This window comes from Silurus aristotelis (genome assembly GCF_946808225.1).
Source record: "Silurus aristotelis genome assembly, chromosome: 24".
NCBI classification, from domain to species: Eukaryota; Metazoa; Chordata; class Actinopteri; order Siluriformes; family Siluridae; genus Silurus; species Silurus aristotelis.
In genome coordinates this window covers 4,004,722-4,076,810 of record NC_139597.1, presented here as the reverse complement: position 1 = coordinate 4,076,810, position 72,089 = coordinate 4,004,722, and the positions used below count along the sequence as shown (strand labels likewise).

Here is a 72,089-nt window from a genome sequence, read left to right as displayed (position 1 = left end):
ATGAAAATGGCCAGTGAGTCCTGGATAAAGTGCACCCAGGTAAATAGAGCTGAATATTGTGTGAGTTGCCATGTTTCTGTCTTTTCTTTTCTTGTTTATTTAGATACAGCCTGAGTCCCTTTAAAACCACAGCGAATGCACACATATTGACCCTCCTGGACATAATTCACCTTTTGATGTACACAATATGTCAATCGTAATCTGTCAGATTAGATGGCGAATTTGTTGTTGAGCAGCACTTTTTAAATCCTGCTGCAGATTTTTAATTAGATAGACGTCTGGGATTAGACTAGACCATTTTATCATGTACGGGTTCTTGGTTTTAAAATTCCCCCAGTATAGCTTGAGTACAGAGATGCCCAAACTAGTACCTTTTGATTTGGTCAGCCATGCCATATATTCAAAGAGGCGAAAAAAAAGACACTTATAGAGTAATTACTATATAAGTATAGTATTAAATGTATAATTTGTTATTTGTTATAACATTATTTGTTGTATTTTTAAGCTGCAAAAAAAATTAAACAGAAATGACAAGTAGAAAATGTGAGCAAATTTGAACTAATCCAATTTAGAAAAACTTAAGGACCAACTTTGTCATTTAAAGGTCACTAATATATACATTATATATTAAACTTAATTATAAATAGGATTGTTCCTATGGTTATATTGTATATAAGTTCCTTCAACTAGAAAACTTGGAAAATAGATCTGCATTAGTTAAGCAGATTGGAGTCATGTTTTATAATTATTTTCTCACTTTCAAAATATTGTGAAATAATAGGTGAGGATAACCATGCCAACTTTTATTTGAATATAAAACAGTTTGGTATAATGCAGCATAATGAACACATTTTTTGTCTGGGAATTTGGCTCCTTCCATATTTTCCTCAACTCTAACCAATCAGTCCAAAGCATCCACCACCATGCTTCACTCTGAGAATGATAATGAGCAGTATTGGATTTCTTTCAAATGTTACACTTATTGTTTCAGGGCCAAATAGTTTTGCCTAATTCTCTAAATAAGATTTGATATGCCATTTTAACCAGGATTCCATAAAGCCTTGTCAACATCTTCTCCCATCTCTTGTTTCTTTGCTAACTTCTCTGAAATAGAGTGCTTTATTAATACTTGGTGTACAGATTCCTATAGACAGAGTTGCTTTTTTTTGCTATAGAATTTATTATTGTTTATTATTTATTAAAAAATCTTTAGTATGGATTTAATTATGTAGGATCTGTAGGATGTTCAAACTGAACCCTGATTAATGTTCATTAACTTTAACTTGTTTTGCTCTTAATGATGCTGTTTGCACCAGAATGTACTCTAAAAACTATTTTTGTTCTTCCATGATCTGGTTTAATAACTTGTTGAGTCCATCTGACACTTTTATTTACACACAGGTTGTCACCATTAAGCTTACATGACTTCTGATTAAACCAGAAAAGTGGTTCCACTTTTTTTCCCACCACTTGTTTGAGTTTTTATGTAGATTCATGGCATATAATCCTAATTAAGTCAATTTCAGTTCAGGATTGGAACACTACAAGATTCACTGAGGATTCAGACTTACACAAGGCACTGTATGCTATTTGGAATATATTTTTTTTGGAGCCAGACTTGTTAATAGGACCACTCCTAGCCTTCAGTCGGTTCCTCTAATTTCCACTTGGGATGTGTGCTCTTTAAAAACTAGGCTAGTCTAACCCTGTTTTTAAAGATCTCATCACCTATTTTAAAAGAACAGAGCCTCTGAGGTGATTTGGTGGATTCTTTTTAATAAAGAGTGGCCACAAATGAATATATTCCGATCAGAAATGATCTATCTCAACAATAATTTGTTCCATGCGATACAAAGTCTTGGCCACATAGTGTGTAACCTGAGCTCACAACTTAATATGTGGTGAGAAAGTCATACTTCATGCGTAGCCACCAGAATTCACTTGATGTAACAGAGATAATGGTATCTTGATGTCACAACTTTAGTGAAAGTGTAATATTATCAATCATCTCTATGCCATATGGGTTTCACTTTGCTTTCTTTGTGGCCGTGTGGTATAAATGATGGCCACGCTATATTCATATATAAGGACTAAAACATTTAGTGCATACAAAGACACGAGTCTTGTTACAGGTGAACAGTTAACCGTTTTTCTATGTTAAAATATAAAATGCTTTTTTTCTATATTTCTTATTTCTTATTTACTTATTAAGCTCCATCATTGCCTCTTTCAGTCATTAAAAACTAAATGGAAATTATATTAAAAATTGCTATATTCCACATTAGACCCAAAAGAATGAGTTTATTTTCACATGGCTCACTGTATAATGCTCCAAACTACTGTTGGAAAGACTGTGGGCTCAAACCCCAGTCATGTTGTTCTCTTGAGCAAAGCCCTTATCCCTTTCTGCCCCAGGGGTGCAGTATCATGGCTGACCCTGCGCTCTGACACCAGCTTCTTAACGCTGAAAAAACATTTCACTGCGCAGTACAGACAAAGCTGTCTGGCTGAGTCAAGGTCCTCTTAAGGTTTCTTCCGCATGTCTCTGCTGGCCCGTTCATTAGAAATCTAAATTGAAATCCAGATTTTTGTAAAGCCACTTTGGAACAATGTCACTTGTAAACTGAGCGATGCAAAAATACTACAATTGCATTTTTCCTGAATCAGGAAATGGGCACTTACTACAGTAATACCTTTTCCTCTGTGTACTTAGTGAACCCTTGTGAGGTATTTGAGGTATGGGAATAGGAAGAGAAGACTAAAGTGCAAGCCTACTGCTGTGTTACATTCACATTTGTGCTGTGCACAAGTGCTTATTGTTGCTTTTGCACTGGGAAAAGTTTTTCTGCTTTATTTTGTGAAGGGCTTTTCTATACACAGTGATGTGCTATACTATATCCTATTCCATTCTATTCTGTACACTATTCCATTATGTACACTCAATTGTACTCCACCGTATACTAATCCCTACTATACTATACTGCATTGTAGTCTACACCATACCTATACACACTATACTCATCTATACTAAACTATACTGTAGTATAATATACTCCAAATTATACCAGTCTACACTATTTTAATATATACTATACTACACTGTACAGTATTCAAGTCTATTCACTGGACTAAACACTGTTCATGTGTACCATTAATATTTACTGTACAATACAGTACACAATACCAGTCTACACACTATTTTATACAGGAATATACAATATACATTAGTAATTCAATATTGGACTATACTGTGGAGTACATTGCAGAAGTCTATACTCTATACTGCTCTTTACTAATAAAATATACCACTATATACTATACTGTGCTATACTGCACTATAATGAAAATGATCTGCAAATTATGCTAAGCTATACTATACTGTACAGTACAATATACAAATTCACATAAATTATACTTTATACTATACTATACTATACTATACTATACTATACTATACTATACTATACTATACTATACTATACTATACTATGTACCATTCTATACACTATACTATACCTGTCTCACACTATACTAATCTATACTATACTGTACAGTAGAATATACAAATTCACATTAATTATACTTTATACTATACTATACTATACTATACTATACTATACTATACTATACTATACTATACTATGTACCATTCTATACACTATACTATACCTGTCTCACACTATACTAATCTATAATATGCTGTACAGTACAATATACAAATTCACATACTAGATTGATCTATCCCATAAATTATACTTTATACTATACTATACTATACTATACTATACTATACTATACTATACTATACTATACTATACTATGTACCATTCTATACACTATACCTTTCTCACACTATACTAATCTATACTATACACTGTACTTTTTAGGGTACTGTTCAGTGTAACATTACATACAGTATCCCACTCTATACTACATCCTAAACCATTTTCTACAATAATTTACTTTAATATACACACCACCATTCTGTAACCTGTACAATACTCTAAACTATTTCATAATCTATAATATAAAAAGACTATACTACTCCATATGGACAAAATGCACTAAAACTCTCCTGTCGAGAGATAACGAACCAGAATTCCTTTCTCCACCTCAAAGTTGATTACTTTTGAACTATTTTTAAGCACGTAAGTATTTTATTCCTTTCATACCACATACATTTGCCCACAATATCAAAATCTGTGACCATTTAAATCTTCGCCGAAGATAAAAAAAAATGCAGTGAAGATTATGTTCCACTCAAGATGTCACCTGCATGCACACCGCGTTCTGGATTTAAACAACAATAGTTGTGTGAGTGTTTTGTTTCGAGGCGAGTGTTTACGCCGCTTCGAGAAACCTGTCGGTGTCTTTAAAAGTAGAGACGCTGTTTCCTGAAATGTGTTGTACATGAACACACACCGTGTGTAATCAACTGAGATTACAGCTCATGGTGGGAAAACCTGGTGATGTGGAGTAATAGATGATTAATTACACCGGGTGATGTGGTAGAGTGTGTGTGTGTGTGTGTGTGTGTGTGTGTGTGTGTGTGTGTGTGTGTGTGTGTGTGTGTGTGTGTGTGTGAGTGTGTAAGGGGGGGTTTTGCTTTACTGGGCCAAACGTTCTGCCTAGATGAACAGCTAAACAGTGAAAAAGCGATCTGTAATTACATCAGTTACAGCCCATTTAAAAATGTCACCTCTGCCAATCTGTGAGCAACACACGCCTTTCTCTCACACACACACACACACACTAACACAATGTATATATACATATGCATACATATAGTACAAATGTACAGTACATACAAACACTTATGAATACATTGGTACAACCTTAATAAATTCCAAATACTGAATTGCAGTATGAATTTTAGAGCCTTTTTTGACTGGACCGTTTTCTGCAGCTGTTTATTTTTTTTTTTCAAGGTCTTCTCCTTTTCACACACACTGCCTGACGAGTTTTCATAAATAGCATGCAGGTACACTGACCTTCACAAAGAGGCGAGTCTACTCCGTCAACACACACTCGGTGAGTGTAAACAGTAACGTCGGGATGGAAAACATAGTGTGGAAACAGAGGATGCTGTTGGGCGGAGTGCAGCGGTCAGGGCAAGAGTCGTCCTTAAACACATATATATATATATATATATATATATATATATATATATATATATATATATATATATATATATATATATATATACACCCACACATATACACACATTTACACATATACACACATTTACACACACACACACACACACACACACACACACACACACACACACACACACACACACACACACATAAGCACACTAGCCACTTCAGGTGAATTATTGCTCATGAGTGGAAACTTAGTCTGCTGAATTCGGTGCTGAGTAAGAACACGTCTGTGCATCTCGGTCCTTCAAACACATTCGCAGGCTGTGATACAGTGTAAAAGAGGGAAAGAGAGAGGGAGAAGGAGAGAGTGTGTGAGAGAAAGAGAGAGAGAGAGAGAGAGAGAGAGAGAGAGAGAGAGAGAGAGAGAGAGAGAGAGAGAGAGAGAAGCTGCCTGCTGTACTCTGTCTCCTGAGCTGGTCTTGGCAAGCTTTGGTTATAAATTCCAGGAGGAGATGGAAACACAAACATGCCCTTACACAACTCAGGCTAGTGATCTCTCTCTCTCTCTCTCTCTCTCTCTCTCTCTCTCTCTCTCTCTCTCCCTCTCTCTCTCTCTTCACACTGTGGGTATGCATGCTTCTCTTTTCGTTCTTCATTCTCTCACTTCCTTTCTCTCACTTTCTTTCTCTGAATCAAACTCTGCCCAGTTTCTCCATCATCATCATTTCTTTTCTTTTTTTTCTCTCACCCTAACCGCGACAAAGTGTCTGACGTTTCTCTTAAAGCTTATGATGTGTCAGGGAAATCCATTTTCACTGCACACTAATGACGATCTCTCAATTTCGTTTGCCCTCTCTCAGTAACGTTGCTTCAATTGATGACTACGCTCTTCGAATCTGCACAAAAAGCCAATTGTTGTAATTACGTCGGTTTGATGATACGTTTGCTCGCGATAATGTTTTAATGATGGGTTGAAATCTCGCGCCCCAAACATGAAATCATGAAATAGAAAAGGACAGATATTTACTCAGCTCCTGTACACTTTCATCAAGCACCCGAACGGAGTCTCCAAACCTATTCATCTGCTTTTAAGATTCAAAAACAATTTGGAAGAAGAATGGAGATGGGGATTTTAGGAAGGCTGCTTCCTGTCTGGCTCATTTTGTAGGATTTTTTTCATTAAGCTGAAGAGTATTTATTTTAACCATTTCTCCATAAAGACAGATCGGAAGGTCCGTGAACTTTGCTTTCAGCTTCACTCTTCTAGAAACATGATTATGACCAAAAGCCATCACTAAGATTTGTAAGAACTTGTAATTGGTCAGGGAGGTCGGAGCTCGGTGGACTCTGGATTGGAAGGTCACGAGTTCAAATTCCAATACCACCAAGGTGCCACCGCTGGGCCCTTGACCAAGACCCTCAACCTTCAACTGTTCAAATGCTCTAGATAAGGGCGTAAATGCCATACATACCTTACATATATGTGAGTATCCAAAGTATTATGATGTATTATGGATATAATGGTTCTATTATCATTTCTGTCAGAAGACTCTTTGGTTAATAAACTCAGTTTATGTGGAAAGACTCTAATGAGACTCTCAACACACTGATCTATAAATAGCATGATATTATGAGTCAAACACTGAATGATTTCTATTTAAATTATCATGAACCCAAAACATTCTTTAAAAGAATTTCGGTCACGTGTGTGGTGTCGAGTTCAAGTCTGGAGTTTCTTCATCATCAAATGTTCTGCTTGATGTTGAACTGATGCTGAAATGTATGTTGGTGATCAGTAGATACACAAAGCGCTGATCAAAACATGTTCTATACAGAGCATGCGCTCGATCCTGATTGGTGGATCGCTGCGTGTTTGACCGGATAAGTTTTTATCCTCATAAATAAAAAGGAACGACTTATTTTGCAAAATATAGTTGAGTAAAAAGTCATATTTGACTTTAAAATGTAGTGAAGTTAAAATCTCCCAAAATGGAAACACTTACAAAGTACAGATACGCAAAAAAGCTATTTAAGTACAGTAATAAATTATATTTCGTTACTGTCCATCACTGCTTTTTACACCTCTGTGTAAATGTACTCAGAGGTTTTAAACTAAAACACTTCAATTATAGAAAAATTTGAAACGCTGTGTTGACAGTAACGCTGTCTTTTCCATCGGTTCACATCCTGCCACTTTGTTGATTATTTTCCAGCACAACCCTGAGTGCTTTATTCCTCTTATACCATAGCAATCTCGAAACACTGACACGGCGAACGTTATTTATATGATCCAGTTTTTTCTACAAAACAGCAGAATTCTTTACATATCACTATTCATGCTTATTAATGCATATTCATGTCAATTCATGTCCCAAAAAAAGTATTCGCAAAATACAGATGGTGGGTGAAAAATAATGCTTGTGTACAATTTAAAGAAAACGCTTTGTATACTGTTCACTCTTTCACTTCCTATTCGCCCCCACTTTTTTCTGTCCCTTTCTTTCTCTCGCTCTTTTCCCCAGCCATTCTTTTCTATGCTTTTCTCAAATAAAGGAAGTCCTGTGCTGACATGCTGAGCTAGTGGAAAACTAGCCGAGTGACCAGAGGAAGCAATAATCCAGTGTGCGTCCTGCCTGATATGGCCCCTTTTCCTTGCGGTAAATTGTGAAACCGCATCGGTAAAAGCTGCATTCTGTTTCCTCCCGTCGAACGCTAATAATGTCGCATCATGTGATCGATACAAACAGTGATGCCATGCGAACAGAACACAACATGTCTCTTGATATCGAAGGGGGAGGGTGTGGGGAGGGGGGGGTTCACATGGTGTTGGATGGAATGTGAAACCACTGCTATTCTTGTCACATAACGGCTCATTCAGACGTCGCCCACCCAGAAATCGTTTGCTAGATAAACAGGAGTTATCTTGATAAGACGTCAGCGAGGCTGGTAACCAGCGTATTCGGCTTACGGTAAAGACGGAGCGGGCGTGTCGCAAAGCACCGTTTAGGAGGCTAATTTGTGGAAGCTTTTAAGGAAAAAACTTGGTTTTTATTAACATTGAATCGATAAAAATGTCTTTTGAACATAAACGAGGAAAAAAGAACCTCGTGGCACCGCATATTACCTCAAATATGTATTATATTTATTTATTATTTCGAAGTTTCTTTTCTGCATTTTGCTCTCAAACGAGTAGCCAGTAAATACGTTGAGTTTTCATTAAAATAACCGTACCAGGAACTTAGAGAGAAGAACTGAGAGAGGTTTTTACTCGTCACATGTGTATTACAGCACCTTTTGTTGCACATCCCAGCTTGTTAGGAAACTGGGGTCAGAGCGCTGGGTCAGCCATGATACAACATCCTTGGAGTAGAAAGGGTTAAGGGCCTTGCTCAAGGGCCCTTAACAGTGGCAGCTTGGCAGTGCTAGGGCTTGCACTACCGACCTACTGATCAGTAAGCATTAAACATTGAGCCACCACTCCCGTGTGATCAAATGATAATCGCATCAAGATGTGGTAATGTTTACCTGAAAGCGTTTCTTCTTTGTTTCATTCCCTGAATGATTTACTTTCAATCCATAGTTTGGGTCACACTTCTTTTAAAAGTGGTCTCATCATTCATATATCATGGTATCACTAAAAAAACAAAAGGGGCTTAAAAAAGATCAAGATGTCTTCTTTTCTTCTAATAATGATCTCTAGGACATTTGGATGATGCAACTTCTTGTTGTAGTTGTGACTCCATCATGGAATATTCCAAATATTTCATAGGGGTGGATGTATTCAGGTTACAGGGTTTTCTTTTTACAGGTTGGTGGACAAAGTACACAAACCATGTACATGAATTAAAGTGGAAATGCACTCAGTAAAATGTGACTCCAGTAAAGGTAAAAGTGTCCCTTTAAACTTTCACTTGAGTTAAAGTACAAACATTTTTGCCTTCAAATGTACTCAAGTATCCAAAGAACTATGATTTATGTTCCTATTATCATTTATATCACAAGACTCGTTACTTCATCACCTCAGTTTATGTGAAAAGACTCGAATGTGACTCTGAACACACTGATCTATTAATAGAATGATATTAATAAAACACACAGTTTTCTATTTAAATAATTATGAGCCCAAAACCTTCTTTTCAACTACTTAAAAAAAAAGCTTTCAAATGAGGTCACGTGTGTTGTGGCGAGTTCGAGTCTGGAGTTTCTTCATCATTTATTCCTCTCTAAATGTTCTGCTTTCTATTGCACTGATGCTGAACTGTATGTTGGTGATGAGTAGATACACCGAGTGCCAATCGAAACAAAAAACAGAGCGATTGGTGGATTGCTGCGTGTTTGACCAGTTAAGTTTTTATCCTCATAAGTAAAAAGGAACGACTGATTTTGCAAAAAATGTAGTTGAGTAAAAAGTCAAATATTTGATTTTGATTTTTTATAAGCTACAATGGCCGACTTATAGAAAACAGTGTTTCAGGAGAAAAAACACACTGGCTAATGTATTTTTTTAATAATACAATTCTTTTTACTATATAGATTCAGTTGACGGAGATTGGCAGGAAGGCTGCTTTCCGTCTGGTTGATTTTGCCGGATTTATTTATCTATCTGAAACATGCAGATACGTCAGACATAAATCCATGCTCTCGGGGTTTTAAAATTCATAGCGATTTTCTTGGTGTCAAAATGATCTGAAAAAATGTAACTCACAATAATGAAGAAGGGTTTTTGTGGTAAGAAAGAAAGAAAAAAAGTTTATTGATCTTATTGTCACAAGAGCAACAACCAGTTCTAACAGTTCAAGACTGTTGGGTTTGTTGTAATAGGTTTCCTGTGATCATTTTGCTGTATCCATTTCTGTCTTCTCTTTTCTTTCCTCACAGAGATAAGGGTTTGTATTTTATCTCAGCGCTAACTTCATTCAAACAGACAAAGTGATTTATCATGACTGCAAGATACACCGCAGCTCCGTTCATGTAAATCAGGCGACAGTCTGTCTAATCTCGTCTCACTGACCGAGATACGAGTTTTATTTTAACCTCTTCTTCATAAAGCCCGTTCAGAAGGTCCATGGACTTTGCTTTCTGCTATACTTTACTAGAAATGGGATTACGACCAAAGGCCATCCGGTGGTACAAGCCATAAACTCTACGCCTGTAGCATTTAATACTCTCTGTGCACTACTATTTGTCTTTGATGAAGTGTCAGTGACCATGTGTTTAGCTGTATAATAACACTTAACACCCACGTTAAGGAGTAAACATGTCCCGTAAAGTCAGAGCTGAAATATCGGATCTCGACGATTACATTTAGCATGTGGAGCGTTCGCAAAAAAAACAAACAGAAAAACAAATCCCCAGATGAGTGAAAAAACAAAACAAAGGAGGAAATATGAAGCAATATATTATAATAAATGTCTTTTTTAAGACGGAAATAAGACGGGAAAAAAATTTGCATAGATCATCGGTGACTCAGTGTATTTTCCGTTCACGAGGCGAACACGGCAAAATTGGGTGTCCTCGTGATTCCTGCTGTCATATAAGGTCTGTGTCAAACCCCCATAGAGCCGAGGTTGAATTTAATTGGTTCGTGGTAAACTCTAACACCCGGGAAAATGTCATAGGATCAGCTCTGTAACCCAGCAATGTAGCAATGCAGTCGCGCCGGCTTCGAGAGACGCCGTGTGATGGCTTGCCGTTCGTAATCTTCTGTTTACGCTGTGTAAAGCGAATAGGTTTTTATTTTTTTCTAGTGATTCAGTGTTTCCTCACCAAAAGCATGCAAACACTGGAAATAAATCTTTTTCCTTCTATGGGTCTCTTTTATGGATTCACAGCGTAAGAAGTATTCTTATGTAATCAGTATGAATTCCTGACTTGGCAACTTCCTTATCTCATCTTATCTTACAGATTTTAAAAGCTTGCCTTGTTTGCGAAATCTCATTTGGCCCCTATGACCTTAGGGAAGAGGAATTAGACTCCCCCTTCCCCTCTACCCATCATTGCTCACTTACTATAACACACCCCCCCATGTTTTCCCATACTCTATCTATTTATAATTTATGCATTTTACAAACACTCTTATCCAGACACAGTTGTCTCATTGATCTGTGGATTAAGTGTCTTGCTCAAGGGCCATAATGGGGAGTTTTCTGGAGCTGGGATTCAAACTCACAACTTTCTAATGCAACATCTTCAATAACACTGCCTTATGTACATCTTAACCGCTAAACCACCACATTGTTACATCTTATTGTTAAACGTCCCTGAAGCGAGTTACTTCCTGTTCTCGTGTGTGCCGCTGCAGCTCTGAACAGTCATTCAGTCGTCTTCAATGCAAAGAAAAAACTTTTATTAGAGATGTTACCGTTGATAACAACCACAAATCGAGGTCATTGTAAAGTTCTGAAAGGGTTTCCTGTTTTGGAAAAAATACTGTGCTAGCAATTATCATGAAGAATTCATCAGCACTGAGGTAGACGTAGTTATAGCATGTGATCACAGCTGTGAAAAGCAGCGTTATGACTTCGAGCATTGTCATCTATCGTGGGCATACAGAAGACCCCTGGTAATGATCTTTAAGTGGATCTGACGAGACACGGTGTGTAGTGCATGTGGTAAAGTTCCTAGTGCTCATGTATTAGCACCTACAGCCTTCATTTCAATAAAAGACGACACTGAAATGCTCGAGAGTCGGCGGTGGTGATACATAATAAACTAAGGAGGTAAGTTGGTTTGTTAATAGCTGCTTTAAGGTTGAGTTATTGCTATGTGAGTGTGTGTGTGTGTGTGTGTGTGTGTGTGTGTGTGTGTGTGTGTGTGTGTGTGTGTGTGTGTGTGTGTGTGTGTGTGTGTGTGTGTGGTTCTTTCCACTCTCTCTCTCCTGGCTCTTTGAGAACATCTGTTCAAGCTCTACAAGCTCCAAATAAAAAGTAGAAAGTGGCACAAATAAAAATAGGCCCCGTGTCCCCTTCCACTCCAGAGGCTTTTTGGAAATTTAGTTGCTGGTCTCTTGTGGCTAAGAAAGGCCTACATTGGACTTTTATTCGAATACTGCGCTAAGAAAGATGTTACTAGCGTGGGCACTCGTTTTAGCCAATGTTCTACATTTGAGTTAGTGTATTGATTCAGTGTCTTATAACACAGCATTGTTACAATCCGAAATTTGATTGACCAGACAGTGTTGATCCGTTTTCTACAATAGTGTAACAACTTACTATAATAACTTACCTACTCATTTAGTAAGTAATTGTTGTGTAATTGTTGCTGTGGGGAAATTTTTCTGTGAGGAAAAGTTAACAAAAGGAGCATCAGTGCTGTAGTTTTATGTTTCATAACATCTCCAGGAGAGAAGAATTTGCACTTTGCTGTTTCTCTGTAATTTGGCAATCTGGCTTTTATTTTTTACATTAAAAGAAAAAAGAACAAAGAGAAGGCAAAGAGAAGGAATGATGTGTTTAATTCTGCAATAATTTAACTCATAGCTTGTTTTGCTGACGTTCGGCAACATTGAATGTAGCTATAAATGGACGACAAAGAGTATGACAGAATATGTAATATGTAAATGAGAAATTGCTGTGGTGTAAGATGAATACACCGCTCGGAAATGTGGTGTTCTGGGAAAAACTGAGACTGATTACTATCCTTGAAAAGTTTCAAGATCACAGAGTGTTATATTTCTGACATACTGCCAGTAATGTCAATTTGAGGGCTAGTTTTAGACATAAAGAGCTTTGTGACTGTGTGATTCAAATAAAGAATAAGCTTTGTCTGACAAGCATATGCCAGGCTTTGTAGTCATTGACTTACAAGGCCAGAAAGAACCGGTAAAGCCCCATTTGCACTTTCGCTTTCAGCTACATGCTACTGTGCCTACACACGCGATCCTACTGCCAGCACCTATACTGTAATTACAATAACTTGGTCCCTTATGGGGACTTTCTTGAAACCTTGACTCCATGGTTAATACAGTAATCCCTGTTTTACCTCGCGCCCCCGGTTTATCACGGAATTGCATTTTCCACATAACTAATTAGTTTAGCTGATTTTCCCGGTCTCTCGCGGAGAGCACGGTAGACCAGCAAACTTATAGGGAATTGTTTTTATGGAATTTTATGTTGAAATAATGAAATGTATTAATAAAAAGAATCCTTATTAATTAAAAAAAGATGTAAAATGTTAATACAGTTCAGCACTGTATACATAAAATTGAATTTTTCGGGTGGCGTCCGTTTATCGCGGTTTACCGTAATAAAATCGTGATAAACGGGGGATTACTGTATTTGGTGATCGATCAGAAGAGCAGTTTAAACTCAAATTATATGCAAGGCACTTTTTCTTATAACCATTCTCGTTTTTGTGTTTGTCCAGATAATCATTATATTTTGTATTACACTGTACTGTAATGCACATTAATTTATTGGGAAAAAGTCAGATTGTTACATTTCAGTTTGTTACTCTGAAAATTACGTCATTTAGTGGTGGATTGTTACAAATACAGCGGTTGCAATGAAATGGTGCTACTGGACAGTAAAGACGAAAGAAGATGTATTTGTCATAGATATAGTACAACACGTTTCTTCACATATCCCAGCTTACAAGAATCATAAATTATACTACGCTAGTAAAGTAGATAAGATTAAGAGCCTCAATCAATAGCCAATCAGTAGCAAATAACCTTCTGATTAGTAACCTGGCTGTTGAGCCACCAGTGCCTTATAGTTGACCTAATGCAACAGTGTCACACCTGGGTTAAGAAAAGTCTAAACAAACAATTTCGAACAAACGTTGAGGCTTGGAATCATAACTGGTCCTCTGAAATGTGCAAAAAGATAAGATTAAAAGTAGGCGTACACAGTGTTGTTAGTAATAAAATAGCATTAGCATCAACTTATCATATCACATTCAGTCAAAATGACCAACCCAAATAGTAACCACTTCTTTGCTGGACCCTTTCCTATCCTTTCCTATCAACTGCATCCACTACGCTTCAAGCAATAAAAAGATATCTACAAATCAGCCAAGACAAGTACATTAAATGTGATGATGTTTCTGAGGCATCCATCACAATAGAAAATTGAAGGTTGCTCAGTAGGTACAGTCAGAGTAGTGAAGGATTTATGGCATATTCCGGAATATCGTATGATGCCGGATATGAGGCAGGAAAACACCCTGGATAGGGCACTTCACATATAGGGGCACTTCAGAGTAGCCAGTTTACCCACCAGTTGTCAGGATATTTGTATATGTATATGTATAAGTGCTGTGTATTCTAACCCTGGACCTGTTTGCAGAAAATGTCTGCATGTTGTAAAGACAAATTTTATATTTCCAACACCATCCAATACCAACAGCTCAGATAGTCGCCTGTTTACTGTAGATCAAACACACATTCCAGTATCTTATCCGTTTCATGTGGAAGGAGTCTGCAGTGCCAGCGTGTTGTAACAATCCACAGTAAAGTAATCAAACCCCAGACTCCATCGCACAGCATCAGTATGTGTCCTCACTAATGCGTAGGTCTAACGATCACAAAACTCCACAGACTACCAAAGCAGCTTCCACCACTAAATATGATTTAGCTAATGATTTTATATATATATATATATATATATATATATATATATATATATATATATATATATATATATATATATATATATATGTGTGTGTGTGTGTGTGTGTGTGTGTGTGTGTACTATCTGTGTGGTTAGATCCTGCGTTCTGCCAGTACAGCGCCATCAAATCAAGATACAAAATCTCTACGTCATGGAAAGAGTGACGTCGGCTTTAATTAGCCGCTGGGGAAGACTTGTCCCAGACTGTAGGCGGGGCTTAGAGAGCTGTGCACGAGTGGGCGGGGCTTAGACAGCTTTGTGTGTGTGTGTGTGTGTGTGTGTGTGTGTGTGTGTGTGTGTGTAATGCGTAATGCGTAGACCACAATCATCTCTACTGTAATTTCACAATTTTCACTTTGCATTCAGACAGCACCGCCAGGGTTAAAAAAAAATCTGAAATACATATGCGTATGTACGTATTTATAAGTATATATATATGTGGGACACATATATGTGTGTGTGTGTGCGTATATATATATATATATATATATATATATATATATATATATATATATATATATATATATATATATATATATATATATATATATATATATATATATATATATATATACGCACACACACACATACGTGTGTGTATGTGTGCCTGTGTGTATGTGTGTCTCTTAGAGAATAGGCGGTGACGTCACGGTTTCCAGCAGCGACACATATCCCGGTTTTAACCAATCGGGAATTGGCGTTAATATCTCCTGGCCCCGCCTCTCCTGACGTGGGTCACGTGTTACGGGGCGACGCACGCCAGTGGGCGGGGCCTCGGCGCAGATTGAAGGAGGGTGCTGGACAGACTGGAGTGCGGCTCACGGAGAGACTTGTGCGAACGCCGCTTGGTGAGTGTCTTTATATAAATATTTATTTTATATAATTCATTATTTTCTCATTTTTTTCCCATAATAGTGCGTTGGAAAATATATATTTATATTTATATCCAATTCGCTTTCATTTCCATTACGCTTTCTTGAGCTGTACAGGGTGTTTTTTTCCACTTGTATATCTATATATCTATATATATGTATATGTAGCCGAATTGGCTAGCACGGGGGAACTAGCTCATAGTAACCACAAGGGAAGGCAGGACAGGGGAACGGGCCGGTCTACACGAGCCAGGCATTGCACTGGGTGAAAAATATATCGAAGGAGGCTAAGAATAATGGAAACAAGCGTGTATTTGCTCACCGAGGGAGTTCACAGTACAGCAGGCAGAATGATGGACGCGTTCCGTTGGAGAGTGACCGTTAAGTCTTTTCGGGGGATTTAAATATTTTAAAATTCGAATTGCACTCGCCACGCGCGCCCGAGTGTGTGTGTGTGTGTGTGTGTGTGTGTGTGTGTATATATATATATATATATATATATATATATATATATATATATATATATATATATATATATATATATATATATATAAAATATTATGTATATGTGTCCGTCCCGGGCTCGCGCTGCAGGATGACAGGTCAGGGAGCACGCAGAAAGGGTTTGCGCTCATTGTGTTTAAAGATTGCTATCATTTCATCATTTAATATATATATCTTTAATATATTTGCATGCACACACACACACACACACACGCACACACACAGAGTCTATGCATATGTACAGCGATATGGTATCAAAGCTAGAAGGTGAGTCACCTTTTTTTTTTTTTTTTTTTTTACTAAGATCCACTATGTAACCTTATCTATAGATAGATAAATAGATTGATAGAAACAGACATATACACACACACACACACACACACACACACACACACACATATATGTATATATATAATTTAAATAGAGAGATAGGTAGGTAGATGGATAGATGGGTCCTTGCTTCATCTACCTAAGGATCATTGTCATTTCAAAAAGGAAACATACAGAATAAAGAGCAGGGCACGATCGTGGAGAATGGTGTGTACATTTGGACCAGAGAGCATTTCCTTACATTAAGCTTCTTTGATTTTGGATGTCTTGCAGTGTCTAGTGTTAACATGCACGATGGCAGGATCATTGTTCAGGCCAGTGCAGCGCTTCAGAGAGAACGGTGTTCGCTTGCTAGCTGGCCTTCATGTTCTGTCTGGCCGGTGTGTCTTTTTCTTCTCGGCTGGTTTAGCCTCTGAAAACAATAATAAGCAAATGAAGAAAGATCTGCCTTGATGCAAAAAATGATGATGATATTAGGATGTTGGGTCCTGGCTGAGGCATTTTGGGGGGTGATGTAATTTATTTTATTTTTTTTCATTTTAATTTGCTGATTGTGTGGTGGGGGATTGAGATCCCTCATGTTGTACACTTGTACATGGTTTAGGGATTCAGTGTGTGGAAATGCTGCACATTTCCTTTTTTCTTTAGTAGGGTAGAAGTGTGTCTGCTTTGGCATTTTATGTCTGCATAAGCCATGAAAGTGTGTAGATTAGCTGTATGGACGTGTGTGTGTGTGTGTGTGTGTGTGTGTGTGTGTGTGTGTGTGTGTGTGTGTGTGTGTGTGTGTGTGTGTGTGTGTGTGTGTGTGTGTGTGTGTGTGTGTGTGTGTGATGCGGAAACGTCTTGTATAAAAGCGTTCACCGTTCCACTCCTGCATTATTAATTTTATTGGTACAACTGTAGGATTTTGTAATATTCATGCCCGAGTGATATTTTTGTCTACGGACATAATTTATGTGTGATGTGCGTGCAAAAACGAGACTCCTCCAACACACCTGTTAACACATCTGATTAGACTTTTCATCATCGATTTTGGGGGTCTTCTGCAGGTTTCTCATGTGCAGTCTTCATGTCTTTGTGTGTTAGATGTTCACCTCCTAGTTTTTTTTCTGTTCACTTCTCTTCCCATAACCACAGAGCTGAGTCTGTTGACGTTGGAGTATACATTGCTTCCTTTCTTCTGTCGTTTTTTTAATAAGCGTAGGCCTGCGTCCATGTCGACAGAATACACACCATGAGAACTCAAGGTCTTTAGTTCGTCACGCGGGTTTTAAAATGAAAGACAGCCTTCCCGCGGATAAGATAACTGTGTCTTATACAGTTCTAGAGCTCCAGCTCGTTTGTCCTTGTAAGCAAGTATTATTTGTTTAAAAAAATATACAGAATTCAAGAGTGACGTTGAATATATTTTCAGGTAGAAGTTTCTTTGAGTTTTTTTTCTTTTTCCTTCCTTGTTGACTGCTCACACCAAACAGCGACAGCCCGCTCCACACCACTCCGATCAATAGGCCACTTAAACTACAAGTGAACAGTCGTAGTGAAATTCAAGTTACAGTGTACGTGATCAGCAAAACGCAGAGGGCAGGGATTCACAAACGCCGCTGGGCAAAGTTCAGGAGCAGCACTCACTTAACAGTGGATAGACACGGCTCTTTCACGCATTTGTCGATCGATTAGGGAGGGTAAAAGGAAACCTGGAATGCTTCGAGGGGCAAAAAAAATTTTAGCTGTTAATATTTAATCTTCGTTACAGTGCATCATCGGGTAACGGAATATCCGTCTCAGCTCTGCGCTGTAGTGAAACTAACTTTCATTAAAATGATGCCATGCTGATAGATGTGTGTACTAATAAAGCTATAAATGTGTGTCTATTACATCAGTCTCGTATCGTTTATGAATGAAGGATCATCATGATAGTGCATAAAGATGAAGTTTTTTCTTACGTTCTATCTTTTAAAATACCGCTTTCACATATTTTTTTGTGTTTTACTGACTTCTGCAGTTTTATACCCAAAATGAGTAGACTTTCTAATTCTATTACAGTTTATATATTATAGAATAGAATACCCTGATATAATGTAGATGAGTGGAAATAGTTTCCTTTTCTTTTTTTTTTTTTTTCTTTTTTTTTTTTATTTACGGTTGACACAGGTCAAATGGAAATGAGCGGATTTGGTGTCTTTTATCTCATGTAATAAACGTGACAAATTTGCTGTCATTCATTCATAGTCCTTAATCTAAAGATGGTCAAATGTCATTCATGCGAGTGTGAGAAGCGTTGATGCATGATGTGGCATTGCCATGAACTGTCATGTTGTACAACAGGATCTAGACTGCGTTGGGGTGTTAGATGTCATGCGCACACATACACGTGCATACGATATAGCTGGATTTCTGGAAGGGACTAAACAGCCGAGATTTACACTAAAGTGATACTGGAACACCAGCAGTAAGGCTCAGGGGTATTTTTAAAGCTTATACCCTCTGTAGGGGTGTGTGTTAGTAGGGGTGTGGGTGTGGGTGGGGGTGGTAAGCGTTTGAAGTGGAACAGAAAGAAGCAGTACAGCAGCAGGTGTTTCAGCAGCGTGTTACTGTAACACCGGCATAGTAGCTGATGACACAACCCCTGACATTTAAACCCCGTGTGTTTCTGGGCGCTTCAGTTGTTCATACAGGCGTTACAATTATTTTTTCCACGCCATTAATAAAAATCGCACACCACAATCGTTTTCATTGCACAGAAGTCTCTTTGCACATCCATGTATAGATAGTTAATACACTAGACTTAAAAAGAAATTGTGTGTTTATAGGATTTGTGGACTGTCAAAACGGAGTCTTTTGAAATCCATCACACATTTTTAGTCATTGGTGCAACGATTTAAAGAGCTGGACAGTAAATAAACGACACGGGGACTTGCGCATGCGCAGTACACCGATGTAAGCACTTTCAGACGTTTTTGTGTGGATGAGCAACGATTAAAAAACGAAAGTGTGGACACGCAGTGTTTTTAGACGAAAATGCCTTTTTTAAATTTTTCCTCAGTGGTTAAGGCATTAGACTCTGATTCTTAAGGTCACGAGTTCGAATCTCAGCACCACTAAGCTGCCACTGCTGGGCCCTTAAGAAAGTGGCTCTTAACCCTTAACTGCTTAGTTGTATGTCACTGAAAGTAAAAAAAAAAATTTACTCGAGGGTCTATCAAGGGTTTCTACCAATCTGTTTATCCCCGCCTCTAACTTGACGTTATATCACTCTTAGCATCAGTCATTAGTTTAGCCATCATTCTTGAAAATAATCGTTTCATTCTACCTGCAAATACAAAACACTGCAGGATTTTGCACATACGAACGTGTGGATTTTGATACAGAATAATTAAATACATGTGTTTTTCTTTCCATTTCAGTCTAGTTATAAGACTCCATCCGACGTCATTTTGTGTTCATGCTCCTCAGTCAGCCGGACTCCTCTCACAACTCCTTTCTGCACTTTCTGTTTTATTTTCACAAATAAAGAGTAGTCCAGAGAAAGAGAAAGGAAAGAAAAAACTCCCTGAGATGGCATGTGGAGCAAATTCTGACAGGAACCAGAATCAAAAGGGAACCTCATCCTTATCTGGGTAGCACCAAATGTCCATTCATTACAATTCCATCATTGTTAACGTGTACTGTTCAGTAAAGTGGTGATTAACTCTGCCCAGTAATCTCAGTTCTTCATTTACTCTAGTGATGCAATTCTTTCCAAATGATTGCCTTTTTTATCAATCATGTCTCTGAATTATGCTTCAATCATTTCTTCTTTTGAGTCGAGTTGACAAACGCCGCATCACGTTTTAGTGTCCTCGATATTTTTAATTTTGAAAGTAACACAGGAAAAAAAATGTGTAAAAGCAGCTCATTTATAAAAGCACCCTTGTGTCCTTTCGCTTGTGTGTGACATTCATTTGACATTAAATTCGTTTATAGCCCAAAATGTTCCTTGTGATATCGAGAAGCCAATGAAGCCCAAAACTCGGCACTCCACTTGCTTTCACTGACCAGAGGAATGTGTGAAGGGTTTTTGTGGTCCCTGCTCCCTTATCTCCAAATAGTCAACATTACTCATACCTGATACAGGTGTGTTTAGAAACAGAGATGCTGTAATGGTGCTTACGACCAGCATTACAATAGTTCAGGTTTTATTCTGCTGCAGTAGAATTGACTGATTTGTCTCCAGCGGGAACTTGTAGTATGCATGTTGACAGAACCAGGCCATGTTTTGCTAACTTTGGAATTGTTCAGATGAAGCTGGCGATCCCTGGACTTGCTCCCAGTAGATTGTAGTTCGTCTCTTAAGCCCAATCATTACAGTGGTTACTCGTGGGCGTGTGCCATCCATAGATCGTCACAGCCAAAATGTAGCCTACAGCATATGATTTAATTCAGAGTGTCATTTTATTTGTTGCAGAAATCGTGGCTCTTTGTATACAAGTAATGTCTCGCTTTTCTTTAGTATGAGTGCAGCATTTGAGCAAAAGACTTGAGTGGTGGTAGTTTTTTTTTTTTTATTCCTGCATAAGAGCCATGTCTTCAAGCTATCTGAACACCACAATCCCTGGATGTTAACTGGTGGAAGCTGCTTGGTCTAAATTCGAAGATATGAAGGACTTTGGCTTGTAGGACTGAAACCCCGACTTATGACCAGCTGTAACTGGAGCATCTATACCTTTCACATGAATACAGTATATCTACATTTTTAACATCAGGAGAAAATTCCCCAAAATGTCCATTATGTTAGAATCCAATGTCCATTACGCATATTTTGCTGGACTGTAATCAGGGTTTTTAGAGTCTTTTAAAAAGTCTAAAATTTACAAATAAAAATTTTTCATAAATTTGCTGTTTTAAGTCTTAAATAATTTTAAACGGGTCTTAAGTTTCCGATGTTGATGTAAAGCTACCACTAACGCTCATTAAAATGTTTAGAGTGGGGTTTTGTTTCGTTTGTTTGTTTCTGTGGTCTTGTAGTTCTTTTTCTTTCACTAGTCCAAATTTAATTCGCTGTATAACAACTACAAATAAAACCAACATGCAGCAGCCAATCAGCTTCTGTTATTGGTCTAGCAGATTTTATTTTGGGGGAAGTGCAAGTTTAACGGTACATAGCTCAGAAAAAGCATTATAATTTAGAGCTTAGTTAAAGCCAGTTGATCACAAGGTTTTTTTTTTTTCTGTTTATACTTTTGAAAATCTTTTGAAACTTGAATCAAGTCAATCAAAATTTTGTCTTACGGTAAAAAAAAAAAAAAAAAAGAATCTTAAAAACTTTATTTAGTTTTATTTGTATAACTAAACCTGGTGTTTGCCATGAACGTAGCAATAGAATCTGGCATGGTATTAAAAATAAACAAACAAATAAATAAATACAGCAGACCTTTACCTAAAGCAGATGAACGGATCATAAATATGCCTTAACAAGGTAATGTGCCGTTTAGTACTTTGTAGAGGGTAAATTTGTGCTCCACTAGGCAACATTGTGTAATAGCAGGGTATTTAGGATGCAGGTTGGTTTAGCTGTGTAGCTTTACTTCATTTTTTTTAATCAAAATCTACAGAATTTTTGCATTCATTTTGCATTCTAATAGACCAATAATATCATTCACTTCAGTAACTCTGAGGTTTCCAGGTCCTCCGTGTCGAGCACAGGGAAAGCTGTAAAAGCAGTGAAGCGTGTACGTGTATACACGCGCACGTGTTGAGCGAACAAGGCTCACGCCGAGGGGTTTTTGAACCGCGCAGCCCGATTAAAACGGACACCTTCGCTTTATTCCACTCAGGTAGACGTGCCATGACCCACTTCAGCTGTAGCGGCGTGGAGACATGGACGGGGACAGGGAGGGGGAGGGGGTCGACCGGGCGCTGCTAAAAATACATTACTGCCTGTGACTCCAGTGTGGAGGGATCCCTGGAATTGCTGTCCTTGACTTGCATACACTGAGCTGGCACACACACCGGGAGGGGGTTCAGCTGCCAAGCCCCAGGATGCATTGGGGGGGTTTTCGGGTTTTTTTTGCACCAGTGCGGCTGGATCAAAATTTAAATGTTGCAACAGATGTGTATTTATTTAATGTTAGGTTAGAAAATATAAGCATGGAATTGGACATGGACATTGTGGAGTCCCCCTCCTTCCTTCCTTCCTTCCTTCCTTCCTTCCTGTGCGTACGTGATAAACTTAGTTGGTCCAGTGTCAAAGGGTTAACGCAGAGCATGCCATCGCTCAGCCCTGTACCATCTCAGCTGTTCTTTAGCCGTCCGGTCACAATGATTTTTTTTGTTGTTGTGACATGTGACCTGCTTTGCAACTCGAAACTGTTAGCGTGTAGCACATGTTGGCACTGCACTCACTTTTGCTCAATTGCTTATTAAAGGTTTCCTATTGTCAGACAGCAGTAAATTTTGTTTTAGCACGTTTTTTTTATTAGAACAAAGAAAATACCAGGACGTTGTTTTTTTTGTTTTTTTAAGTAGGAACTCTTACTGCAGTAAGCAAGTTATCTGGCTCATTTGATTATGGCAAGAGAGTTACGTAGGCAGGAAGTGAAGATTGTCTGATGCACTCCTCTTTTGCCACATGAGGAAGTGTTGGTGTTTTTTTTTTGTATTTCTTTTTCTTTTCTTTTTTATCACTGGACCCGAGAACCGCTGAGAGAATGTCTTTCAGCTTCTCTGTGAAAATACAGGACTCATTATCAGCTTCCTGGTACATCAGTTGACTTTTATTTAAAGCCATCATATCAGACCCAATTTGAGCCAAGTACATATGTGAAAGAACAGTCTTTAATGCAGTTTCTGTGCACTATTTATTCGGTGTAAAGCTAGGAGGACTTTCTGTTATCTCACAGTATGTGAGAAATGATGCAAATTGTTTAGCCTGAGAAGTTGTAACCAGCCAAGGCAAGATTTCTCATCTGAGAGTGATTCAAGTCTTCTCATTTGACGAATCTCCATTTTTGTTCTCTGGTATGGATTGTGCCAGGCCTTGTGGACAGCCTGGAGAACAAAATACACAGATTTGGTTATTATGCTTGCCCTGATGTGGCAAATGAACAAGTGGTATACTTTTAGTTTTTTAACTATGTGCACCATGTCTAAAATCAAGTGCTACCAGAGCATAAAAACCAGCCTGCTGCTCGATCATTTGTCTTGATGGAAATCGATTTATTAATCTATTTATATTACTCTAAATTAATAGTTTAAAGTTCTGGGACGTGGCAGTTTTTTTGTAATTCTTTTTTAAATGCATTTTTAAACTGTTAAAATGGTTCCCGCTAAAGTTGAATGAAATAAATGAACTTGATACGATATCAGATCTGTATGTAGGAGCTGCTCTGTTTTCGCTCCAGTTCTAGACGCGGTAGTGTGTCATGTTGAACCTCAGCCAGTGACCTGGTGTTCCTACATTGTATTTATTTTTAGGTGTAATGGAATCTTGCTGAACTTTAGGTGTTCAGTGTTTCATTTCATAACAACCTTGCATAGTTCTGCACACTGTCTGTCCGCATTACATTATTCTAACCTCTTGTTTTTGCCTCTTTCTGTGTCTCTTTCTCTCTCTGTCGCTTTTTGTAGATTTGTATGGATTGTGTTCCTCGAGGCTGCTGTCAGCATGAACGAATGAGCTTATGCAACCAGCTGAGGGAAATGGATTTTGAATTGTCCCAGTCCTGCCACGTACAGTCAGTCCTCCACCTCCTCCTTCTTCCCTGAAGGACGTCAGCTGTTTATGGGAACTACTGGCTTCAGTCTCCTGAGGATTTAGCTCTCCTTTCAGGACCCCCCTTCCCCACCCCATCCTCTATAGCATCATGGCTAACAACTCGTACACCGGGGTGAAGAACTCCATAGCAGAGCCCAATCACGATGGGGAATTCGGCTGCTCGCTCAAAGACCTGCGCTCACTCATGGAACTTCGGGGGACCGAGGGATTAAACAAAATCCAGGATTGTTATGGGGACGTTAACGGACTCTGCTGCAAACTGAAAACTTCACCTATAGATGGTACATAACATCTTCCTACTTGTTAGTAATGAGTGTGAAAAAGTGTGAGGCGGTTTATTGAGTCAGCACGCGGTAAGTGAAGCCTTTATTTAGGCGTCGGACGACGTGGACAGAACGTCTTGGAAATATGTTTGTTTTTGTTTTTTCCCAGAAATATAGAATACATACATACACACCAGAAATAATCAGATATTGATATCACAGCTGCGCCGGTACGCCTTTCGTCCTCTGTATCGCTGGACTCCACCCCCTCGGTGTACCTGCTGTGAGAGAGTGAAGCGGTAATAAGCACATAGCCAGTGCACACGGCCCTCACCCAGCCGGCAGTTTATTCCCTTCTCATAGACATTGTGCTCAATCATAGCCGTGACCTCCACTGAACTGTGGGGGGAGTGAGGGATTTTCAGTTTGATCCTAGATTAAAAAAAAAAAAATCATCATCCATCACATCCACAGCTGCTTGATGTGCAGGCTTTCATAGACGAATCGCTCTCCTGCACGGCTACAGTGTGTGTCTATACACACATCAACGCTTCAGTTGTGTTCAGATCAGTCCGTTTCAGGGGAACTAATGAGCCCATGTCGAGTGATTTTTATCCTTAGAACTAAAACATAAAACCGATCGTGCTCTCTACGGAATGGATAAAGTCGTATACATAGTTTAGAACTGGTTTCATTTGTTTAACAATTTTTATTTCGATTCAGACCACCATATTTATAATCATAATGTCCTATAGCAAAACCAGAAACATCTTCGTGTGTCCAGGCGTGCAGGAAATTACTCATTCCAGACAAGACACTTGTCTAGGTTTCTTTCTTTTTTTGTGAAAGACACATCAGGAGAATTTTGTTTAGAATCAGTTTCACATCTCATATTTTTGAGTTTACACCCCTAGATGCTTTTAGATGTATTAAAATCATAGCTGCATTATAGGTTATTTTCTCTTTCTTTTTACGGGGTCGCGATAGTCTATTAGGTCACTGAAAAAACCTGTTTTGAAAACTGACATCCGGTCCAGGATGCTTGTTTTTGTTTGGACGCACCGTTTGTCAGTCATTTTGCCGGCACTCTACGCATCAGTGAGGATCCTAGGGGCAGAAAATAAGTCATTCAAAAGAAAAGACCTAATTCACCTTAAGTAATTCAGCTTTAAAGCAAACCAGCTCAGGAAGCATGCAAATGAATTCTACCAGCACAGCTTTATTTTAGAGCAGCTAAAGTTTGATTTGTGTGGGTTTTTTTTGTTTTGTTTGTTTTTATATATATTTTCTGTAAAACTGAGCAGCCACAGGTTTGGGCTGTGTAACATGCACCAAACTGGCGTAAGTTGCGAACACTGCAGCTATCCAGATCCCAGCGTCCCATGCTGCTCCATTTCTCTCACCCAAGAGCATACTTGTTATGAGAATATATTCTCAGTGCACTTCTCTCGTTAACTAAAGGTTCCCCTAATTACGCACCAGTCCATGACAACATGCTACACCTGTGAGTTAAAGTCCCAGTGAAGGGGCTAAAATCCTGCGCACCGTAACCTAATGACCTGTAAAGTCTGCCTCTTTTTGTAATGCCTGCTTTTGGCGGGGGGGGGTCGCATAATAATGCTAGCAAAAGAAAATGTGATAAATAATTATACCCCACACGTTTTACAGCACGGTTGCCATGGTAACTGGTTTATCAAACATTTCATGCCGATTTTTTTTTTTCTTTTTTTTTTTTTCTTTCTCATTGATATGCACTTTCTTTTATTTATACATTTATATATATGTGTGTGTGTTTTTTCCTCATTCTCGTCCACAGCACAATTCAAAAGATTAACCCGTATATAATACATCGGTTTATTTTACTTTTTTTGGTCCAAGTGTTTTAAAATCGTTGTTATGCACGAGTATTGATGGAGTTCGGTTGTCTGAGAAGGAAGCATAGAAGACACAGATAAACAGGAACTATGTTTTGCTTTCACCATAATTTATTCAACGATTTAGTGCAAGATATGTTTTTATTTTTTCTTCTTTTTTTTTGTTTAGTTCTTGTCCTCTATTCACTAAATTTGTCATTTTGGACCGCTTTTTTATTTTGGACCTTTTATAATAAATGTATAATAATGGCCAGGATTAGTCGATTCATGTTCTACACATTGCCAGTATCCTATCCGATCCTACCAACCCCCCCAATCATCCCTCCAGCTCTCTCTTTGTGTAATTGTTCTCATTTTCAAATATTTAGCATTCATTTGTCTACCTTTCTCCACTTGGAGCACATTCACCGCGTGTTCACCAGGGCCGACTCTGCTGCGACTGGTACAATTTGCACCGATGCTTGTGAAGAGCTCCTCATTTGCACAGGATTATTTTAACTTGCAAATGCGATCAAAATGCTTGAACTGTACAGCTCCCACTCATGCACAGGCTCCCGGGGTGTGATGTGTCCTCATATAGACTGAATAGACTGTCTAAACTTAGATGTTGAGTCAGAACAGAGTTCTGCAGAAGGAGAAGGGTTCTGCAGCGATAAGACATCTGTCTTGCTCAATAGCAGTACGCAGAAGTAAAGCTCCCCACTAATACGCTGCATAGAGCAATCAGACGACAGAAAACGAGAGCACATCTCTACACTGGAAAAAGTTACAAGATTTCTACACCAATATGCAAATTCTCAGGTTCATAGCAGTCTTAGCTCGTTTATTTTTAACAGTATAAACACCCGTGCAGAAGAGCAAAGAGATTAACATGCATGCTGGGGAGCTGATCAGTGCAAAGTACAGGTGTGAACATGGTCCATTTAGTCTCAGATGTGATCCGGTGCATAGGATTTGAATGCCTTTGGATGCTTTCCAAAGGTTTGCTGGATCAGAAATACAAGAAATCATACTGAACTTTAGAGCATAGCTCAGACTGCAGAGCATCAGACTACTTAATATGATAGTTCAGGGTTCAAGTTCCTGTTCATGCACTCAGAACTACCCATTTAGCAGTTGTCTCTTGGTGGAAAACCTACAGCAAATCTGGATCTTCACTGGTCCAGGTGCCATGAGCCGCCTTCTTGGAAAGTGGTAGAATAGTGGATTTGACCTTTGGATCGCAAGGTCATGAGTTAAAATCCCAGTACCTCCAAGCTGTCACTATTAGGCACTTAATCAAGACCCTTATCCCTGAATTGCTCAGTTGTAAGGGTGTCTGCCAAATGGCATAAATGTAAACGTTTGAGTTGCAGTTTTGGAGCTGGTAGCCTAATGGTTAACATATTGGACTTTGGATCGGAAGGTCACATGTTTAAATCCCAGCACCACCAAATGTAAATGTAGCTCAGTGGTGTTGGAGTTTAAATCCCAGGACCTCCAAGGTACCACTGCTGGGCCCTTAAGCAAGGCCCTTAACCCTCAACTGTTCAGTTCTATAGGAATGAGATAAATTTAAGTCACTCTGGATAAGGGCGTCTTCCAAATGCAGTAAATGTAAGAATGATAGCAGATAAGAGCGTGCCTGTACCAGCTTCTTAACTTGCGTTTTCTTTCTCCTGCTTACTATCTCCTGCTTACTATTCAATATTTATGTTTTTATTAGAGACCTACAATGCCTTGGCCACTGCTCAATTTTATTCATGATACTGACTTCACAATTTGATTAAATTAGATTATCTAAAAGTACAGTAATCCTTCACTTTACAGCGGTTCGAATCTCACACCCCCGGTTTATCGCGGAATTGCATTTGCCACATAACTAATTTGTTTGGCTGATTTTCCCGGTCTCTGGTGGATGGCACGATAGACCAAAAAACGTATAGGGAATTGTTTTTATGGAGTTTTATGTTAAAATAATGAAATGTATAAATAAAAAATATAATAATTAATAAAAAATAAAAGAAGTAAAATGTAATACAGTACAGTACCGTATACATAAAATAGCATTTTTAGGGTGGAGTCTGTTTATCGTTTATTTTGGAACATAACCACTGCGATAAACGGGGGATTACTGTATATATCTCAGCTCTAAATTCAGCTAAAGTCTGAGACTTTTGTGGCTTCTTTCTCAGGTGCTGCAGGTCAGAGTGGCTTGATGTCTGTCATTCGAAAAATCCTTTTTTTATTTTTTTTTTAAGTGTTCTAACACGATTGTATATCCATTTAACCCCTCATGCATGTGGATTATTGTGATTTAAAGCTATAATGTGATCAATGTGATTCCTGGTAATTATGCAGGCTGTCCATGAAAAGAAAGCAATCATATGATCACTGGGTTCTTTGTATATAAGTCTGATGTCAAGTAGTGCAAAGGTGCAGAATTAACATCAAGCTGAGTTTTAAGATAACGCGTTTCCTGATTTTTTGCTTTCTGATGTATTGTTATCCTCAATTAGAAATTACTCGGGGGACTTTTCTGCCTGAAATCAATGCAGTAAAAGTGTGACGAAATAAATACTTGGGACGCCCTTACTCAAATTAAAACAATGTACAAAATTTCATCACAGGTGTTATGGTGGTATAAAAGCAATGCATATTTCCCCTCATGATTTGAATCACTCGAGGCAGATGTTAGTACCAAGTGTGAACACAGCCTTAGTTGTTTGAAACCCCAGTGTCCGATACCCAGGTAGACCCCGACTTATGATGGACATGCGTATCGATGACCCCATTGTAACTTTAAAATATTGTAAGTTGAGACATGTCCCAGCCTATCCAGAAGTCTTAAAGAATGGTGATCAGTATAGGGTAGTGTATGTAGGATAATTGAACAAGGTACAGTACATAATTTGGCAAAACAGAGCAATTTACAGTCTCGTAATGTATAAAATTTACAGTGTGTGTATGTATGAATTAGGGCTGCAACTAATGATTATCCCCCCCTATCTTTCTAATTATAACTATATAAAATCCTAATTTAGGGTATTTATGTATAAAAGTGTACTTAAAAAAAAACATATATTGAGTTTAACTATCTTTAATGTAGACGTTTATAATTTAAAGTTTATAGTAGCTGCTTGTTAATGAGTGCATAGTGGATTTCTCCTTTGAACAAATTCACTCATGCTGAATTGTTTCTTTCTGAAAAAAGCATTTGAGTATTAAAAAGTGAAGCAATTTGTGTAAATCACATTTGTATTGCAGATGGCAAGTTGGCAACCATGCTTTTCAAAAAATCTATATAAAATATTATACATTGTTTTGACAATTATTGTTTAAAAAAAAATACAAAGGTGTTTGTTTTTTAGTGAAAATATTTTATCAAGAATATATAATTAATTACATTTTTTATAATAATTACATGTATTAAATATACAAACATTAAAAACATGTTTTCAAACGTGATTCAATAAGGCTTTACTATATTCTAATGCTTAAGTTACTGTTGTCGTAGACAAATGCTATAAAAAGAGAATGGAACGGAGAAACGCAGTAAGCGAACAGGTTTGATTAAAAAGGGAAAAATATTTGTTGGGGTACAAACGCATAATCATTCGCTGAAAACCACAACAGTGACTAAAAAATGTCATCGTTTGCTGCTGCTGTTATTTGCTGCTTTTAGATTTAGTGTTTGGTGTAGTTTTATTTGAATCATCACGATGTCGCGAGCGAGCTGATTGCGCAACCTGATGCTCGCGAGTCAGAACAGATCCAGTGCGACTTTCCCGAAGTTACAAACAGTTTACACAATAGCATTTCATTAAACTACTTCATTTTTACATGATTAGGATTATACAGATCGTCATTGTAAGATAGAAAAATCGTAAGTCGCACCATCGTAACTTGGGGACTACCTGCAGTGAAATCACCTTTTTTTTTTTTTTGGGTGATATTCAGTATTCATTTTTGATTGTTCATAATTTTGCCTTGTACCAGTCAGTATCTGCAGTACCTGCAGCATGAACAATAGATTTTTTTTTAACGTACTTGTTCTAATATGTTATTCTCTTGTGTAGTAAAGGCTCATACTTGTACAGTGGACATGACGCATAATCTAAGAGTAATAATAATGTTTCTCCAGTGTCAGTACTTTGTAGAAATCAGCTTTAAGCCAAAAGTCTGAAAGTCGTACAGACGAAGCTGTGTTTTTGCATATTTATAAGGCTTGGAGATCTGTTTAGAGACATGAAAGGTGTTTCTTGGAGCTCGTAGATTTGTAGAACGCAAATAAAGCAGAGGTTGAATGCAGCATCGGCAGCGTTTTGACTTTCACTCGAAGTGTAGTTCAGTACTGCAGCTCAGTCTTAATTTAAGGCTGGACCGCATCTATTTGCAGGACCACTCAGTGGTTTGAATCACTTGCATTCAGGGTTGTCTGTCACCTTGCTTTTTAAACCGTAATTACTGCCTCTTAGAAACGTGGCCATGTCACCCCTAGCAGGAATTAAAATATCCTCTTGAGTACACTGTGAAAGGGGTGTATGCAAATGTGACTAAATGGCACGGAAACACACGTGTTGATGGGCCTGGGAGGCTGTAATGTTTTTGTCTTGCTGATCCCTAGTCTTTATTCTACCCCCCCTGTCACCGATGCATATGGCAAAAAACATGGACAAAAAGGAAGTATTGTGAAAACGTCAAATCGCCGTTTCATTGTCTTATGGGATGTGCTGATGGACGTAGTAGTGAGTAGTGCAACATAAAGGACAAAGGATATATTCATTCGCTTGCAAGCTGCATGAGACCCTGGACTAGTCACCTTAAACTTGATTGATTGATTGGAATAAAAAACACATTTCTGTCCATCCCCCCTTCTTTCCACTCTTCCTTCCCATTATCTTTTCATTTCTCAATCCTTCTGATTGTTCTTTTTTCCATTCCTTTCCTACCTACCTTTTCTCCCTCCTTCCTTCCTTCCTTCCTTCCTTCCTTCCTTCCTTCCTTCCTTCCTTCCTTCCTTCCTTCCTTCCTTCCTTCCTTCCTTCCTTCCTTCCTTCCTTCCTTCCTTCCTTCCTTCCTTCCTTCCTTCCTTCCTTCCTTCTTTCCTTCCTTCCTTCTTTCCTTCCCTTTTCACTCTTTACTTTCTTTCCTACAGCTCCTTCCCCCATTTTCCTCTCTTCCTGTCTTTACGCCTTCCCTCTCTCTCTTTCCTTAGTTCCTTCATTTGTACTTTTTCTTGCTAAACAAGTTATATAATTTTTGGTTTTTTCTATCAATGTCTGTCCATGTTTGCATTCCTGGCCACGACCTATGGGTATTAATCTTCTGGCCGCACATAAAATGTTCACAGATGAACTGCATGGTGACTGTGTGTGGTCGTGTATGTGTATTCCATCCAGTTTTGTCAGTCTTGCCACACACCTGCAATTTCCTGATTGTGAAAAGGTCGTATGTCATCCATGCAAGTTAATAACGCAGACTTGTGGAGAGCAGCGAGTGCTGGAATTGTGTTCAGAACGAGTAACTGGTGCTGCAGTTACAGATTCCAGATTGATTCATTAATTTTATTGATTTGAAGATTACTTAATTTTGCCCAGAGGGAAATTCACTTGTCACACACCAACAAAACACAGAAATGAGAAGCTCATGCTTGTAATCATGTCCTAGTTCTGAGTTCGCCTTAGCCACCAAGCTGGCCAGTTCAATTTATCTTTAAAAATAAAATTTTTAAGGGCGGGGGGGATGTCATGTCCCCTTACTCTCCTTATGTGAGCATATACGCATAAAAAAAATTATCAAACATTTTCGAGAGTAAGCGCCACAGATCCGGTTGCTTTCGCCAAATGTTCTTCCTCTGATGCTTTAACACCTGGCAGTAGAACTCACAATTGATGGTCTGGCCTCTGGGGACGAATTCTCAATGCACAATGTCGAAAAAGGCGATGAGCGTGCACTTGGTTGAAGTGTGGACCTGCCTCGCCTTTTTAGGTCATGGAGATGATGGGCTCTTCCACTGCGAAGACTGTCGATTTGTTTCAGGGTCGTGCCCGTACAACCAAGTTTTATCACAGACAGGAAGGGTGGGTCATCCACGGCTTCGACAAGGTGTTCATTCTGCTCCTGGTTAGCAACTTGGCGGACATTCAGAACAGCTAGTATGTGCCGTATGACACACCTATAACAGTAGCAATGTTGTGTATTGTTCTCCTCGACGATCATCCATCATGCACCGGTTTCAGCTCATTCCTGATTGTCTTCCAGTGATGTTCTTCTGCTCGTGAAGTGCACTTGCCATTCAGAACATCTCAAAAAAGACTTACTGCAGCATCGCCATCAACTTGCCGAATCATGTCAAACGTCTCTGTGGCAATTTGCACAGTTTCACATTTTCTCTTTGTTCTTTGTCCATGAAGAACATGCAGACTCGGTAACGCACAGCTCCCGATGTACACTGGACGATGCCTTTTCCCACACTGACTCATGAAGGCCAGTGCACACTGTGACTGTGCGTGGAGCCTTGTGCTGCCATCTGTTGGCAGGTTACAAAACTATTCTCAAAATTTTTAATACAACTTCGTAAAACCAGTCCAGTAAAAACCAGTAACACAATGTCACTCACTCTTGACAAACCGTTGTGGAGTTTTCTGCTGCCTGATTGATGAACGCAGATAAAAGAATGTGTGTAAATGGTTTTGGTTTCTAGAGCATCATCATCATTATCATCATTGTCCTCATTAACGTGACAATAGGCTGTGCTGACTATGCTGCCAATCTCTCTCTCTCTCTCTCTCTCTCTCTCTCTCTCTCTCTCTCTCTCTCTCTCTCTCACACTCACACACACACACACACACCAGTGACTCATCCACTTTAGAGCTGCTCTGAATACAGTTTTTCAGTACACACATCATAGGGTGAGGGCATTATTACAAGGTTCAGCATTTTTGAGGATCATGTAGATGAAAACGGATTATTATGCAGCATCTAATCATTACTATTAAACAATTAATTATTAAAATACACTTTTATAAAATGTACTATTAAAAAACATATTATATATATATTATATATTAACATTATATTATTTCAAGATTCAGCCTAAAATGTTAATGTCACGTGAGTTGCTTCCATTCAGTTTGTACTTATTAAAGTGATAAAACCCTCACATCAGGACAGCAGCCCACATCGAGATATGACTGTGGAACGTGGAAATTTGCATTACACAGTCACGTGTTCACAAACCGACATCTGTGTAGTCAAAAGGATTTTGGAATGGAGAAGAGACACCAGCGTTTAATTCAGTTTTGGGAGAACCAGAGTCCCAGAAGCAGTCTGAAAACTAGATATTACAATAAAGAAAGTATTATGACCGGCATCCGTTTTCATTTCGTGACTCAGGAAGTGTTTTTATATATACAGTGAGGAAAATAAGTATTTGAACACCCTGCTATTTTGCAAGTTCTCCCACTTAGAAATCATTGAGGGGTCTGAAATTGTCATCGTAGGTGCATGTCCACTGTAAGAGACATAATCTAAAAAAAAAATCCAGAAATCACAATATATGATTTTTTAACTATTTATTTGTATGATACAGCTGCAAATAAGTATTTGAACACCTGAGAAAGTCAATGTTAATATTTGGTACAGTAGCCTTTGTTTGCAATTACAGAGGTCAAACGTTTCCTGTAGTTTTTCACCAGGTTTGCACACACTGCAGGAGGGATTTTGGCCCACTCCTCCACACAGATCTTCTCTAGATCAGTCAGGTTTCTGGCCTGTCGCTGAGAAACACCGGAGTTTGAGCTCCCTCCAAAGATTCTCTATTGGGTTTAGGTCTGGAGACTGGCTAGGCCACGCCAGAACCTTGATATGCTTCTTACAGAGCCACTCCTTGGTTATCCTGGCTGTGTGCTTCGGGTCATTGTCATGTTGGAAGACCCAGCCTCGACCCATCTTCAATGCTTTAACTGAGGGAAGGAGGTTGTTCCCCAAAATCTCGCAATACATGGCCCCGGTCATCCTCTCCTTAATACAGTGCAGTCGCCCTGTCCCATGTGCAGAAAAACACCCCCAAAGCATGATGCTACCACCCCCATGCTTCACAGTGGGGATGGTGTTCTTGGGATGGTACTAATCATTCTTCTTCCTCCAAACAGGTTTAGTGGAATTATGACCCAAAAGTTCTATTTTGGTCTCATCTGACCACATGACTTTCTCCCATGACTCCTCTGGATCATCCAAATGGTCATTGGCAAACTTAAGACGTACCTGGACATGTGCTGGTTTAAGCAGGGGAACCTTCCGTGCCATGCATGATTTCAAACCATGACGTCTTAGTGTATTACCTACAGTAACCTTGGAAACGGTGGTCCCAGCTCTTTTCAGGTCATTGACCAGCTCCTCCTGTGTAGTTCTGGGCTGATTTCTCACCTTCCTTAGGATCATTGAGACCCCACGAGGTGAGATCTTTCATGGAGCCCCAGTCCGAGGGAGATTGACAGTCGTGTTTAGCTTCTTCCATTTTCTAATGATTGCTCCAACAGTGGACCTTTTTTCACCAAGCTGCTTGGCAATTTCCCTGTAGCCCTTTCCAGCCTTGTGGAGGTGTACAATTTTGTCTCTAGTGTCTTTGGACAGCTCTTTGGTCTTGGCCATGTTAGTATTTGGATTCTTACTGATTGTATGGGGTGGACAGGTGTCTTTATGCAGCTAACGACCTCAAACAGGTGCATCTAATTTAGGATAATAAATGTAGTGGAGGTGGAGATTTTAAAGGCAGACTAACAGGTCTTTGAGGGTCAGAATTCTAGCTGATAGACAGGTGTTCAAATACTTATTTGCAGCTGTATCATACAAATAAATAGTTAAAAAATCATGCATTGTGATTTCTGGATTTTTTTTTTTAGATTATGTCTCTCACAGTGGACATGCACCTACGATGACAATTTCAGACCCCTCCATGATTTCTAAGTGGGAGAACTTGCAAAATAGCATGGTGTTCAAATACTTATTTTCCTCACTGTATATGATAAAGGACACAATGATAAAGGATGTCTTTGGATCCAGTAGTATTAAATCTTTCCTTGACTTGAACTAGAAGACTCAAAGCTATTGCATAATATAATGCCCTGGTGCACAAAGCAAGCTCCAAGAAGACATGGATTGGAGTGGAAGAGCTTGAGTGAGCTCTGACCTCAACCCTATTGACTTTACTAATGCCCTTGTGTGTGAATGAGCACAGATATCCACAAGTGCACTCTAAAATCTAGTGGAGCATCTCCCCCAGAAGAGTGTAGGTTATTATAACAGTAAATGGGGACTAAATGTGGAATAGGATGTTCAAAAAAACACATGTATCTTATGGTTGTGTGTCGACAACCTTTTGTCTATAGTGTAAATCCACAGGGGAGCATCTGCAAAATGGGAAATTACCCCATGTGCATTTAAAATACTGTTTGAGATCCAATTTATAAACTGCAAGTCGATGTTCATTTCTTAAGCTTGTGTGCAGGATAGAGCATGATCTAGACCTTACTAATCCATTATCTTATGTAGTCCACACCGTCTGACATTCAACCACAGGCGGAAAAAAGTATGACTACTTAAAAAAAGGCACACATTTAAAAATAACTACGACTGGTTGACATTTTCTCCCAAACCTCAGTGTAACAGTTGTTACGGCATCTTGCAAAATGTAGACCAAGCATTACATTAATATATCTGTTTGTTCGATAAACTCAACGATAAGGCTAGCAAAACGGCTAATCTCATGACCCTGTAGGATGGTTACAGTTTTAATTCTCCTTTTTATATTTGTGTGTGTGTGTGTGTGTGTGTGTGTGTGTGTGTGTGTGTGTGTGTGTGTGTGTGTGTGTGTGTGTGTGTGTGTGTGTGTGTGTGTGTGTGTGTGTGTGTGTGTGTGTGTGTGTGTGTAAAGCAATGTAAAGTCAGCACAGCGTAATTTGCTGCTAAGAGAGTCTGTTTGCACTGCAGACAAGTTGTAGGAACCAAAGACATTGAATTTCCAGTCACAGGCTTCTGCTGACTGCAAACACATTTTATCAATGAAATTTTTTTTTTGCCTTTTTTTGGGTTGTGGTTGTGAAAAATCTTGAGTAAAGTGTGTCGGTTTGCACAGTGCCTGCCTTTGATTCTTACACACGTTTCTTTAGTCAGGTCTGTGAGTAAGTCGTACATGACTCATCGGTTTAACACAACCCGAAAGTTTGACAGCTTCAATTTCAGATCAGTAAGATGTGCTAATGATGACGCCGATTGGATGCCACAGGTTAGCTAGTAACTTTGCCTTCAAACTAGTTTATTTTCTGCAGCCACATGCGACACTGAGGAGTGAATTTTCTCAGATATTAAGTATTGCAGATGAAATCTAATTGGTTTTGGCCTGATGATCAGGTGTGGCACGTGTATCCTGCCTTTTTTTTTGCAGTTGCCTGACCGATTTGGTTTTACTTGAAGTTCAAGATTTACCATTTGACCCACAAAAAAACCTTGTTTTTATCTTTTCCTGTCATACACAATATTTCCGTTAAACATGTATAGAGATGTACTGAAGAAAAAAGCTTTCCAAAGACCTGCGCTTTAACATGCATATTAAATTAAGTTCAACTATACATAATATATAGATCGATAGAGATAAGTTAACCTTTATACGATAGTACAGGTACAATTTAGCAGGTGCAATTGTGCAATTCAACTAATTGTGCAAATGTATGTACAGCATGTTATATATAAGTAAATAATAGAAGTACATCAAATGAATGTAAAGGCTCGGACAGTAAAAAATGTGCATGAGCTGTTGAGTAGGTACACTTAGAATATATATGAACATATATGAGAAGTTATATTAGTGCAGGATGTGTGTAAGGCACAATATGTGTAGAGAATGTAAGATAAATAAAAATGTACAATATGAGATATGTACAAAAGTTGTATATGGTGTATATACAGAGGATAGATATTAGTATAATCTAGGATATACAATGTATTATATGCAGGAGAAATGAATAGAAAGATTGAAAAGAATAAAGCTATTATCTACAGAATATTTGTCCAGAATGTGAATTGTTTATATGATTTTAATTAATAATTAAATTACATATATGATGATAATATAACGTACCATAACCAAAACAAGTAAGTGTTTGTCTCTGTACTAAACGATTCACAGCCTTGTGGTTGGGAACTTCTGCTTTAACATGTTTTAAGCTGCCACATACTGGTAATTTGCTAAATCCAACCCTGAAATAACCAATTTCTGTAGCAGTTTTTCATTAGATGTTTGTGTAGATTTTTGACTAAACCATATGCGATCGCAAATCGTGTGCTGTAGGGGGAAAAAAACCAAAAAACTGCACAGGTGCCTGGTAGCTCGCTGGTGTGAGTGCAGGATGCAAATCAGAACATCCGAGGCATGAATTTGTTGTTCAACAGAGACACTTGGGATAAAAGGAAATTTGCCTAAATGGGAGTTTTACAGCTAGCGAGGTAAAAAAGAAAAAGAAAAACAGTCGGCGGCTCTAAAGCGACAGCTGGGAAGTAGGTCGCTGATGAGATGCGGAGCTGCCAGATGTTGATTCAACTCTTTGCTCTGTCTGTTCTTATGCTATATTTCTCCATATTTTTCTCTCTCTCTGCTTAATGTTTGCAAATGAAGACGATGATGATTTTTCTCCTTTCTTTTTTTTCAGGTTTAAGCGGGAGCCCTGCCGATATCGAAAGCAGAAAAGTAGTGTTTGGACAGAACTTTATACCTCCGAAAAAGCCAAAAACATTTCTTCAATTAGTATGGGAAGCATTACAAGACGTAACGTTGATCATCCTAGAAGTGGCAGCCATAATTTCATTAGGCCTTTCTTTTTATAGACCTCCAGATTCAAATGAAAATAGTAAGCCCCTTTTTAATTTTCAGTGTGACATAATGGATGATTGTATATTATTGTATATAATAATTCGTCGAAAGCGGTGTTTAAAAAAAATTTTTTTTGTAATGCGAGTTTTGTGTGTGTGTAGATTGCGGCGAAGCGGCAGGAGGTGTGGAAGATGAGGGTGAGTCCGATGCAGGATGGATCGAGGGAGCAGCCATCCTTCTCTCTGTAATCTGTGTGGTGCTAGTGACTGCCTTTAACGACTGGAGTAAGGAGAAGCAGTTCCGTGGCTTACAGAGCCGCATTGAACAAGAGCAGAAGTTTACAGTGGTGCGCGCCGGGCAAGTCATTCAGATCCCCGTGGCTGAGATTGTAGTCGGGGATATTGCACAAATCAAATACGGTACGCGCGGAAGCGATGCAAAGGGGCGGAAACTTTCCATGGGAACTTCATCTGGGGAATTTTGGAAATAGTCCAATTTGGGCTATTTCGACAATTGGAATGTACGATAATATATGGGAATTAATTATATATTTGGGGATTTTCATATACAAAAATAAATATAAACCTTTTGTTTAATCATAAACTGACATGCATGCAAACTAATACAGATTTTTTTCAAATGGCATTTCTGTTGTATAATTTAGTTTTTTTGCAAAATGCATGCGATTGATAAATGTGCTGGGGATAAATTCAGCAACAAAAAAATTTTTATTGTAGGATAATCTCGTTTAGAACAACTAGATTTACTGCAAATGTTGTTGTTTTAGAGATTATCCTGCAAGGGTTTTTTCCCAAACTATATTTAAGTTCCCTGTTGTAGGCTAACCTGCAATTTTATACATTCCCATTATATATTCCCGTAAATTCACATGGAAAGTTATCAGTCTTGAAAATTGCTGGAATTTTGCAACCCTGTTGTAATACAATTTAATACACGTGTCTGTGTGTGGTGGGAGGAGCATCCTACTAAATTAGCCAATCACAGGCTTCTGTGATTTGACCTATGTGGAAGAGGGTGGATAGCACTTTCCTTTGAGTGTGTCACATGTCTCAAAGTATGTTGGCCGAGAGCTGGCTGAACTATGAAGCATTTAGGTGTTCCATTCTCAATAGCTTTGTTGTTGTTGTTGTGCAGGTGACCTCTTACCTGCCGACGGCATTCTCATCCAAGGGAACGATCTAAAAATCGACGAGAGCTCTCTGACGGGAGAATCAGACCACGTGAAGAAGCTGCTGGATAAAGATCCCATGCTGTTATCAGGTACGAAGCAGTCAGTGCTGTTGCTAAACTACTAGTCATGGTGGTTAATTAACAATCTCAAGCTGTTTTTTGGCTTCCAAATAAATCAGCAACTCAGTGTTTTAATGTTCACGCACACCTCCAGTGGAGAGTCTGACAGATCAAACCACAGGGTTACAAAATCCAGAGGTTTAGATAATCGTTGACACACACCACTTTTGTGTTTTTTGCAATACAGTAGTTTCTTGGTCATGTTTGGTCATTTTGGATGTTTGGGGTCATCTTCGTGCTAAGTGATCCGGGTGCAACCTTAGAGATGACCTGTCATTCTTTTGGGATTATTACTTGACACATGGTTTCATCATGTCCTCACTTTATATTATTCATATTTCGGATGTTTTAATAACCAGCCCATATACATGACCAGGTGTAAATTTATAGCTACTGATTAGGCATTAGCATTATGACCACCTCTGTTTTTGTACCAGTGACACACTGTTAAACTAGCGCTAGAAATCTACCTCAACCACAAAACTCTGTCTATTTTGACCACTGTTCCATCGTTGCATGTTGACAAGTCACTTTGGGGTGAATGAATGGCACCAGATTCCGAAAAGGACAAAGCCAGTCACGTCTCGCCCCAGGCATAACCTCACTGAGCGTGTTATGTATATCAGGATATCCAATAGGGGTTAGGCGATATGGGAAAAGTAAATATCATATCACAGAATCTCCACAGTACACACTGTGTATTACGGAGTAGTGTTCGGATAATAAATTTTTATTTTTTATTTTAATCTGTATAAATTGTTATATTGTAGTATATCTCTGATGACAGGACTTGCAAAATTGTTATTAGCCAGTCATGTGGACTAGCATTATGTATTATTATGTCTAGGAGTATTAATATATCCGGGCAATAAAGTATCATGTATGTGCAAATAAAGGATTTATAGTGTTTAAAGAAAATGCACACATTTTATTACACATATTTACCAAGTTTTTCTTGTCATTATTAACACACATTCTGTTTATTTTATCAATTTATTTATATAAAAAAAGCCCTGTTTTTTTTTTTATCTGATCGTTCAACACTATGTGATCCAAAGCTAGTTACTCTACTGATGGACAGGAATTAGATCTTTCCATGCTTCAAATGCCTGACACATTTAATCCATGAAAAATTTCTGTCCCAGTTTATAGAAGTTCCTCGGAATAAAATGGCCCCGTTTTCCATTTTAAAGTATCAGGTACATTTTCCACGTAAAGGTAAATAACACAATCAGGCAGCTGAAGTTCTGAAATATTGATAACCTGCGTGAGCTCTATAGGAAAAGCTGTCACGTGAGAACAAAGGCCCCTCTCTTTACAATCAAATCTTCTTTTGCCTCTTGGAAGCAAGCTCCAGAGAGAGATGTTGTTTTTCTGTTTCTTTCTTTCATGGACATCGTAAGATGAAGCAGCTGCTTCAATCCGACTTCGCTCCATTGTGGAAGGAGACACAATCCCAGAGCTCTCAGCGCTTTATAAATAGCTGCTTCTTTGGGTCATTTAGTCCGACAGACAACCCATATTTAGATGGCACTTACGCAGAAATTAAACACTGTATGTTTGTTTGTGTGTGCAAAGCTTTGTGTTTATTGTACTTTCGACCAAAAGGCATGCCCTCACCCGTCCGTCCTCTTGTGTACAGGTACCCATGTCATGGAGGGCTCTGGAAAAATGGTCGTCACTGCCATCGGAGTCAACTCCCAGACCGGAATCATTTTCACGTTACTAGGGGCCGGGGAAGATGAAGACGAGGAAGAAAAGGAGGAAAAGAAGAAGGAAAAAGAGAGGAAGAAAGAGAAGAAAAGTATGCAGTCTCTATTACTTGGTGTCCTTCTAGTCTCTCTGGCAGTCGGAAACGTTTTAAAATAGATCAGCCATGTTGTTCTTTGGCCTTTCTGCATGTAGAGGCAGCCGCAGCGGTGCTCTCCAAAGAAAAACTGTTATCTAATTTGGGCGTGTCTTCTCTGTAAGGGTTAGAATGCGCAATATCTGCTGCACATACACACACACACACCCACACACAGCTAACCGGACTGCACTAATGCCTGACATACTGCAGGTTAGAGTAATGTTTGCTTTATTTCCTGCTCAGTCAGGCTCACTCGCCGAAGACAAACACCGTGGCACCTAGTCTCAGGCCATTTGGACTTGCAGCCATATCCGTGAAGTGCTAGACACCAGGGTTGCCAGAACAAATATTACAAATAAATTTTCATAAAATTTGCATATTTAAAAAAAACACAACAAAAGACCTTTACATTTGAATATTCAAAGCAAAGAACTTTTTTCTTTCAAACAGCATATCACAAGGTCTCACGAGCAGTCTTTTGCCAGTTGGGTGTTAATATTGTACTTTAAATGTGATTGCGTTTTAGTATTTATTTATGCAAGCAAGGCTAAATAATATCCAGTCTATATTTTCTTACAGGAATATAAACAAATTCAGCTTTGTGAATTCGGCAGAACTTGGGCTTTGTTGCAGGTTGAATGATTTGTATTTTATTATTTATTATTATAGTATATAATATAATATATACAGTGAGGAAAATAAGTATTTGAACACCCTGCTATTTTGCAAGTTCTCCCACTTAGAAATCATGGAGGGGTCTGAAATTGTCATCGTAGGTGCATGTCCACTGTGAGAGACATAATCTAAAAAAAAAAATCCAGAAATCACAATGTATGAATTTTTAAACTATTTATTTGTATGATACAGCTGCAAATAAGTGTTTGAACACCTGAGAAAGTCAATGTTCATATTTGGTACAGGAGCCTTTGTTTGCAATTACAGAGGTCAAACGTTTCCTGTAGTTTTTCACCAGGTTTGCACACACTGCAGGAGGGATTTTGGCCCACTCCTCCACACAGATCTTCTCTAGATCAGTCAGGTTTCTGGCCTCTCGCTGAGAAACACGGAGTTTGAGCTCCCTCCAAAGATTCTCTATTGGGTTTAGGTCTGGAGACTGGCTAGGCCACGCCAGAACCTTGATATGCTTATTACAGAGCCACTCCTTGGTTATCCTGGCTGTGTGCTTCGGGTCATTGTCATGTTGGAAGACCCAGCCTCGACCCATCTTCAATGCTCTAACTGAGGGAAGGAGGTTGTTCCCCAAAATCTCGCAATAAATGGCCCCGGTCATCCTCTCCTTAATACAGTGCAGTCGCCCTGTCCCATGTGCAGAAAAACAGCCCCAAAGCATGATGCTACCACCCCCATGCTTCACAGTAGGGATGGTGTTCTTGGGATGGTACTCATCATTCTTCTTCCTCCAAACACGTTTAGTGGAATTATGACCCAAAAGTTCTATTTTGGTCTTATCTGACCACATGACTTTCTCCCATGACTCCTCTGGATCATCCAAATGGTCATTGGCAAACTTAAGATGTGCCTGGACATGTGCTGGTTTAAGCAGGGGAACCTTCCGTGCCATGCATGATTTCAAACCATGACGTCTTAGTGTATTACCAACAGTAACCTCGGAAACGGTGGTCCCAGCTCTTTTCAGGTCATTGACCAGCTCCTCCCGTGTAGTTTTGGGCTGATTTCTCACCTTCCTTAGGATCATTGAGACCCCACGAGGTGAGATCTTGCATGGAGCCCCAGTCCGAGGGAGATTGACAGTCATGTTAAGCTTCTTCCATTTTCTAATGATTGCTCCAACAGTGGACTTTTTTTTCACCAAGCTGCTTGGCAATTTCCCCGTAGCCCTTTCCAGCCTTGTGGAGGTGTACAATTTTGTCTTTAGTGTCTTTGGACAGCTCTTTGGTCTTGGCCATGTTAGTATTTGGATTCTTACTGATTGTATGGGGTGGACAGGTGTCTTTATGCAGCTAACGACCTCAAACAGGTGCATGTAATTTAGGATAATAAATATAGTGGAGGTGGACATTTTAAAGGCAGACTAACAGGTCTTTGAGGGTCAGAATTCTAGCTGATAGACAGGTGTTCAAATACTTATTTGCAGCTGTATCATACAAATAAATAGTTTAAAAATCATATATTGTGATTTCTGGATTTTCTTTTTTTTTTTAGATTATGTCTCTCACAGTGGACATGCACCTACGATGACAATTTCAGACCCCTCCATGATTTCTAAGTGGGAGAACTTGCAAAATAGCAGGGTGTTCAAATACTTATTTTCCTCACTGTATATCAAATACTTTTTTTTTTTTTCCCCCCCAAGAAATTTTTGCTCGTTTCTTTTCGCAAAGCATTTTCTGTTTTCTGTCATTTACATTGCATTTATTCTTATTTTGTCATCCCCTTTGAAAGAAAATTGTAGGAGAAATGCAGCATAATACGGCACCCCTTCTGCACAAATGAGCACATTTGATTCATAGTAACACAAATTCCAAGGGGTTTAAGGGAATATATCAGCACTAGCAGGTACCAGATGGTGTGTAGTACGACGTTATTTACATTGTATCGGCTATTAATCGTTTCAATTGAAACATGACGATCGATATGTGACGTTCTATGCGCTGTGTGAATGTAGCCTTCGTTTCAAAATTGGATCACAAACTGGATCACATCAGCTAATTAGTATTGCTATTGTTTAATTCTTATTTATCTAGATGCTTCAAATTAAATATTTATTTGTCTGCGTTTTTTTTCTGTACAACAGAAGAAATTTATACTGAGCTGCATTAGTCTGTGTTTGTTATTGCCATTGCCAATCAGCAGGGACCAAATGGGCTAATTTTATTGGGGTTTTTTTTTTTGTTTTGTTCCTTAGCTTTCTGCTTCTCATATTCCCAGTTTAGCATATGGCAAGGATTTCTGCCCCATTAGCCAACAGCTTTTAATAATAAATGTCAGCGGCCTCCTGTCCTTGTGTGTTAGCAGTTGCAGTTACTGCTCCTAGACCTTTTAGCAGCTCAGCAAAGCCCATGTTTTTGTTCATCGAACGTACAGGTGACCACTGCTGCATGTGTGCACATGGGCTTGTCTGTGGCCTGGCCAAAGATTTTCATCCTGAATTAAGGGCCCATCCCACATCTGGTTTTGTTGCAGTTGTTATACAATACTAAGCTCGCTCTCTCTCTCTCTCTCTCTCTCTCTCTCTCTCTCTCACACTCATTCTATAAAATTAAATAAACTATAAAAAAAAAATTGGAAACGCGTTTAAATGGATGCAGCAGAATAATCCCAGGCACAGCGTGGGACTGTTAAATAAGTTGCCGAGCATTTCTGATGTGCTCTTTCTCTCTGCAGACAAAAAGCAAGATGGCTCTGTGGAGAACAGAAAGAAAGGTGAGTAACCCTATTGACTTAACTGCATAATGAGCCGCATATTGCCTCAGCTGGCAATCTCTGAGGTGCTGCAGCTTGCGTTAAAGCAATTGCCTTAACCTATTAGGTTGGACTCGTGTGCATGCAGTGCTTTGCGATTTACAGCGTGCGTCCAGTTCAGTTTCGCTTTATTGGTTTGATGCTTTAAAAACAGACGGAAAAACAGACCGAATTCCTCCTCATTATGGTATATAATGGGGTTTCAGCAGTGATCAGAGTTTACAGTTAAATACTTGCTATGATGGGTTTACTATAAAACATCCTACATAATAAACACCCCTCGGTAAACCCGAGAGGGTCTGCACCAATATTAAAGCATACAATAATAATGATATTTTTTCATAATTTAGAATTTTCATTTGAATAAACCTTGCTCTTATTGAAGCAGGCATGGCTGATAACGAATGATCGATGATACATCAGAATGTTTGCTCTGTCTCAAATTTACACCGTTGTTCTTATTTTTATTGTGCCTCACAGCTATATTTTCGAACAAACTGAGTTTTATTTCCCAAAATCTAAACTGACTCCATGAGGGGGAAAAAGTGTTTCATGAAGATGCATGAAGAAACAAATAAATACAGTAAATTCCATGTATTTCCATGATAATAAATAGAGGTCGACCAATAATGGATTTTACCAATAGCTAGGTTGGATCGTACTCGCCGATAACCGATTAATCAACCGATAGTTTTTCAAATGGATACTGGATAAAATAAAACAAAGTACTAAATCAGGAAAATGTGATAAATGAGAATATATATTAATAAATATAATTATATCATTAATAAAATATAAATATACATATAATGTAGAGTGTCGTGCATAAAATCAAAACGGCAAAACGGATTGTGGCCAATCGTTTCAGCAAGCAAATATCTGTGCCGATTAACCTGGTCGTCTTCATTATTCGTTACCTCTGGTTTCACACTTGCATTTACTGGAAGAGCCAAAAGAAGCAAGGCAATAATGATGTCCAACATAGATTGTATAAAGTCATGCACTCCGACATTTTCCTACGTCATGTACACGCAATGAGCAGGTGTTTTTAAATGATAAAAAAAAACCCAGCAAACTGTTACCGGTTTAGAAGCGCATAAACGGTCGCAGAGGGGAGTCATGTCCGAGCGAACGGAGCCTTGCACAAGTTCTGATAACAAGGAGCCTGTTTTGTGGTGTTTACTCTGGATTTGATAGCGAAGCAGAGTTTGGGTGTTTACTCGCTATTCCACGTTTGCCAGGAATGAGGTCTAATACCTTAGACTAGGATTACAGCCCTGCGCGGAGTGAGGTTTTTTTTTTTTTTCTTCCCCAGGACAGGACCAGCATGACGAGCACATTCCAGTCTTTATATCTTTTGACTGCAGGCTGTACTTGAACTGTGAAGGACCGAGCACGTTGCCCAGGGTGTTACAGATATCACAGATGTGTGTGTGTATGGAGCATACGGTGCATTGGCATGTTGATTTTACCACAGAATAAAAGGGTGTGGACTTGTGTAATAGAATGTATATCGGGACTCTCAAACTGATTAAAGTTTGGTGGTTACTGTGGTTTACATTTTTTAAAGGAATAGCAAAACTGGTAGCAAAAATAAATTCACCATTTAGAAATGTATCTATAACCAGCGACGGTGAGATGCACTCGTTTTCTTGTATTCTTTCCACTTGCATAAACATGGCCTTTTCGCTTTCCTACACTCATTCCCTCCCACAGAGTATGAGACCCATTGTACTGTATCTGGTGGTCCCAAGACGCACAGCTGGATCAGAACCTCTGAAATGCCACACAAATGAAAAGGAGATTTTAAACAAAAGAGAGGGAAGTGAAAACCGAAGTAAAATGTGATTTCCAGTCACCAGCAGGAGCGTGAGAACGTGGACAGGATGTTAGCTTTTAGACACTGAAAAACGGCACAATGCAATTTTTAGCTCGTTCAAAGCACTTGCTTGGTTTCGTCTGTATTATGGAGACTTGCATCAACATCTACTAGAGAGAGCAATAAGGAAACTGGACTCTAAAACCGCACACCATGCAGACATTCTACTTCAGGGTTTAAGCCAGAATACAAATATAGATGTTTTGGAGCAGTAAATGAAAACAGCTATAGGTAGTAACTAGTGATCGACCAAAAAGGGTTTTTTCTGTGGCTGATGCCGATATTTAAAACAGGGCAGCCGATATGTTGGGGCGAAAACTGACCCAAGCAATCGATGACTGAGTAAAGAAGGAACCCAGAGATACTTGTTGTCATTTTTGCTCTCGTCTTTGCAATTTAGCAGACATGATTTTTAAAAAAAAAAATACACGGATCGGTTAGTAATGATCACGGCAGGTGTAAATGCTGCTCGCTTTATATATTCAAAGTTCTGGCTCTTCCGGTTTCCCTGCACAATCGACCGATTAATAACAAAAATTCCAGAAATCTGCCTGATTAATTGGCTGGTCAATCAATCAGTTAAACTCTAGCAGTAACTGTAATTCTAAAATTGTAATATTTCTTACCTACATTAAATATGGCCAAAATAAAGTCGGTGACATGACCGTTAAGACTTGAATATAAATCTTCCTAAATGCCTTTGTATGCTATAAATTTAGAATTCCCCTCAGATGTTCAAAAGTATTTGTATCCCTGTGTTTAGCTAAAGCCCAGGATGGAGCTGCGATGGAAATGCAGCCCCTGAACAGTGACGAAGGGGCCGACGCAGAGGAGAAACGCAAAGCCAACTTGCCCAAGAAAGAGAAATCTGTTCTTCAGGGGAAGCTGACTAAACTAGCAGTACAAATCGGCAAAGCAGGTCAGAGCATTTTAATTCTCGTTCTAATTGACAACACACATCCTCTACATTTGGCTGTTTATTAAATTTTTTGACGCTAACCTTGTTTTCAGTTGCACTACGTGCTTTTGGGTGCATCACCGGTTTAAGGTTGTGCTTATCTCGTCTCTGTGCAGGTCTGGTGATGTCTGCCATCACAGTCATAATCCTGGTAGTGTTGTTTATAGTGAACACCTTTTGGATACAAGGCATTCCATGGGAGAAAAACTGCACACCCATATACATCCAGTATTTCGTCAAGTTCTTCATCATCGGCGTCACCGTCCTGGTGGTGGCTGTCCCTGAGGGTCTGCCTCTTGCCGTCACTATTTCACTGGCTTACTCCGTCAAAGTATGTCCCGCTTCATAAAGCAGACGCGTAGCCAGATCATTAACCTGCACACACACATTTATGCTATTAAAAAAAAAATTACTTGCCACAGGTGTTAGTGACTGTTTACACGATTATATGAGAACAGATTATCTGTTATTTACTCTTGTCTTCGCTCTCTGTCTGATCCTGAATCGTCCCCACCTTCCCATCCCCACCACCTCTTTTTTTATTTAAATTTCAAAACATCTATTTATTTATTTTTTTAGAAAATGATGAAGGACAACAATTTAGTGAGGCATTTAGATGCCTGCGAAACCATGGGCAACGCTACTGCCATCTGTTCGGATAAGACAGGAACTCTGACCATGAACAGGATGACTGTGGTGCAGGCTTACATCGCAGACCAGCACTACAGGAAGGTCCCTGAGCCGGAAGTAATCCCTGCCAACATTATGGACCTGCTCATCTTGGGTATCAGCGTCAACAGTGCATACACCACCAAGATCATGGTGAGTGCACCTGCATCCATCATGCACTTCAACTGTGCCTCTTTCAGTTATTCATTACATATCTTGCACAGAAAATTTGGTAGCCAAGTATTTTTAAACGTGTGTGTGTGTGTGTGTGTGTGTGTGTGTGTGTGTGTGTGTATATGTATGTATATATATATATATATATATATATATATATATATATATATATATATATATGGATGGATGGATGGATGGATGGATGGATGGATGGATGGATGGATGGATGGATGGATGGATGGATGGATGGATGGATGGATGGATGGATGGATGGATGGATGGATGGATGGATGGATGGATGGATGGATGGATGGATGGATGGATGGATGGATGGATGGATGGAACTAAATTTATCATTTTCTTTTTTTTTTTAATCTTCCTGCCCCAGTCTCCAGAGAAGGAAGGGGGTCTATGTCGTCAAGTGGGCAACAAAACCGAATGTGCCTTGCTTGGCTTTGTGTTGGACCTAAAAAAAGATTACCAAGCAATCCGCAACGAGATCCCCGAGGAGAAGCTCTATAAAGTTTACACTTTCAACTCTGTCAGGAAATCCATGAGCACCGTGCTGAAGAATGCTGATGGAAGCTTCCGGATGTTCAGCAAAGGAGCCTCGGAAATTCTGCTTAAAAAGTAGGCATCTCTTAAACTTATCGAAATGTCATTTTCTTTTGGAAACGCGTCATTGCACTCACAAAGCACATCAAAGGCTTTCATTCTTAATTTATTATTTTTTTGACATTAACACTTACCAAAAAGGCCACTTTCTTTAGAGAAATTTTTTTTTGTCATTCTGCTGTTTCCTCACTGATTTGCCTCCTGTGATGCTCGTTCCCTGTTTAGATGTTATAAGATCCTTACAGCGAATGGTGAGACCAAAGTGTTTCGGCCCAGAGACAGGGACGACATGGTGAAGAAAGTGATCGAGCCAATGGCCTCTGAAGGCCTGAGGACGATATGCCTGGCCTACAGAGAATTCCCCGCTTCAGAAGGAGAACCAGATTGGGAAAACGAGGCCGATATACTCAGCAGGCTCACCTGTTTGTGCGTGGTGGGCATCGAGGACCCCGTCAGACCCGAAGTACGACCCAGAGTTTGATTACCAAGTCGTTAGCTGCAGCTGTTTTCTTTTTTTTTTAGCGGGTGCTGATGGTGAATAGCGTTTAGCGAGATGCGTCATCTGACCCAGTTCTCTCCATCAGGTCCCCGATGCTATTAGAAAGTGCCAGCGCGCCGGGATCACAGTACGCATGGTCACCGGGGACAACATCAACACAGCTCGCGCCATAGCAAGCAAATGTGGCATCCTGCAGCCTGGAGACGATTTCCTGTGCCTGGAAGGTAAAGAATTCAACCGGCGGATACGCAACGAGAAAGGAGAGGTGAGGAAAGCCACAAACTGCAAAAATTTTACAGATTTAAAATTTCTTTTTGAGTCGTGATGGCCACGATGTGCTCGTTTTATAGATCGAACAGGAGCGGATCGATAAAATATGGCCTAAACTCCGAGTCCTGGCCAGATCCTCTCCGACTGACAAGCACACGTTAGTTAAAGGTATGATTTAATTGTATTTTTTTTTTGTTTTGTGAGCCAGGGTGAACTATACAATTATAATAATGCTATTGCACACACTTACAAAATATTTATTTTCAGGTATCATTGACAGCACCATTTTAGAACAGAGACAAGTTGTAGCTGTAACAGGAGACGGTACAAACGACGGCCCTGCGCTGAAAAAGGCCGATGTCGGATTTGCTATGGTAAACACTGTACAATCATTTCAACAAACAAATGCTTAGAGCTTCTCCGGACACTTGTAGATGCAGACCTTTCATCTTTCTCTCCTTTGTTGTTCTCAGGGCATCGCAGGCACCGATGTAGCTAAAGAAGCCTCGGACATCATTCTCACCGACGACAATTTCTCCAGCATCGTCAGAGCGGTCATGTGGGGTCGCAACGTCTACGACAGCATCTCCAAATTCCTGCAGTTTCAGCTCACTGTCAATGTAGTGGCTGTGATCGTGGCCTTCACTGGAGCTTGCATCACACAGGTATTTGAATGTGTGAGGGATTTTTAAACAGGACAGACAGGACATTTATCAGAATTAGATTTAGAACACTTTATTGATCCCATTGGGAAATTGGGAAATTGGTTGCAGCTGCTCACAGTAAAGGATTAAAATACAAATAAATATACATATTAAGGTTTATATTGAGAGAAATGAAATGTGCAGCAGCATGAATTGGAATTTGTAGCAGCATTGAAAAACAGATGGCAGAAAAGTCAGCACCAATGGCCAGGATAATAATCAAAACTCCTCCAGACATCATCGTTTTAAAGGGGGCACGACTTAGAGTTTATCAACTTACTTGTCTAAGCTAAAAAGATTATTGTTATATTAAAAATGACTAATTTACAAAACGTTTGAATAGATAGCATGAGCAACTGCAACAAGCGGCCGTCTGGGTCGGCGCCTGCACAACACGCTTATGATTTATAATTAAACCGAGCAACTCTGAACAAATTGGTTATTAGTTTGAGACAGCAGCAGCAGATTATGTTCCCACATGGGAGGAACCAGGTTAAAACTGGAGCAGACTGATGAGCCCAAAGCTGATATGGCATCTTCTTGGAACTTCAGTGTAACTGTGTCAAGTTTCATAGATTATACTTTGGCCTGTGACAGTCTAATCTACTTGAGAAAGTTTAATGAGTGCAGGTTTTCCTTTCAGTCAAGCACACACCACACCTAAGCCAAAACCTTTGCACTGATTTAGATTAATAACACTGAATGTAATCATTTGGGGAATTGAACATGTTTTATAAGAATGATAACTAGAGCTCGACCGATAGCTGGGTTAGATCGTACTTGCCGATAACCAATTAATCACCAGATAGTTTTGAAAATGGGTACTGGGTTAAAAAAAAACAAATAACACTCTATGTAAAATAGTACTGAAAATAAAAATCTGAATTGCATCATGAAAATGTACTTAATTGAAGAAAATAAGATATGCATTCAAACTGAAACAAAAAGTAACACTCAAATATATACATACAGTTTTTTTTATTTTATTCAAAATGAATAAAAAAAAAGAAAGGGAAAAAAAAACAACACTTCAAATAAACAGTATGTGACATCAGTGATTCGCCTCTAGAGGCCGCTCTCATCTCTCGTCAACTATCGGTGCTGATTAATTGGCCAAACCGATAAACCGGTCGACCTTTAATCCAAACCATTTTCCAGCTTGTTTCCTATATGGTTTAATTTTTTGGTGTTTTTAGGGTTGCTTGTGAAAATCTTTTTGATTCGTTAGATTATTTTTGTTAATCCTGGAAAATGATTATGTAAGATTAGTGTATTTTATTGTGCTGATAATTTAGAGAAAAAGAATTATTAGTTAAATATTAATAAGGGATGTCCTGAGATTCTGCATTTATGTGATTTTTATTAATTAAAAAGAAATGTTCCCTGTTCCTCAGGATTCTCCTTTAAAAGCAGTTCAGATGTTGTGGGTAAATCTGATCATGGACACCTTTGCCTCATTGGCTTTGGCCACCGAGCCTCCCACAGAGTCTCTTTTACTGAGGAAGCCATATGGCCGCAACAAACCCCTCATCTCCAGAACCATGATGAAGAACATTCTGGGCCATGCCGTTTACCAGCTCACAGTCATCTTCACTCTGTTGTTTGCAGGTAACAACAATTTCACCTAAAGGCCAAAAATGCACATTAGTGTTGCTGGGAAAATTGTGTTTGTTTTTTTTTTTTTTTTTTGGTTGGTTGGTTGTTTTTTTTTTTTTTTTTTTTTTATAATAAAAAAAAGAAATTATATTTCTATTTGCATTTTGATGTAATATGTCAATTAAATGCAATGGGTTTAATTCTGACACGTTGCAATTTCAGTAATAAAAATGTCAATTTTTCTAATAAGGAAGATTTTAGGAGACCCGTCTTATTTTCTCTTGTATATTTAGTATCGCTCTTTAATGAAGAAACAGTACTTCTTATCCGATTAATCTGTAGAATACTCGATTAATTAAATAATTGATATCGTTATTTATTTGACAGATTTATTTATTTAGTTGGGTCTTGTTTGTATTTGGCTAAAGATTGTGTGCGCAATAATTTTTTCTGGTCTTTATCGCATATCTCTGTGAATGATTTTACACAGGAATCCGCTCCTGCACCAGTTCACATCGCTCGATTTATCCGCCTTGTGCTTTTTCTCAGGCGAAAGGTTGTTCGACATAGACAGCGGCCGAAACGCCCCTCTCCACGCACCCTCCTCTGAACACTACACCATTGTCTTCAACACCTTTGTGCTGATGCAGCTATTCAACGAAATCAATGCCCGCAAGATCCACGGCGAGAGAAACGTCTTCGACGGCATCTTCAACAACCTTATCTTCTGCTCCATTGTCTTTGGCACATTCATCATCCAGGTAAGCACCAATCAAAATGCAGACGACTGAATTCAGTGGACATTAATGGCGCCAACATGATCCGTTTCGTTTTCAGATTGTCATCGTGCAGTTTGGAGGCAAGCCGTTCAGCTGTGTGGGTCTTACCATTGACCAGTGGCTCTGGTGCGTTTTTCTAGGCTGTGGCTGTCTGCTCTGGGGTCAGGTAAGACCACAGCTATTTAAATATCACACTGTAGTGTTGGATGTTTCTAGAATTGTCTGAAAGAACATCAAAATGTCAATTTGACATGTTTCAGGTGAAGCAGCTACGTTTTAATTATGGGACTGTTAAACACTGCACTCTGGTGGACACAACCTGAAGTGAAATCTAAGGGCTGATAAGAGGAAAAATTTAATATCGATAAATCAGCAAACGTACAGTTTTAGAGTCAGAAAAGCAGATCTTTATTTATGTTGTTGTCCTTGTTTATGGTGTCATTTTGATTCAACCTTTAAGCAAGCAGCTAACTGTAACTTTGAAGCACTGGATAACCCAGGGATCTCCAACCACTAGGCCACACAAAAATAATAAAAATGTTTACGTTTATATTTTTTTATTTTTTTTATTTTTTTTAAACCCCACTTGCCCTTGTGCCAACTTCCTGCACTTGTTTCAGTTACCGTTTTTTTTTTTCTATGCATTAGTAAATTAAGCTCACACTTATTCTGCATTATGGTGAGTTACATTTTGCTTAAAGGTCAACAGATTCTTTGTTTATTTATTTATTTATTTATTTATTTATTTTAATCGGACTTTGCAAAGAAAGATGGCCATTTTCAACGTGACTGTTTGGATTTTTATAAAATGGTAATACTAAAGTAAGATTTAAACGTACCTTTTATTAAATTATTTATTTATTAACTTAAAACTGAAGTTAATACATTCTTTAGAATTTTTGTTTGTTTTTGTTAATTTCAACATTTACTACTACATTTTTAAATGAAGTTAATTTAAATTTTATCTGTTAACTTTTAGTTAATGCACTATGAACAGGAATAAGCAATTAAAATCAAACAGCACGTTGTGTCAGTGATTTGGCTCCAGAGGCCGCTCATGTACTGCATAATGACATCAGACCTTCTCGGGTGCTCCAGGAAAAACTATTGGTATGGATTTTTTGCCGATTAATTGGCAAAACCGATGAATCGGCCGACCTCTAATTTTCATTATATATGTACTTAAATGAATAATTAAATCACACAATATGTATAATAGTAATATTGCCAGGGCCATGGAAAATGTATCCTGCATGAAAGTGGTCTGTGATGACAGAGGTTAGGGACATAGCAAGACCTACTCTGGCTTTTCAAGACACACCATAAGAAAAAAAAAATACTCTGTTTAGACTCCCAGGCTTTTACTTGAGAGGTTACCATAGAAATTCTCTAAAGCATTACAGTCTTCTTTTGTGTTCTCGAATACTCATGCATTTTCTGTCAAGTGCTGACCAAATCCCTCTTCTTCTAGCTTTTATTAACAAAGCTTTCACACTGATTAGGCCATTTGTTGACTCTGTATCCAAGTGAAATCAATAGTTTTGTTTATTTGCAATTGATTTGGTTGCAAATTGCACATAATTAAACTAACCAGAAAGCAAACCCATTTTTTATTTGCGTTTTTTTTTTTATGGGGTCCTTGTAGAACCTTCTCAATCATGCAAAATGTATTTAGTGAGAACAGGAAGGCAACTGAATAGATATAAATTCTACAAATTGTTTTAAACTAATCGAATGCACTTTTTATTTTGTGGCAAATTTTGGGTAGAGTGCACTTTGCCAATCAGTTCATTCTAGAGGTCGACCTATAGTGGATTTTAACATACTTGGGTTGGATCATACCTGCTGATTAATCAACCGATAAAAAAAATAGATACGTAATAAAAAACAAACACTCCATGTAAAGTAGTACTGAATTAATTATAAAAAAAACAGTACTAAATCATGAAAGTGTTAAATGAAATATGTAAATATATTAATTAATAAATAAATATATATATATATATATATATATATAAGTAAGTCTGTTTGTTGTGTTCTCACCTGAACCACGTTGAGAGTGAGACCACACATTGGTTCAATTCAACCACACTAAACATGCTCTTCATCTTCTCCTCTCCTTGTGCAGTTGATCTCTTCCATCCCCACCAGTCGCCTGAAGTTCTTGAAAACAGCTGGTCACGGAACACAAAAGGACGAGATCCCAGATGATGAGCTGGAGGACATGGAAGACCTGGACGAGATTGACCACGCTGAGCGCGAGCTCCGCAGAGGGCAAATCCTCTGGTTCCGAGGCCTCAACAGGATACAGACTCAGGTAAATTCACAGAGACAGTCATCTACAAGCCCCATGGTGAGGAACATCAGGATAGGTTCCAGTACACTCTGTGCTTTCTTTATACTTTAATCAGTGCCAAAGTCTTTTCTTACACTTAGCTTTTCAATACCCTTTGTGCAGTCTGATTTCTGATAAAGTAGCTGTTTTTGATTTAACATACAGGTCAGGGGAAAAGTCAGGGAGGTTAACATTGGGGTTAACTGTCTTCCATACAGTGCCTTTTTCTCTTCATGCTGCTACCTGTCCTCTCTTTATATGGGTGCCCTTCTTTTTCTGTCTTCCCTCCCCAGTTTTCAATTCTCTCTTGCTTTCTCTCTCTGTCTCTCTTTCTTGTATGCGTTCTTTGGGCCTTCCTGTCATGCTCTCTGATTCCTTGCAGATGGATGTAGTGAGTGCGTTCCAGAGCGGCACTTCCTTTCAGGGGGCCCTCAGGCGTCACCCCTCGAGCACCAGCCAACAGCACGATGTAACCAATGTTTCTAGCCCTACACATGTAGCGTTTTCTACTGCCACTGCCTCCAACAAAGCTTCTGCCACTGTGGGGTGTGAGTGCGTGTTTCTTAGTGCATGACAATTAACATTTCCTCCTTCACTCGCCTAACGTTCTACATTCTTCTATAACGTCCCTCTCTGTGAAAAAGAAAACAGAAGAAATTTAAACAGAGTAAAAAAAAATAAAATAAAAAAATAAAAAAATCTATTTGTTCACTGCATTGCTTCTGAATCCAAGTGCTGATATTTATGGAGATATATCTGTGTGTACTGTTCTGAGGCCAGTGGGGCTGAGGTCTCTGTCATTGTTCTGTTTGATGGCTTTGGCTGGGATTTATTTCCCCTCTCAAATACACAGTGTGTTAACATTCTAACAGATCAACATCATGTGTGTTGCGTCTGCAGCCGCTGCTGTGCCTCGGTCCCTCTGCTGGGCTCTGTGACTGCTATAGTCCTCTGTGTGTAAATATTTTGAGTATATGCCCATGGACACACCGACAACCAGCTCAGTCACTGCACTGCTAAAGAAAAAAAAATAATTGGCCTTGACGCTGTGTGGGATTGTTTTCGACTCGACTTGCTGCAAAAGTTCCTGTGAAGTGATTTATTTATTTTTTTCCCCCTCTCCTGCAGTCTAGGCCAGGTTTCTGCAGGTTCATCTTTTGCTGGAGACTGACATGTTCCTTAATCCGTTTGTAACTGAAACACAGGGGAGGGAGCAGAGCGTCTGCTTCTCCTGGAACGAACGTCCTGTTTCTTGTCCTTCATATCGCACTCTCTTTCTCTTCCTCTCTCCTGTTTTTTAATTTTGTCTGTCTGAAAACATTTTGTTGAAGTTATCAAATGTTTGCTGATAGAGGCTTAAGTGCTAAATTGTTCACATCAGTTGCAGTCTAAAGCCATCTTTGTGGTCCTAACATCTGCAGTAATCTCATATATCGTTTGGCTGCCCATGTGGGGTTTTAGAATGATGAGAATTCCAAACAGTAAATCAGTCAATCACACCAGTTCTGAGGGTCAGGAGCAGTGGAATCTCAGAAGTAACATGTAGCCAGAGAGAGGGAGAAGGGAAGGGAAAAGTAGAGAGAAAAACAGCCTGGCTTCCATGAACATCATGGCACAATGGATGAACGATCATCGTAAGGAGGTTTTATTGTTGTGCATGGCAGCTGACTGAGATCTGTGGAACGAATCGCTACGTAAAGTTCCAGGAGCACGTCAAAATCCTTGAGCTTTGAATGATGTAATTCTCTCACCTACCACCTGTATCATTTCTTTTTTCTTTTCTTTTTTTTTACTTGTGAAAGATAAAGAACAGAAAAAGGGTTTCATGCTCTTTCTCATGTTTAAACAATTTATAACGTTTCCAACTCCTGTGTCAGCTTTGCCATTTAGCACTGTTGACACATTTGACTAGCGCCACCTGGAGTACTGGAGCACTCATGTGCGGTCATTAAAAAGCCACAGAGAGTACCACAAATCAAGATGGTTTCATCTGCACACACACACTTATGGTTTTGAGAGACTCGTGCATGTTCCATTTCTTTCTATGCAACAAAGTAGGTCATGTGACAGTATGAAGATTTACTTTGACCAAACAAATCTATAAATGTACAGAAACATTTTTTTATTGAATAATCCTCACTTATCACGAATAACAGCTTTACACACTCTCAACATCTGGACAGTTTGTATCTTCAAACATTCAACAGAAGTACTTTGTCATGCCTCTTGTTCTGCACTAGATTTCTTTCTGACCTTGTGATACAGTTCATCCCAGAGCAGTTCAATAGGATTTAGGTGCGGTGACTGGGCAGGCCGTTTCATGATAGATAACACATCGGACGACTGTTTGCTCTCTAAATAACACTTACAGAGCTTGGATGTATGCTTCAGCTCATTGCCTTGTTGTTTGGTGAATTTGGGTCTCATGAGCCACAGTTCAGATGGAATTGCATGGTGTTGAAGTATGGGATGGTTGCCATGTTGGTTCTTTTCATCTGAAATAAACCTCCAACATTCCCTGCTCTAAAACAAACCCCAAACCATTAAGCTTCCACCCTCATGTTTGAGTGTGTGGGTGAGGCAGTCCGCTAACATCTGCTTTCCTCTTTTCCATCTTTTACAAGTTCTTCTGTTAGAGCTAAAAAAAAAAAAGTTGTTTGTTGCATAGAAACGAAATGATCATGCACATAGGTTGTACGTGTACCAAACAACATTGATTTCTCAAATCTCCAAATACGGTGGTTCTGATTTCACATTCAGTTCTCTATTGCTTTCACCATTTCTGAACGTTACACTATTTTCACTTCAGCTGTCTTAATATACACATGTAATACAGCGTTTATGCAGTCACATTTTCACAGCTTCTTTCAGGAATCCTCTGCTCTTCAGTGACACACTAATGCTGTCTGTTTCTTAGGTCCACCGGATGAAAGCAGTGAACCGATAATATCCTGAACCTCCAGGCTCTGAACGTCGATTGCTATAAATAAAGCCGTATAATGTGTTTGTTTTTTTTTGTTATAGGCAAACATACCCTTATTTGACTTGAAAAAGAAAAAAAAAAAAAGCACAAAACTGACTCCAACATGTTCCTTCTTTAGATTTTGTGAAATGTGTCATGGGCTATACTCAAAGGTTTACTTCTGTTAAACAAAAGGTAGCACTGCTGTGCATGGGTCCAGTCTCTCTTGTCTGTTTGTGAAATTTATTTGTGTTGTACAGCTTTAGAACTGCTTGGCTGCTCAAAGTTTCTGTATCAAAACATAATCAGCGATCAATGATCAGTCCCTTTCCCCCCTTTCACCCCATCCTGCTCACCCAAGCATGTCCAGAACAATTAACCTCTAATGTTGAGCTGTGTTTTTACTATAATGTTGACCTCTCTCTCTCTGTCTCTCTCTGTCTGTCTCTCTCTCTCTCTCTCTCTCTCTCTCTCTCTGTCTCTCTCTCTCTCTCAATATCTGTCTTTATATTTCTCTTTCTCTCTCTCTCAATATCTGTCTTTATATTTCTCTCTCTCTCTCTCTCTCTCTCTCAATATCTGTCTTTATATTTCTCTCTCTCTCTCTCTCTCTCTCAATATCCGTCTTTATATTTCTCTCTCTCTCTCACTCTTTCTCTCTCTCAATATCTGTCTTTATATTTCTCTCTCTCTCTCTCAATATCTGTCTTTATATTTCTCTTTCTCTCTCACTCTTGGTCTTTTTTATTTTCTCTCTCTCGCTTGCATTTTGAATAACTGGACACTGGCTTTGAGTTTTCTGACACTACTACTGAGAAGAGATTCTCTGATCATGTGTTTTCCTGACCCTTTATTTGATACTAATGTTTAATATATCTTGTACATTTTTTTACTGATGTGAGAGTGGACAGAAAGAGATGGTTGGTCTCTCTCTCTCTCTCTCTCTCTCAGTGGAGCTCGCAATCTGGTTTTTACTCATCACAGCGTGCGTGCGTGTGTGTGTGTGTGTGTGTGTTCTCCCGCAGCTCACACGAACCGAAGCCGGGTTTACACTGTACCATTACCGGTCTTATAAAGAACCACCAAAAAGAAAAGAACGCAACATTTTATAAGACTTCAGAGAAAAACAAAGGACCCAAATTCTTTATAAGAAATCAAAGCGACCAGAGACAAACGTACAACACAAATTTGGAAGCGTGAGAAACATTTAATAAATTCTCATTGCTGTGGTGTGCATCTAAAGCCACCACCTGTATAGAAGGACTGTATAAAATTACTAAGCGAAATGTTTTTATTTAAAAAAAAAAAAAAAAAAAAGATTTGTTTAGATCGGTGGTTCTCAAAGTGTGGGGCAAGAACCTCTAGTGGGGAATAAAGACATGACAGGTGGAGTGCAATAAACTGCAGGATTTATATAATTTTTGTTGTGATTTTAAATTTTGTTTTGTTTTTTTTGTCAATACACTCAGAGCTCAAACCACAAACAATTAGGTCGTTAAGGCAAAGAAATTTAAAACATCAGGTTTTTAACACAACTACACTTTTTTTTCACTATTTTTTAATTGTGATGCAGGACAGGTGGGGGCTTAAAAATCCACCCCTCTCTGAAGTAGGGAACGTCAGAAAAATTGATAAAAAATAGACTGGAGAAAAAAAAGTAATGATTTTAAGCTCGTTTTATATACGTATGTAGTAATGCGCTTTCAGACTGGGACCTTTATGGTACAATCTGACCTTATCACAAAGTTTATATCGTTGTAGTCTTAAAAGCCCACAGCGTAAAACCGGCTTAAGTTTCCCCTTTTTTACAGCCAGTTTATTTGCCCATGGTTTGGCCCGTATTTAAAATGCAAATGTGAGTGTCTGTATGATTTGTGCCTGACTGTGTGGTTTGCACCACTTTCCGTATGAAGACTTTGAGGCTGACTATGTTTTTGTGTCTATACCCCCTTGCTTTCCCTCAGATCCGAGTAGTGAATGCATTCCGCAGCTCCCTGTCCCCCTATGAGGGGCTGGAGAAACCCGAGTCGCGCAGCTCAATCCACAACTTTATGACCCACCCGGAGTTCCGGATAGAGGACTCGGAGCCCCACATCCCCCTCATCGACGACACAGACGCAGAGGACGACGCCCCTACGAAGAGAAACGCCACCCCGACGCCCCCTCCGCCTCCCTCTCCATCACCCAACCAGAACAATAACGCCGTCGACAGCGGCGTCCACCTATTCTTAGACAACTGCACGCCGGCCACGCCCTCTGTCCCAGCGAGCCCCATGCACAGCGTGGAGACGTCCCTCTGATCGGCTCCCCCGCCCTTCCATTTCTCCACACTTTAAGCCACACCCACCTTGCCGTCTCTCTCTCTCTCTCTCTCTCTCTCTCTCTCTCTTTCTCAACAGAGACTCGTGCTCGCTCAGCGGACTCACGTGCACACCGAGCCGCGTGTGATCTCTGGGAGCTTGGCTTGTGCTTGACTGAAATAAGAGCAAGCGTTCACCAGAATGTAGGGTGTGGTTGTGATTTATTACCCTTTTTTTTTTTTTGGTTTTGTTGTTTTTTTTCCTCCCCCCTCTGTTGTCATCTTATTTTATTCTCAACTCCCTCTCGGAGAGGGAAGGACTCTGTTTCCACCTCTGCTTCTAAAATCTTTCTGTACCCTTTGAAAAACGGAGGGATTGTTAATTCAGATTGAAAGTGACCTGTATTTTTTATTATAGTTATTATTATAATTATTTAATTATTAATATTCTAATACTGAGGAGACAAATGGTTTCTCTATGGCTTGAAAATTATTAGATGTTGGAATTGTCTTTTTTTTTTTCTTTTCTTTCTTTCTTGAATGGTGGTGTATTTTTTTTTTTTTAATTTTAATTTTTTTTTTCCTTTGGCCCGAGATCACCCAGATTAATTTCTGCTCCATTTGGCTGGTCATATTTTGAATTATTTATGGGTTTGTTTGTTTTTTTGTTTGTTTTTTTGGAAAAAGGCAGGTCTGTTTACAAAGTTTGTAGATACTTTTTTTCTCTTTGTCGGTGAAGGAGCTTCCTGATGCAGAAAAATGGGGACGAAAAAAAAAAAAAAGGAAGAAGAATAACTATTTCAGATACTGCTGTATTTTCAGGAGAAAAAAAAGGTGTTTCTATAGAAACCAAACTATTTTTGCCTGCAAGTTTTATTTGTTATATATTTGTGGATACATAGAAAAACTTCTAGCCAAATAGATAACACTAAGGCTTGTATAGCAGCGAAGAGAAGGCGTCGAGGTCCGGAAGCGAGGACGGGGATGCAGGCGAGGACCTCCGTTAGTACATTTCATTTAGGCATTTACTACTGCGTTTCTTCAGTTTATAAAAGCTAGTTTATCACGCTTACTAGGGACTGCATTATGTTCCCAGTTCATCGATATCGATCGAGGCGTAATGGTCAGGGAACTCGAGGTTTCAAATGGCAGCAGCCGAAACGGAATTAAAAGCGAGAAAGACAAATCACCGACGTTATCGCCGGGTTGGTCATTTCTTAGCAGGAAGTACATCGGTGACATTTCTGTCCCTGCCAACATGTGATATCAAGGCTCATGATCTCAGGCTTGGAGGGAAAAAATTTAAATGGATGAATCAGATGCAAAAACATGAGTGAAGAATTTCTTTTTTTTTGTCTTGAATTAAATTATCTTGTTTCGATTAACATTTAAGATTACATTTATCTTGGTCAGAAAACATTTCTAATTTTTGTGGCTTGATTTTTACAAAATAATTTTTTTTATTTATTTAATTTTTTTTTTTGGGCACATTACGTTTCCACTCGAGAATCAGGGGCGGGCGAACAACAAGAGATTGTATTCTTTAGGTCGGGGGGGAATAAACACTTGGGTATCATGTTGTCTCTGCACAGGGTACAGTTCTTTCAACTCCCTTTGGAAATTTTGATACAGACCATTATAAATATAGAGTCAGTGTATTTTTATGGGACATGAACATCTTTTGACCTGCTAAAGCAGACTTCGAGGAATTTTACACAGTAACCAGTGCAGTAACGGCTTTCCGAGGCAAGGCTAGTGATTTTGGTTCTGCTAGGAATCTATTTCTCAGGGTGGCGAATAGTACGAACCAGGCTTTAAAAAAAAAAAAAACACATACAGTCAAATATTAACACTTTTTTTAAAATGTTTTATTGCCTCTTGTATTTTTTTTTTTTTTTTTTTTTTTTTTTTTTTTTTTCTCCTGCAGGCCTGTAAAGGGAAGAGGAGAAAGTTCATAGAAGGGTAGGATGTGCTCTTCAGTCAGTACATCCCCACTTTTTTTTTTTTTTTTTTTTTCTAATTTATTACTTTTTTTGTTCCTTGTGTTAAACAAATAAAACAGAAAAAAAAAGCAGCTTGAGTTTGCTATTTAGTGAAGAGATAATATGGAAAGATAAAAATCCACGAGTTTATTCTGTAGCTTCTTCCTGTAACAGGGATGAATGTTTTTTTCCATCTGGTTTTTTTTTTTTTTTTTTTTTTTTTTTTTTTTAAACTTAACATTTGGAAATAAAAAGTACTTCATGTCTGTTTATCGGGAGAAATGTAAATGGTTATCGTGATTTAATTTACATTTGAAACTTGTTGAGTAATGTGTATGGTTTTTAAGAATTAAAAGCGAAAAAAAAAATGGATATTTAGTCTAATCTAAGGCCATGTTTTGCTTCGTATGCAATTCCGGTGCAGGTTTCAACATCTTGTGTTTTCTTGTAAGGAGTAAAACAATCGTGAGCATGCTGTATCTGGAAAACGTTCAAGGAACCCGGGGTGATGTGATGCAAGTTAGTCTCATCAGTAGGGGTGTACGATAAGATCATAATTGTCGTTTTAACTATTTTTTTATGTCGCAAAACCCATTTATAACACCTACAGAGTGAACGCATACATTACGTGATGATGTCTAGTAGATTAGACTCGTGCTGCATGATTCAGTCTATTAAAGTGCATTTAGAATAATCACAAAATTCAAGATATTTTTTTTTCCCTCCAAAAATCAGTTATTAAAAAATAGAATTTGACTCAAAGGTGATGAACACGTTTAGGCTTTATAAAGGTATAAAAGAAAAAGACCAAAATCTATTTAAACTAAAAGATGTATGTCACAGCGTTGAACTGACCACCACACAGAATACACTAATCAATAAAAACTAATAAAAATATCGTGATATTTGTTGTCGATATCGCACACCCCTATTCATCAGAACTTTATTCCAATTGCATCAAACTAAATTATAGAGGATCCCAAAATCGAATACTGGCTTTAAGTAAAGGGTCCAAACACTGAACATTTAATGAACAAGACAGAATACAGATTAAAGTGCAAAAATAAAACAATAAGTAAAAGCGGTCTGCTCTTATGTACGTTGGTCTGATGGAGACGCTTGGGATCGTGTTTTGGCTGTAAGTTCATTAAGGTTTGGGTCTGTGCTGTTGAAATTCTCAGGATAGAGTGCTCCTTGTGCTCCATGTCTCCTGTGTTGTTCATCTTCACAACGGAGGAAATTTACCCACATGTTCTTCCAAACATGCAGAGTGTTCGAGCAACCTGGAAGCAGTTTGATTCATTTTTATTTGTAGAGATAAAGAGGTTATAAAGGTGTATAAAAGAGTGTATAAGTTTATACCTAATGAGCGAGCCAGTGGTGAAGATTAAACTCTCTGAGATGGCGTGAGGAAAAAAACGTGAGAGGAACCAGAAGATGCAGAACTGTTCATACAAAACCGCAGTCCTGAGGCATTGTAGTAGACTGTGGATAATAATTACAGACCAGATCCACAGTATCAAAATATCCCAGTTCACCAAAACTATCCATCCATGAGCTCCCTAGATCTGCTCCCCAACAATAATTAAGCAACTGTTCCATAACTGGGGTGCTGTAAGAAAAAGCTTTGCCATTTATATCTAAAATAAATATATTACCTCACAGACCCGATACAATTTATCCATGGGCCTTGGGACTGTCATGTCTAATCACAAAGCCATAAAACACTTATACTTCCCAGTTTGAGTCTGATACTGATAGTGTACTATAGCTGCCTAATAAACAAGATTAGAAGATTTTGCAGATGCAGTCTGCTGTGGAGCTTTGGAGAATTTGAGGTGTGTGTGTGTGTGTGTGTGTGTGTGTGTGTGTGTGTGTGTGTGTGTGTGTGTGTGTGTGTGTGTGTGTGTGTGAGAGAGAGACAGCTATACAGGACACACACACACTTCGTTGTAATGTCAAACTGTCAATAAAATACTTCAATTTCATTTGCCATAAAAAAATGAGTTGATAATTGCTTGCCCATGTTTAGTTTTTATGACCTGATTGGTCTGAAGAACACAGAAAAATGTTCCCCAGTGTTTTTTTTTCTTCCCTTCAAAGGATGATGGATGTGAAAAGTGCACAATTGGTTAAAATACAAAAACGTCTAGAAACAGCAGGAAAGCACCCCAAAGCTCAGTCCTCCTTCTCTGCACCTTTTCATAAATTAGTTTTAAAAGCCCCAGTTACATATGAAGCTGTGAATAGCTGTGAGTCAGTCGGACTGTATAAGAGGACGGCATTTTTGGTTTGCTGCCGGTGGATCATTTATGTTCGGTGTTCTTTTCATAAATACAAGAAGGACTCAAAAAGACATTGAGTATTTTACTTAAAAGTAACCTTTAACCCAATGTCTTTTTTTAAGGAGTTCCAAATTTTTTTGTTGCATGCAGAAATGTAATTTTATTCTCTCTACAGTTCATTGATTTCATAAATGCAACACATTATGGTTTGATTATACATAGCATGAGGGCAAAAAAAATCAGTGTACAGTGTACCAATATAATGGTACACACATTCGTATCGAAATCTTTCAGAACAGCGCTTTCGGTTCAGTGCACACGTTTACCGAATACAATCCTTTTAAATGCAGTTCAAATGTGAGTTCTCGCAGGAACGTATTAAGTGGCGGACCGCGAGTTTCTTTACTTTCCACCTCGCACTTTGTGCATTTTTCAAATGATTATTATTAAACAACAATGGCAGGGGTATAAACAGAAACTCGAGTTAGTGCAGTGTCACTGTGGCTGCTCACTACGTGCTGGAAATACGATTTGTTTTGCGCATGCATGAAAACGCTAAAGAATTCATAGCGCTACATTTTGTTTCGCGTTTTATGCCCAGCTTCAAGAATTTATCTTTAAAGAATCCTGACAATCCTGACAATTTCTCATATCGAGGGAGGGAATGAATGGATAATGGAAGAAATGAAGACATTTGGTAAAGTATGCTGAAATAAATAGAGCAGTTAAGTAGATTATATCTTTAGAAAATGTAATATTAATTGTAAAAAACACAAGCACATGAAAAAAAAAAAAAAAAAAGGTTACTGCGACTTTTTAATCTCTCAATTATGACTTGCGATTTCTCGCAATTACGAGTTGATATGTAACAATTCGGACTTTTATTCTCAGAATTGTGAGATATGAACTCGCAACTGCGATTGGAATTGGTTATTGTGATAAAAAGACACAAAAAGACACACTTTTTTATTTTTTTATTCCGTTGCAGGAACGGGCTTCCGTATACACACACACACACACACACACACACACACACACACACACACACACACACTTATATACACATGTTTATTACCCAAATAGGGTGTAACAAATACAAACTATAAAAACATTTTTATTTAATCAATCACATTGGTGCCAATTTTAATAACACAATTTAATCAATATAATAAAAAGTGTATTGCATTTATTTTATTTATTTATTTCTTTTTATTAAAAAACAATATATATATATATATATATATATATATTATATATATTATTTAACTAAGCATATATATATATATATATATATATATATATATATTTTTTTTTATTTTTTTTTTTATTATTCAATCAATCACATTTGTGCCAATTTAAATGATTACACAATTATACAGAGAGAGAGAGAGAGAGAGAGAGAGAGAGAGAGCGAGGTAAGATGGGTTTTTATTTATTTTCTCAATCCAATATAATTTCAGGTGCTGTTATTTGGACTCATACTCTCTCTCTCTCTCTCTCTCTCTCTCTCTCTCTCTCTCTCTCTCTCTCTCTCTCTCTCTCTCTGTGTGTGTGTGTGTGTGTGTGTGTGTGTGTGTGTGTTCATCGAGCTTGCTTTGTCCATGCTGTATCTGTTCGTGTGTTCTACTGAAAGGACAACATGCAATGACTTTCTATACAGTTCTGTGCTTCAAATGGGTGTAAAGCTCAGGGGTGCACATACTTTTAGCTATATAATGTATTTTTATAACTCTTCAGAAGAATAGTTTATTTCATGCCCTAAGTGAGGACATGTGGAGTGGTGCAGGATTAATGTGTAATGCACCATCCGCTCCAGCAGATGGCGCAGAAAAGCGTTTTTGTCTTTATTACCAGTGAGACCTTCAGACCTAAAAAGGCAGAGCTACACGGAAGGAGAGAGAAGAAAAAAAGGAAGGAAGGCAGGAAGGAGTTTCGGGTCTGCTCATGACGCTGGAGTGGAGAACCTCAGGGTCAGGAGTCAGCAACCTTCACCTGTACGTATATCTCACCTGGAGTGGGACAGGAAATCAACAGAACATCAATCAATACAGCATGCACGTGCACAGGGGATTACTCACCATGTGATCTAGTGTATATGAGACAGAGAGAGATCTAATCTCATCTAATCTGATTTAAACTAAAATGTATTAAATATAATAATACACCATAGTAAATAAACAATGCTCAATGCTGAATTAGAAAAAGTTTAGTTCAGATAATAATTATATATATATATATATATATATATATGATTTTATTTCTAGGTCATGCAATGGTATGATTTCCTGTGACCAAACAAATATATACATTTCCAGATGCTGCACTTTATTTTCATAAAACGAATAACAGCTTTACACACCATCAGCATCCGTAGTTCATTTCTCAGAACGTAGTAAAACTGATGTGCCTCTTGCAAACCTCACCAAAGATGTTCTTCACTAGTTGGAGATCTTCTTGTTCATCCCAGAGCAGTTCAATAGGATTTAGGTGCGGGGAATACGCAGCTCGTTCCATGCTACAGAACATCTTTGGTGAGGTTTGCAAGAGGCACATCAGTTTTACAATGTTTCCCATGAACGTTCTGGGAAATGAACTACAGATGCTGATGGTGTGTAAAGCTGTTATTCGTGCTAAGGAAGGATTTTTTTTATGAAAATAAAGTGCAGCATCTGGAAATGTATATATTTGTTTGGTCACAGGAAATTATACCATATACCCCTATACCCCTATATATATATATATATATATATATATATATATATATATATATATATATATATATATATATATATATATATATATATATATATAAGGGGTAGTTCAGTGGTTAATATGCTGTATGTCTGCTCAGAAGGTTGTGAGTGTGTGTCTTCCTATGCTGTGATGAAGGACTGGTGGCAGCGTATCCTGCTTCTGTTCTGCGTTCCTCTCCTCGCCGTCTACCTTCACCTCCCCCAGCCTCCGCTCTCGCCCGGCCTGCACGTCTGGCACTCCTCAGGACGCTTCTTCAGCTTCCGAGAAAACAAGATCTTTTACAAAGGTGACCTCAGTGCTGAATCATGTATCCACTCTAGACTCTAGACTTACAATCAAATACCATTATACTATTATAGAGGGGGAGTGGTGGCTCCAGCGGTTAAGGCGCTGGGTTACCAGTCGGAAGGTCGGGGGTTCAAGCCCCGGTATCGCCAAGCTGCCACTCTTGGGCCCTTGAGCAAGGCCCTTAACCCTCTATGCTCCAGGGGACCCTTACGAGAAAATAAATCAAGGACCGTGACGTCGAGGCGACGTGGGGCCACCTTCCCGTGGGCTCACCACCTGCAGGAGGGACCGTAAGTGTGTGTGTTTTGGGTAACAATGACACCAATGTGGATGAACCTTTTCTTTTTGGGATCTGTGTGATTTCTGAACATCCCACTTATTATTTAGTCGCCATTTACTGTTATAATAATCTCCACTCTTCTGGGAAGATGTTCCACAGGATTTTGTGGAGATTTGAGGTCATTCAGCTATAGTAAAGTTCAGTTAATAAAGTCAGGTAGTGATGTAGCTGATATGAGGAGACCCGAGGTGCAGTCAGCGTTCACATTCATCCCAAAGGTGTTAATAGGGTTGGAGCTCTACAGCGGGAGATCTTCCACTCTGTAAAGCACAGAGCTTCATGGAGCTGGTTTTGTGATGCTGGAACAGGTTTGAGTCTCCTAGTTGGAGTAAAGGGAAATGAACAGTAATAAAATAAAGACACTGTGGTTGATGACAGAGTCACTGGGAGCTGTGGGAAGCGCTGACGTGGTGCTGCTGCTTCATGGCTTTCCAACCTCAAGCTACGACTGGCACAAGGTGTATTATTATTATTATAATTATTATTGTTGTTATTTTTACTATTTTATTATTATTAATATTATTATTGTTACTATTATTATTATTATTACTATTATTACTATTATTATTGTTATTATTATTATTGTTATTGGTACTATTATTATTAATATTAATTATTATTACTATTATTATTATTGTTATTGTTACTATTATTATTAATATTATTGTTATTATTGTTGTTGTTGTGTAAAGCCATGGAAAGTGTTTTTCTATGAATCAGGCTGCACAAACTCTCAATCTGTAACCTGATATCATCTCATGTTGTTTTGTAGATTTGGGAGCCCCTGAGTCAGCGGTTTAACCGAGTCATCGCGCTCGACTTCCTCGGCTTCGGCTTCTCCGACAAACCCGTGAGCTCCATTCCATCACCACTTTAATAATCCAGTCGTGGTCTTCTGGTAATGCTGTAGAGCGCAGGGACACTTGTGCTGTGTTCAAATCGTTGTTGAATGACGGAGATTTTCTAAATACGCCAAATGATTTTTACCCCCGGCCGAGTAGAAAAACGTTATCAAGTGTGGCACATGTTCATGAAAAATGATTTAGAGAAAAGAAAAAAACTCAGAAAATATTTTTGTATCCCAAATAATCTGTTTTTTGTGTGTAAACTTTATATCAAACATTTCAACACTTTTAAATGGGTTTATAGGAGTGAAATAGTTTTTGGGTTACTGATCAGAAGGTTGGGGGTTCAAGCCCTGGTGTCACCAAGCTGCCACTCCTGGGGCCCTTGAGAAAGGCCCTTAACCCTCTGTGCTTTAGGGGAATCTTATAATAGCTGACACTGCGCTCTGACCCCAACTTCCTAATTTCACTGCGCTGTAAAAGTACATTTGACAAGTATAAAGCGCTTTTCTTTTTCTTCCTTTTTTTGGATTTAAAAGGCAAATGGAAGCTTAATGGTTAATGCATTGGCTCAGAAGGTTTACAACAAGCTGCCAATACCGGGCCCCTGGGCAAGGCCCTTAACCCATAGCTGCTTAGTTGTATGAATAAAGATGAGGGTGTCTGCCAAATGTCGTAAATGTAAATGTTTATATATATATATGATGTTTCATCTAAACTCTGTTCTAACTTTTGAGGTTTGATGGATTTGTCAAATATTTGGGGGTTCATCATTCTGTTGTTAGAAATTTGCACTATGTAAATCCCCAGGATTTTCCCCAGGGTTTTTTTTTAAACCTTTGTACCGTATTTGTCCTGCTTTACTGGACAAATACGTAATATACGCTTTCCCTCAATCTTTTACGTTTTCACGTGAGCATCTTTCTATCCGATTCACAGAGACGAGAAAGGAATCGTAAAGCGCGTGTTTGAACAGGACCTCGGTTTTGTTTGTGCGTTTCAGAGGCCGCATCGGTACTCTGTCTTCGAGCAGGCCGGTGTGGTGGAGGCTTTAATCTCACATCTGGGTCTCGCCGAGCAGAAGATCAACCTGCTGTCGCATGACTACGGTGACACTGTAGCGCTTGAGCTCCTCTACAGGTGAGCTGAGGTCAAGATCACTCAACGTACTCACGTATAAATAATAAAAGAGTTCTGATTGACCCGAGGTCATGTGTGAGATGGAACAGAAATGAGCTACAGTACAAAAATCTGATGAGATTATTTTCTTCAAAAAAGAATTGTAATTAAGTGAAAGACTTGATCAATCAATCAATCAATTAATTGTTAAATAAACTGATAACTCCTAGATACTTGAGATTCAGATTATCTACACTTGTGGGTTTCCAGAGTGGCTGTTTAGACATTTATATTTGTACCTGTGATTGTTTTAGTGGTTTCCAGCCAAATCAAAGCTCACAATAAAATTGTATTAACAGCTGCAGCTCAGCTTTTAGAAGCACAGGATGAAAACAATACAGTATTTACACCTGCATCATCTCGGTAATAAACTTATAGATGTTTACAAAAAAAAAAGCTGTTGGCAGACTTGTTTTCATCAAAGAAACTTCAAAGATGCATGCGTTTGTTTATTCTATTTGATCTTTAATCATTAACTCCGCCCCTAAAACTAAACCAAAACCAATATGATGGATATGATGGATATTCACATAACCATGTTTCAGAATGTTGTCTTTTTTCCTACTTTGGATTTGGGGAAGTGAGCGCAGTCTCACGCTCGTTCTCGCCTCCTGATCTGATCCCTATGTAGATAGTGTACACTGGGCTTTATGGTGAATATGATTATGGTTCTTCTGAGACTCAAGGACATGACATTTACATTTAGGACACACACTACTACAGGGCATCATAATGTATGAAATGATGAGCTCAGACACACAGGACATCTGCAGTATGTGATATAATACAGGGCTCCAGACAAAAAAAACAAAACAGCCATTGGCTCCAGTGATAAAATCAACAGGTGCCATAACTGGTGTACTGTATGTCCATGTGGTGCTGGGAGGAGACTGGTGTACTGTATGTCCATGTGGTGCTGGGAGGAGACTGGTGTACTGTATGTCCATGTGGTGCTGGGAGGAGACTGGTGTACTGTATGTCCATGTGGTGCTGGGAGGAGACTGGTGTACTGTATGTCCATGTGGTGCTGGGAGGAGACTGGTGTACTGTATGTCCATGTGGTGCTGGGAGGAGACTGGTGTACTGTATGTCCATGTGGTGCTGGGAGGAGACTGGTGTACTGTATGTCCATGTGGTGCTGGGAGGAGACTGGTGTACTGTATGTCCATGTGGTGCTGGGAGGAGACTGGTGTACTGTATGTCCATGTGGTGCTGGGAGGAGACTGGTGTACTGTATGTCCATGTGGTGCTGGGAGGAGACTGGTGTACTGTATGTCCATGTGGTGCTGGGAGGAGACTGGTGTACTGTATGTCCATGTGGTCAACAATCTTACTCAGGTGTTAATCAACAGGAGTGACAACAATCGAACTGGACATGTGGCCATAAACAGCCTCTGCCTTTCAAACGGAGGTATGTATGTATGTATGTCTCTCTCTCTCTCTCTCTCTCCTAATGTCTCTTTGTCCCTTTCCTCTTCCCAAATACCTCCATCCCCTCTGCTTTTCTCGCATCCCTCTTTTCTTCGTTTCCCTTTTTTTCTACCTGCATCCTCTCCTCTCACGGTGTTCTGCTTTTTTCTCCCGGCTTCCCTCTTCTCTTCCTTCGTCCCTCTCTTTACTCCCAGCTAATCTTTCACCTTTCCATATCCCTTTTTCCTCTCCACACATCCCTCTTTTCTCCCTCTATCCCTCTCTTTTCTCTACTCCCTCCCTGTAACGTGTTTATTTCACACAGGCGTGTTCCCTGAGACGCATTACCCGAGGTTTCTTCAGAAAGTGAGTCCATGTTCAGTTTGTTTTATTTGATTGATGAATGATTTGTATCCGTGAGTAAGCGATTTGTCCACATTATTAATGTTTGCAGGTGCTGAAGGATTCCGGTTTCCTTTCCCCTCTGCTCACCAGACTCATAA

General features: G+C 38.9%; 2 protein-coding genes and 1 long non-coding RNA gene across 8 annotated transcripts in view; all 3 read left to right on the top strand.

Moving 5' to 3' along the window:
* Positions 1 to 15,372: 15,372 nt before the first annotated feature.
* On the top strand, positions 15,373 to 62,869 carry atp2b1a (ATPase plasma membrane Ca2+ transporting 1a). 3 transcript variants are annotated; one of them, XM_083527934.1, is made up of 22 exons: positions 15,373 to 15,564; positions 24,028 to 24,456; positions 38,000 to 38,197; positions 38,322 to 38,579; positions 39,316 to 39,441; positions 41,114 to 41,275; positions 44,687 to 44,725; positions 47,407 to 47,562; positions 47,718 to 47,932; positions 48,181 to 48,423; positions 48,833 to 49,074; positions 49,285 to 49,522; positions 49,644 to 49,823; positions 49,909 to 49,996; positions 50,096 to 50,202; positions 50,302 to 50,493; positions 51,927 to 52,140; positions 52,678 to 52,889; positions 52,966 to 53,073; positions 55,036 to 55,224; positions 55,625 to 55,711; positions 60,169 to 62,869. In XM_083527934.1, exons 2-22 carry the CDS (start codon positions 24,264 to 24,266, stop codon positions 60,502 to 60,504), a joined length of 3,783 nt encoding a protein of 1,260 aa, XP_083384060.1. In that variant the 5' UTR covers positions 15,373 to 15,564; positions 24,028 to 24,263; the 3' UTR covers positions 60,505 to 62,869. The 3 variants fall into 3 exon arrangements, with proteins under 3 accessions (XP_083384060.1, XP_083384062.1, XP_083384061.1); XM_083527936.1 differs by having other exon boundaries at positions 55,625 to 55,790; XM_083527935.1 differs by lacking the exon at positions 55,625 to 55,711 and having other exon boundaries at positions 15,374 to 15,564.
* A 3,742-nt stretch (positions 62,870 to 66,611) lies between these two features.
* Positions 66,612 to 72,089, top strand: part of mest (mesoderm specific transcript) — a 7,746-nt gene continuing 2,268 nt past the window's right edge. For 2 of the 4 annotated variants that reach the window (XM_083528036.1, XM_083528035.1), the window contains exons 1-8: positions 66,612 to 66,764; positions 67,625 to 67,810; positions 68,531 to 68,610; positions 68,925 to 69,002; positions 70,001 to 70,137; positions 71,529 to 71,587; positions 71,912 to 71,952; positions 72,041 to 72,089. The exon at positions 72,041 to 72,089 is cut by the window's right edge and continues 22 nt beyond it. In XM_083528036.1, the coding sequence (XP_083384162.1) occupies positions 67,654 to 67,810; positions 68,531 to 68,610; positions 68,925 to 69,002; positions 70,001 to 70,137; positions 71,529 to 71,587; positions 71,912 to 71,952; positions 72,041 to 72,089 (601 nt within the window). In that variant the 5' untranslated portion in view covers positions 66,612 to 66,764; positions 67,625 to 67,653. Of the gene's footprint in view, positions 66,769 to 67,621; positions 67,811 to 68,530; positions 68,611 to 68,924; positions 69,003 to 70,000; positions 70,138 to 71,528; positions 71,588 to 71,911; positions 71,953 to 72,040 lie in introns of all 4 variants that reach the window. The other 2 variants (XM_083528037.1, XM_083528038.1) reach the window with 2 other exon arrangements.
* On the top strand, positions 70,618 to 70,989 carry LOC310718935. The gene is made up of 2 exons (XR_014531318.1): positions 70,618 to 70,765; positions 70,863 to 70,989. It is a non-coding gene; the product is annotated as an uncharacterized lncRNA (long non-coding RNA).

Bases quoted from the DNA above. Each gene is read 5' to 3' on its own strand.
- atp2b1a (XM_083527934.1), top strand. From the start codon at position 24,264: ATGGCTAACAACTCGTACACCGGGGTGAAGAACTCCATAGCAGAGCCC. The intron at 38,198-38,321 runs GTAAGCCCCTTT...GTGTGTGTGTAG, and splicing joins TCCAGATTCAAATGAAAATA to ATTGCGGCGAAGCGGCAGGA. The intron at 55,225-55,624 runs GTAAATTCACAG...GATTCCTTGCAG, and splicing joins TCAACAGGATACAGACTCAG to ATGGATGTAGTGAGTGCGTT.